The sequence below is a fragment of the Mustela lutreola genome, chromosome 6, assembly GCF_030435805.1.
Source record: "Mustela lutreola isolate mMusLut2 chromosome 6, mMusLut2.pri, whole genome shotgun sequence".
NCBI classification, from domain to species: domain Eukaryota; kingdom Metazoa; phylum Chordata; class Mammalia; order Carnivora; family Mustelidae; genus Mustela; species Mustela lutreola.
This window is the reverse complement of record NC_081295.1, coordinates 124,331,259-124,398,278: the sequence shown is the minus strand read 5'-3', so window position 1 is coordinate 124,398,278 and position 67,020 is coordinate 124,331,259. Positions and strand designations below refer to the sequence as shown.

Below are 67,020 nucleotides of genomic sequence, written 5' to 3'. Positions count from 1 at the left end.
TAAGTTCAATAACTTAAAATACCCATCCCATTATGGGGAAGATAGCGTTCTCCAGAGAAGTTTCCTTCTCCACTTCTCACTGCTCAGTGCAGGGTTTTCATGGAGCACATGGGCCATACCTCACTTAAGGTGGGCACTCTGTCGAGACTGGAGGACTCTCAAGCCTCACCTGATGGTCTGCCAGTAGTCTGACTATTTCCAGTGGTTTGATTACTTCCATGATTCATGGAGGGGCCCCAGCAGGACAGAGAAGGAGGTGCATCACTTTGTATGTGTCCCTGTTACCCTCAGATCAGGGGACAGGTCATTAAAAAGTTCTTGAGTGGGGACGCCTGGGTGGCTCAGTTGGTTGGACGACTGCCTTCGGCTCAGGTCATGATCCTGGAGTCCCGGAATCGAGTCCCGCATCGGGCTCCCAGGTCCATGGGGAGTCTGCTTCTCTCTCTGACCTTCTCCTCGTTCATGCTCTCTCTCACTGTCTCTCTCTCAAGTAAATAAATAAAATCTTTAAAAAAAAAAAGTTCTTGAGTGATGCAGGAGATGACACCTGGACACTCCCTTCAGGTGAACGTATCATAGATGGGAGTATAGTTTATGGCATGATGCCTAAAATTCAGCAACTAGAGGTCTCAGGTTGGCGCTTTTGGTGCCTTGAATGGGACATGGTGGTCTGTTCTGGGAGCAGAGCAGCAGAATCTAGCACTTACGTCCGTCTTTGATTCAAACTTTATTAGCCGCCTCCCACCCTGACCACTGGGCATTTAGGACCGCTAACGCCCTTCCCCCCAGCCCCCCCAGCAGTGGATCCTAGTCAGGCACGAAGTCTGCTGTTTGGATTTAAGTTAGCTCCACCCAAGGGTGAAGAGCAATGAAGTTCACGGGGAGGATCTCCAGGAAGGGCAGATTTGCTGCCGGCTATCCAGCAGGCATCATGGGTTATCTGTCCATCTGCCAGCTTTGCTTTCTGGATATGTAAATGATTTAGAATCAGAAGCAAATAAGAAACAGCTGTATTACCGGACACCCCTGCCTCTTTATCTCACTTCCGCTTCGTATCATTCTCTAGAACGTTATACAAATCTGTTCATGCCCAGGCTCCCTGTTTAAAAGGCTTTCCAGAACCTGTTGGATTAGAGCCAAACCCCTTGGCAAGGCAGGCAAAATCCCTTTAAGAAAGCCTGTCTAAAAAAAAAAAAAAAAAAAGAAAGAAAGCCTGTCTAATTTCATGAAAGCTTTTTGAGGAGGACGCTTCCAGCACTCACAAAACCATCATCCCTACCTCCTTGCTGCTTTTGCAAATTGTATTTATTGTTTAGGTGCCTCTCTCTCACAAATACAGGGAAGGGGTTCCTTTCATGGTCCAAAGAGATACACATGTATTACTGTGATCGGTCTAAGGCGTCTTCCCTTGCTCTTGTCATGACTGATTTGGTAGTGGGAGCTCGGATCCCTGTGAGCTCTGAGGGAAAGTTGGCTGGGGCACTTCTGGGAAAGCCTTTCTGCTTCTGAACATGGTTGTTGAAGATGTGGTATCTGGCACTTCAGCAGCTGACCACAGTCCACGAGAATGAATTCCAATACACTGACCATGGGGGAACAGAGGAATGGAAAGAACCTGGGTTCTTGATGATATCATCAAGCCACCAAATTAACCCAGAACTTTTTGTCTGGGAGCCTTTAATTAATTTATTTTTTAAAAATATTTTATTTATTTGACAGAAATCACAACTAGGCAGAGAGGCAGGAGGAAGCAGGCTCCCTGCGGAGCAGAGACCCCTGATGCGGGGCTTGACCCAAGGACCCCGAGATTATGACCTGAGCTGAAGGCAGAGGCTTTAACCCACTGAGCCACCCAGGCGCCCCTCTGGGAGCCTTTTAAACCCAAATACTTTTCACTTGCAGCCACCAGCATTCTCACGGATAAGCTTGCATAGTACAGTCTTTTACAGTTCACCTGTTCTTTCCTTCTACTTAATGCCTGCCATAGTCTCTCTCACACCTCTAATCTCTTGCATATAGTGGTGCCTGCTCCCTGGAGTGCTTCCTCCCTGCTTTTTGGCCTGTAAACTCCATTCATCCTTCCTGTCCAGCTTGGGTGCAACCTCCTCTGTGAGATCTTTGTAGCCTCCCTACACAGACTCAGGGGAAGTCATCCTGTGGCTCCACTGCTCCCCATTACTCCGTTCCCTACAAGAGCAATGCTTCCATTCGTGGAACAGATAAGAACTTTCCCGTCTGCTCTTACCAAAATCATTTTATGAAAGAAACAACTCCAAACCTTCCTTTACTAATCTATCTGATGGAAAAATTCAAGCATCCCATCAAAGCCATTTTTCTGAGGTGCAAATACAAGTTTGTAAAATGCTCAAAATTTTAAATTAAAATACTGTTTTGATTATGGAAAGTTTCAAACATATTTAAAAGGAGAGGTGATGTGGGGTGGTGCTTGGCTGGCGCAGTCTGTTAAGCATCTGACTCTTGGTTTCGGCTCAAGTTGTGATCTCAGGGTTCTGAGATGGAGCCCTGCATTGGGCTCCCTGCTCCACATGGAAACTGCTTGAGATTTTCTCTCCCCTTCTCTCTGCACCTCCTGCTCATGCTTTCTCTCTCTCTCTCAAATAAATAAATAAATCTTAAAAAAAAAAATAAGGAGAGGCAATGCTACACTAGACTCCACTGTATCCACAGCCTGCCTCTGGTGCATAAGCAAATGTCTTGATTCAGCCACTGCCAGCCCCATCTATCTGCCCCACTGTTTTGAGGCAGTCTCACATTATGTCATTTCCCTCATTAATATTTTACTCTGATCTCCAAGGGTAACAGCTCTCTTTTTAAAAAAATATAACCACGATATCATTATCACACTTCAAAATATCAACATTGATTTCTTCATGATACCAGTAAATAGCCAGTCAGAGTTAAAGATTGCTTTTCTTTGATTGTGCTGATTGTTTTATGCACACACATATACAGTTTCCTGGAAAATCAGGATCCAAATAAAATCTGTGTATTGTAATTGGATGATATGTCTTCAGTCCTTTAAAAGATCATTTAAATTTTATTTATGCCTGTATTTTACTTTACACTCTGCTTTGCTAACGTAGCCAGGATTTTTTTCTTTTCAGCGTTCCTAACAGAACTAGTGTTTGAATGGCAGGGACCACTTGCCCAAACAAGGGTACAGAGAGGAGACAGGCTTCAGTGGTCAGTAATCTGTAGTGGGCAGTAAGCAAAACCTCTCTTAAAGAGAAAGTGGTAAAGAGCTTCAAAAGCTCTTCTGAACACAAAAGAGAAGGTGGCTTCTTCTTTTCTTTTCTTCCTTCCTTCCTTCTTCCTTCCTTCTTTTCTTCCTTCCTCCCTTCCCTCCTTCTTTCTTTTTTCTTTCTTCCTTTCTTTCTCTCTCTTTTTAAAATAATTTTTAATTTTTTAAATAAACATATAATGTATTATTAGCTCCAGGGGTACAGGTCTGTGAATCGCCAGGTTAACACACTTCACAGCACTCACCATAGCACATACCCTCCCCAATGTCCATAAACCTACCACCCTCTTCCTACTTAACCCCCAGTAACCCTCAGTTTGTTTTGTGAGATTAAGAGTCTCTTATGGTTTGTCTCCCTCCCAATCCCATCTTGTTTCATTTATTCTTCTCCTACCCCCCAAACCGCCACGTTGCATCTCCACTTCCTCATACCAGGGAGATCATATGATAGTTGTCTTTCTCTGCTTGACTTATTTCGCTCAGCATAATACCCTCTAGTTCCATCCACATCATCGCAAATGGCAAGATTTCATTTCTTTTGATGACTGCATAGTATTCCATTGTATTCTCTTTTTGTTTTTAATTTCTCTGACTATATCTTGGTTTCCTCAACTTACCAATTCTGTCAGTTCATTTAGGGGAACAAATCTCTCTATCAAAATCTATACTAAGAAGATCCCCCCTACATTTGTGGTATGAGTATAAAGTGGTTCAATTTCTAATGGAAGCATTTGGCCAAGTCTACCAAAATCACAAATTTCCTTTTACTCAGCAAGGCCACTTCTATGAATCGAGTTTGGAAATAACAAATGGCCATGAATAGGGGTTCAGTTTTTTAAATTATGGTATTTCCATACCACAGAATGCTGTGCACCTGTAAAAACTGTATGCAAGCTCTTTTTTTTTTTTAAGATTTTATTTGTTTATTTGACAGACAGAGATTACAAGTAGACAGAGAGGCAGGCAGAGAGAGAGGGAAGCAGGCTCCCTGCTGAGCAGAGAGCCCAGGTCTCAATCCCAGGACCCTGAGATCATGACCTGAGCCGAAGGCAGCGGCTTAACCCACTGAGCCACCCAGGCGCCCTGTATGTAAGCTCTTAATGCACTGATATCAAACACCGATAAGTGAAAAAAGTGGGAAACTGAATAGTACACACACACTCACACACACAGCATGATTCTTTTTGTTTTTTAAACAAAAAGATAAAAACAAAAAACAAAAAACAAAAAGATGGGGGCTCCTGGGTGGCTCAGTTGGTGAAGCGTCTGCCTTCGGCTCAGGTCATGACCCCAGATTCTTGGAATAGGGCCTCATCTCCAGCTCTCCTCTCAGCAGCGAGTCTGCTTCTCCCTCTTTCCCCAGCTTGTGCTCTCTCTCTCTCTCTCTTGCTCACTTTGCCTCTCAAATAAATAAATAAAAATCTTAAAAAACAAAAAACCCCCAAACCAAACCAAAACAAACAAAAAAATGTGTGTGTGTGTGTGTATTATGATTTTACTCCCATATGTATAGAAGGATATAAAGAATATCAGGAAGAGGGGCACCCGGGTGGCTCAGTCAGTTAAGTGGCTGCCATCAGCTTAAGTCATGATCCCAGGGTCCTGGGATTGAGCCCCACATCGGGCTCCCTGATCATTGAAAAGCCTGCTTCTCTCCTGCCTGCCGTTCCCCCTGCTTGTGTTTGCTCTTTGTCTCTCTCACTCCCTCGCTCTGTATCAAATAAATAAATAAAATTTAAAAAAAGAATATGAGGAAAATATAATAACCCAGTGGCACCGTTGCTGGGGGAGGTAGCAGGATGACCTGGGAGTCTGGGGATAGGGAAGCTTCACCTGTAGGTACTTTCAGATCTTTTAAATTTTGAACTGTGGGAATGTATTAACTATTCAAAATAAATTAAGATGATCTAAATATAAAACAATTCTTTTTTTTTTTTTTTTTTTTTTTTTTTTTTTTTTTTTTTTAAAGATTTTATTTATTTATTTGACAGAGAGAAATCACAAGTAGACGGAGAGGCAGGCAGGCAGAGAGAGAGAGAGGGAAGCAGGCTCCCTGCTGAGCAGAGAGCCCGATGTGGGGCTCGATCCCAGGACCCTGAGATCACGACCCGAGCCGAAGGCAGCGGCTTAACCCACTGAGCCACCCAGGTGCCCCTAAATATAAAACAATTCTTAAGGTGTGCCTGGTTTGCTCAGTCAGTGAAGCATCTGACTCTTGATCTCAGCTTGGGTCTTGATTTTGGGGTGGTGATTTCAAGCCCTGCATTGGGCTCCAACATCCACCCCCTCCAAAACAACAACAACAACAAAAATAAACAAACAAACAAAAACCAACCTTACTGCTTAAAAGGCTCAGCATAGGGGGTTGGGAGTAATCTCTTTCAGGGCTCATATACGACTGTTGCTCATGACCTCCTTACACGCTCCTTCCACTACCCTCTAGGACACCTTGTTCCCTTGGCTCCTTTGTTAGCTCAGCTCCTCTGCTGGCAACTCTTGCCCTGCTCAGCTGGGGCGCCTTCTCTTAGTCACTCTGCACCAGTGGTTATCTCTCATTCCGCCCCATGGGACCTCAGGGCACATTGCGCTTATGTGCCTGTGCAAAGACACATGTTTTGTTTATTTATTTATTCCATTTTCTTTCACTCCTAAATATGTTTCTGTCTCCCTTGGGCAGTCATTCTAATGTGCTCTATATCTCTCCTCTTGCTTGAATGTGTTTTTGTGAACTGTACTGCTATTTTGTGCACATGTACTCTTAAATAAACAATATTAAAATGATATCATGTTATAAATTATTTTACTTCTTATTTTTTCATTCAATGTTATGTTTTTTTAAAATTTTTAAAAAAGATTTTATTTATTTATTTGTCAGGGATAGAGGGAGAGAGAGCGAGCGAGCATAGGCAACAGAGAGGCAGGCAGAGGCAGAGGCAGAGGGAGAAGCAGGCTCCCTGCCAAGCAAGGAGCCCGATGTGGGACTCGATCCCAGGACACTGGGATCATGACCTGAGCCAAAGGCAGCTGCTTAACCAACTGAGCCACCCAGGCGTCCCTCAATGTTATGTTTTTAAGATCCATCAGTATTGCTATCTTAGAGAACTGAACCCAGCCCTTGCATGATTTATAAGTCCATTCACTCATTTATTCAATCAATAAACATTTTTTACACACCTCCTATGTGCCAGGCCCTATACCAGGTGATGGGGATATAGTAGGTGACCAGGAGTGGTCAGAGTTGATGGGGCAGAGAGGAAAATAGTGGGAGGATCACAATAGCAGACTTGACTGCTGGGGCTGCCAGGGACTCTAGATCATGGTGGGGAATTTTAACTTTGGTTTAATAGAACAAAGGGAATCACTGAAGAGTTTTAGTCAGGAGATAACATGATCAGAGGTTCATTCTGAAACTCTTCCCTCTTTGGTGTGGAGGATTGACTGTATTGGCCCAGGGTGAAGGCCAGGAGGGCCTGGATCATTTCAGCAAGACATGTGAATCAAGAGGGTTGATAGAGGAGATGGGAAGATACTGTCAGATTTGAGAAACAGGAAGTAAAATCCATAGGACCTGGTGATGGGTTGAATATGAGTATAAAAGAGAGGAAGAGGCACGCAGGTGGATGCTAAGAAACTGGGCTTGTCTGGGTGGACAATGACAGGCAACTTTTGAGAGGAAGAACACCAGAAGAGGTCTAGTTTCGGTGGAAAGGCAAGAAGGAAGGTTTTTTTTTTTTTTTAATAAGTTTTATTTAAAATTTTTTTTTAAAGATTTATTTATTTATTTATTTATTTGACAGACAGAGACCACAAGTAGGCAGAGAAAGAGGGAGAAACAGGCTCCCCGCCAAGGAGAGAGCCCGGTGTGGGGCTCGATCCCAGGACCCTGGGATCATGACAGGAGCCGAAGGCAGAGGCTTTAACCCACTGAGCCACCCAGGTACCCCAAAAGGAAGGTTTTTGATGTTCAAATTATTTTTTAAAGTTTCAATAATAACAAATTATTACATGTGTATGTGTGTGTGTGAATTGTTTATTGTTGTTTGAAGCTATTAACTTTTGGGGTGGTTTGTTAGACAACAATAGAAGACAAACACAGTGGTTTTTCACCAAATTTGAAAGTTTCATTTGATAAAGTACAACTTAAAATATATGTTATGTGGCATACTCTGTATCTAATTTAGCAGACCTGTGGTGTCACCTCAAAGAAATTGGCAGTCATCCACCAGAGCAGATTAAGTTTATGTATAAAGAGAGGCCTGGAAAGACATTCCAAGCTTACTAAGATGCTGTGGATGAAGAAAACAAATGGTAATCACAGGTAAGAGCTTCATATAGGAAGCTAGAACTGTGAGCGTTCCAAATTGTGGAGACTAACTTGCTATCCAGCTGATTCTCACACAGGCATCTCCATGGATCCCTGCTTCAGGGGACATAGGAATTTATTTAATATCAATTGATAATGGGGACAACACGTGGGTCCAGCTAGTATCTGATAGAGAAATATCATCCACTGGCCGCCATAAATACGGGAATTTATGAAGCTCAAAGGAAATGATGTGGAAAAGTTTTGGGGAGCACAAAAGAACTATGCAAATGTATCAAGGATTAAATATCAGTCAGTTTTGTTATGGTGACAAAAACTTCACACTCTTAAGGGCCCCTAACATCCAAGGTTTACCCTTTGCTCATGCTGTATATTACAGGTTGGCTGTGGCTCTTCCCCTATCTCTCACATCAGGACCCAGAGGGAGTCATGGAGAGCCACACACTGGCTTTCAAAGGTACTTTCTGGAAGTAGCATATCACTTCTGCTCATATTTCATTGAGTAGAGCAGGTGATATGGCTAAATTTGGCATTAAGAGGTCAGAAAGTGTAATCCTCCCATATTTTTGCTTGTTCCATTGTCCTTCCTTGCTGATGTCCCAAGATTCCTTCTTTTTTAAAAAAATTTTAAAATAGATTTTATTTATTTATTTGACAGAGAGAGAGAGAGAGAGAGATCACAAGTAGGCAGAGAGGCAGGCAGAGAGAGGAGGAAGCAGGCTCCCCGCTGAGCAGAGAGCCAGATGGAGGGCTTGATTCCAGGACCCTGGGATCATGACCTGAGCCGAAGGCAGAGGCTTTAACCCACTGAGATTCCTTCTTTCGTTATCTCCTTTTATCATCTCCATCTAGTTTAGGGTCGGAATGATGATGACAAATTCTCTTAGTTCTTCCAAGAATGTCTTGATTTCCCCTTCATTTTTTAGGGTATTTTTTATGGATGTAGGATTCTGAGCTGACAGTTCTTTTCCTTCAGCACTCGAAAAACATTGTGCCACTTTCTTCTGGTATCCATGGTTTCTGTCATTTGAATTGTTTTTCCCTTATAGGGTATGTGTCATCCCTTGCAACTTTCAAAATTTTTTGTCTTTGTTTTTTAGGAGTTTTGTTATAATGTGTCTTGATGTAGATTTCTTTGCGTTTATTCTGTTCCTGGTTCACTCAGCTTTTTAAACCTGTAAGTTTTTGGCATGCCTGAGTGGCTCAGTTGTTGAGCTTTTGCCTTCAGCTCAGGTCATGGTCCCATTGTCGTGAGATCAAGCCCCACATTGGGCTCCCAGCTTAGCAGGGAGCCTGCTTCTCCCTCTCCCACTCTTCCTGCTTGTATTCCCTTTCTCGCTGTCTCTCTGTCAAGTAAATAAATACAATCTTAAAAAAAAAAAAGTTTCAAGAATTTCCTTGGGATATTAAATAAAAAAACCTGCAAGTTTATGTATTATACCCAATATGGGAAATTTTCAGCCATTGTATCTTCAAATTCATTTTTTAATTTAAAAAATTTATTTATTTGACAGAGAGAGAGAGCATGAGCATGGTGAACAGGAGGGAGAAGGAGGCTCCACAGCGAGCAGGGAGCCCAATGTAGGCCTTGATCCCAGGACCCTGGGATCATGACCTGAGTGGAATGCAGACATTTAACCAACTGAGCCACTCAGGCACCCATCAAATTCTTTTTTTAGTTCCACTCTGATTTTCCACTCCTGCTGAGATCCCAAAGACACAAAAGTTAGATCTTTTGTCATAATCGCAGAGGTTCTTTCTGTTCTGCTGTTGAGCCCATCCAATGACTTTTAATTTTGATTATGATATTTTCTGTTCTAAAAACAACAACAAAAACAACACCACCCTGTAGTGGGGTGCTCTTTGCTATTGGGCAGGGATGAAAGACTGGGATCCTCACTGATTCTTCTCTGATGTCACTCCAGAAAGGGAGAGGAGGCACTCAGGGTATCAGAGTGCCAGGTCTCAGAGGAAATCTAGGCTCCTCACTCAGCCTTTGCTGGTTAAGTGGAGATGGAGCTGCATTTTACTCCCTGGTGTTTTGCTGGGATAGGCCATTATTCTTTTATTTTTTATTTTTTAGTTTCAGAAGTAGAATTTAGTGATTCATCAGTTGTGTATAACACCTGCGCTCATTCCATCAAGTGCCCTCCTTAATGCCCATCCCCCAGTTACACCATCTCCCCCATCACCTCCCTCTAGCAAACCTCAGTTTGTTTCAAGTTAAGAGTCTCTTACGGTTTGTCTCCCTCTCTATTTTTATCTTGTTTTATTTTCCTTTCCCTTCCCCTATGTTCATATGTTTTGGTTCTTAAATTTTATATATGATTGAAATTATATGGTATTTGTCTTTTTCTGGATAACTTATTTCACTTAGCGTAATACCTCTGGTTCTATCCATGTCAGGGCAAATGGCAAGATTTCAATCTTTTTGATGTCTGCTTAATATTCCATTGTGTATATATACCACATCTTTATCCATTCATCTGTCAATGGACATCTGGGCTCTTTCCATAGTTTGGCTGTTGTGGGCATGGCTGCTATAAATATTGGGCTACAGGTGAACCTTCGAATGGGATAGGCCATTATTGTCTCAGTTTCCTGTCTTGCTAGGTTCAAGCTGTTACTTTTAAAAAGATAAAATTAGTTAAGTTCATTATAAAGTACTAAAAATACAAAGCAAAACTTTCTTTCCTCTAACTTCTGTAGTTCTCTTTGGCTCACTCCAGATATTGTTCTACAGCATTCACACAGGTCTGCCTGTGTATGCACAGTCACAAATATGTGTATTTATGGACATCTATGCTCAAGTGCCCATTCTTTACTTAGAGGCTTTCTCTAGTGCCATGAGAGCTCACTTAGCCTCTGAAGGCAGACTAGAAGTTCCAGGGAATTAACATCTCCAAGGGAAACCCCACCAATGAGGGATAGGAGTTGGAGGGTGCTATGGACCTGATGTTTGTGTCCCGCCACCAAAAAGCCATATGTAGCTGCCTTAATGGTATTTGGAGGTGAGGCTTTTGGGAGGTATTTAGGTTTAAATGAGATCATGAGGACAGAGCCCCCATGCTGGAATGAATGTCCTTATAAGAGGAAGAGACCAGAACTCACGGATCTCTCTCAACAATGAGAGGACACAGCAAGAAGGCAGCTATGCGCACACCAGAAAGAGGGCTATCACTAGACACCAAATATGCCAGGACCTTGATCTTGGACTTCCCAGTGTCCAGAACTGTGAGAAAGAAATGTTTTTTGTTTAAGTAATGCAGACTGTGGTATTTTATTATGGTGGTCCAAACTGACTAAGATGATGGGAGATAACTGCTTCATCCCTAATGGGAACAAATCTGAGGAGTATTCTATATAGTTCCTTAGAGGGCTCATAGTTTTAAGTCCCAAGGTCCACAAATTAACACACACATTATTGGCTCTTCTTCCCTGACTTTTACGCAAGTCATAAGTTCTTGTCTCAGGACATGCTATTGGGAAACCCCTGGCCAAAACCTCCATCATTTTCATGGCTCCTCATCACTGTTAATGAACACTTCACTGTCTTCTTTTTCTTTCTTTTGCTATTCTTAATTTCCTTCCTTTCTTTCATCTCAAACAAGGTAAAGGAAACCTTGTAGACATCTTTGCACACCTGTACAAACATATCCATCTAGTATAAATTCCTAGGGGTAGAATTGTTAGGAGAATTAATGCACACTTAACTTTTTCATAGACACTTTCCTTAAAAAAATCTGTGTACACATATTTGGGGAAAATTCTGCACAATCTTACCTCATTTCCTGATTCTGTCATACCAGTTCTGCTTGGAGCTTTCCCCCAGGTACCTGCTCTATGACTTCCTCACTCTGACTTGCACCTCCATCTCAGTAGCCCAGATACCCCCAGTTCCAACTTCCTTTCACTGGATCTTGAAGGTGAGAAGATTTCTGGTCCTTAACTGGAATTTGATCACTACAGGTTGGCTTTGGAGGCTCTGGAAGGCCCAGGTTTAGTTTAGCCCTGCTTTAAAACTTGAGTAATGTATGGACCATTTTGGAAGAACTACAATTCTCACAGACTTGATTTAAATTATTTTTACAATTTAAATGTGTGCAAGCCCAGCTAACCATGAATTTTTGTACTTCAATACTTGAGCAGTTATAAAGCTGAAGAAACAAAACAAAGTAGAAATAAAAACACATAAAAGTAAAAAGACAATTTAAACAAACTAATTTGATGCGACGAATAGCTGTTTCTCTGAAATGAAGTTGCTGCTGGCAGGATGAACACATACTGCTTAATACAGGTGCTCATGAAATTGACACAATAATGCACTGTGTGCTTGTTGATGACTCAATTCTCCCCACTCTTGTGTCTATTCAGATTGCTAAGAAATCTTTGTCAGTACATGTTCCCTGGACTTCACATGGTACAAATGCAATGCAAACAATTATAGAAGTGCTAACTTATCTGTGAGAAGGAAAATGTAAACATGAACAAACACAGGTACTCACATCCAGGGCTGTGATCAGTTATTTATGATCCATAAAGTGCTTAAATGCTTTTAAAAAATTACCAGAGAAACAAAAACATGGACTTTAATCATTCTCCTGGGGCATCACAGGTTCTCAGGAGTCCAGGGACCTCGGTTTGAGAAATGCTATCTTAGTACTGACCTTGACTTCTGTTGTGACCTTGAGCAAATCTTTGGCCATTGTTGGATCTCTGTACATTCTTCGTACACAAACAAGAATGATTGGAGCCACCAGTATTCTTGGGAGATGAAGAATGTTAAGAATATTTTCAAGGACTAAAAGGAAGGGATAGGCTTTTTACAGACTCTAGATTTGGGGAAATAATGATGGCTAGGACCCTCCAGTACAGCTCTGGCTTTGGAGTAAAAAAGACTCGGGTTTGAATTCCAGGTCTGCCAGTTGCATGGGCATTATTTGACTTCTCTTATAGTGTTTCTGTCCCGGTAACAGTGGGCATATATCAAAATGCCACATCACGGAGCTGTGGCGAGGGCCAAATGAGATGACTCAGGAAAGCGCTGAGGGCAGAGCCAGGCCCTAGCAAGGCTCAATAATCAGCAGTGTGATCAGAAGAGGCCAGGGGCTGTTGACAACAGAAAAGAGAAAGAGTCCGAGATTTTGTCTATAAATAACAATATTTCTGATACATGACTATCAGGATATTTCACCCCAATGAGACCTGCCCCGACCCTAAGCCTCCACTCAGCCTTTCTTTTACCTCCTTCCCTATCTGCCCTTCCAAGCCCCGGGCTGGAATCTCTTTCTCTCCAGGCTTTCAAATCTTAGTCCGGTCAGTAGTGTTGGCACCCGGGAAGCGAGCGCCCCCCTGTGGCCGTCCTCTTTTACAGGGACCACAGCCTCTCAAAAGAGTCTGACGAAAGGCGGAGTTTGTAGGACCAGCAGGATTTACGAGGCTCAGGTGTCTAGTCTAGTCACACAGAGGTTGTTAAGGATCCCCTCCTAGTTCCCTCCCCCTCTTTTGGGAGAGAGAGCCGGAGGAATTTAGGAGAGGAATGGGTGGGAAGCAGCAACTTGCCTCAGATGAGGCAAGTTACAACCTCTCCAGCTCTGTTCCCCTTTTATGAAGAGCCCTGTGCCACCCACTTCAAATGCTCCAGAGGAGACAACAAAATGATAGGAGAAAATTCCAGAAAAATATCTAGCATGTACACCGCTTTCCTGTAGAATCTCAGCATTTTCTCATGTATTCCTGGCTGAGGGTGGGAGGTGAAATACTGGCTAGATGTGGACGGGATACAGTTGGGATCCACTCCTCCCACCCCCTCAGCGGTTGCTCTGCCAGAGGCTGCCAACACTGCTGCCAGAAACCACCTTTAAAATCGACTCGTGCCATTTCCCAGCTCAGTATCCAGCTCAGTTCTTCCTCCTCACCTTCAGAATAAGCGAAACTACTAATGGGATTACCTCACCTCACTCTGCCTCTCTGGGTTTACTCACCTGAGCAGACCCTATCTTCCAGTCAAAGCTGCACTCTCACATACCCATGTTCATGCCCCCCTTCTTCAGCCCTGCCTCACTTCCGCAAATCTCTGTTTGATTTAAGGCCCAGTTAAAGCTCCAACTCCTTCCTCCATGAAGTCTTCTTGACCTTGACTCAGGAGGACCTAGGCTGCTCCTCCCCGGGGTTTCCGCAGCCCCTTCCAGCTCCAGTTAGAGCACAGGTGATGCTATCTTTTGTGATTATAGACACACACACTCACACACACACACACACAATCACACACATACATGTATGCGTATACATGTCTGGCTTCCCCTCTAGACTGTAAATGCCTGGAGGACATGGAGTGGGTGTTCCTCAATGTATGTCTCAGAGTGCTTGCTTTCAGAGGCCGGTCCTGCACAAACCCTTAGTAACTATGGAATCAACTGGGAGGTGGAACTCAAGAGATGCAGGGACACGGGAGGGAGCCCCAGAGGGAGGTCATGTTAGTGGACTTCCAGCTGGTTGCTTCCATGAAAAGCACCTGTGGTTTTCAGATGCCATCTCCTATTATCACAACAGACTCCAGGGGCAGGTATTATCCCATCTGTCTTACTGGTGAGGGAACTGGGATGTAGTAGGATGCAGCAGGAGAGGCTAGATGGTGAGTGGCAAGTTCAATCCTAGCGGCTGAGAGGCCAAGCCTAGCTTTCTCCCCTCCCCATTTGGTTCTCTGTTTCCTTCCAGCTCTGGGAGAGGGGCTGTGACTACCTCTGTCCCTGCCCCACCCCCTCCCAGCCTAATCAGTCACCTTTAGCTATGAGGATCATATTTTCCAAATTAAGAATTGGTACACTATCTGACAAGAACATCTGATTTCTGAGCTGACAGGTCAGCATATGTTTGAAATTGGCGCTGGTCTTGAAAACTGAAGGTGTCTTTTGCAAAATCCGGAGAGAAGCAAGTGGATTGTTAGGGACCCAGAAGGAGGCCTCAAAGGACTACAGACAGTCAATGTTAGTCTCTCTTCCCTTGCCTGGATTTTCCCCCTTTGGCAGGGTCAGACGCCCCCTGCCTAAGTAAGCCCTCAGTCACAACTAGCCAGTGCTGCTTTCCCCCTGTTGCCTCCCTCATCTCCCTTTGTCTGGGGTCTCGTTGTCTGGGGTCTCCCTTTGGTTCAGTTTTGAAGTCCTCTGCCCCCTCCCCTCCTTTCTTTTTGGCCCGGCTGCTCCCTCGCTCTCTGCGGGGCCAAGCGGGGGAGGGTAGCGGGTCTGGGTTGCCATGGTCACGTCGAAGCCGGCTGCAGCTGGCCCGGGCAGCTGCTCCCAGCCCCCGGATAGGCCGATAGGCGGACAAAGCCAGGCGTCTTGGCAGCCCCAGACCTGGAACCCCAAAGGCCTTATAGGGGGGGGGGGAGGGGGAGGGGACTGGGACCCAGGAGAACACTAAACTGGAGGTGAGAGGGCAGACTCCAGAGCTCAATTGGAGCTGGGCCCACATCTCACCAGGAGGGACCTGGCAGTCTGGACTGGTGGTGTGGGAGGAAGAAAGCCTGGCCACAGCAGGAGGAGGCCAAGGATGCAAGTGGAGTTGGAGGCCATGGTGTGGCAAATGGGCTGAGGGACTCCGATGGCCCCAAAGGGAGGTCTGGGGCCTCTGTGTCCTGTCACCCAGAAACAGGCTCCAGCTGGCCGTTAGGTCTGTGTCTCTTCTGGTCCGTTCCTCAGTTACCCCTTCCTTTCCTAGCCTCTTATATTTATCATCTCCCTCTGTCTCTTCATTTCAACCCCAGTGCCTCAGTCTACCTCCTCTTCCCCCATCTCTTGGTTTCACTCCAACCCCTTCTTTTCTCCTTTGCCCTTGTTTATTGTCCCCTTGGACTGTCTGTGTCTTTTAGGCCTCCTCACTTTTCTGCCCTACTTTCTGAGTGCCCCCCCCCCCTGCTCCAGTTAGCCGTTCTCTCTGACCAGCTCTCTTCGCCCCAAATCTCTATATCCCACCTTCTGCTGTGTGTGCCCTCATCCCCTTCCCCGCTTTCCTTCCTGTGACACCCCCCCCAACTCCTCCCTCATCCTCTGAGTTCCATCCATTCTGTGCCATCATTCCTTACCCCCAGGCTGCCCACTGCTGAGCTGCCTCATTTTCTCCCCATATTGTCATCTTTCATTCCTCCTTTCAACTTCTGAGCCTCAGTTTCCCATTTGTACTTGGTGGTCCCAAGGCCTGACTCATGGTCGTGGTCTTGCCACCACCCTCTCCTCCCTCCCCACCCCCTGCCCCCAAGTCAGTTCTCATTCTCCCCAGCTGCTGACCTGGCCTGCTTGCTCCAGAGGCAGCTGCATCTCTTGGGAAGGGGACTGCAGCGAGTGTGTGTGGGCCTTTCTGGTCCATCCTCCCTCTCACTGGTCCTGCTGGGCTTCCCTGCAGTGACTGGGTTTTTTGCAGGCCTGAAGCTGCAGCTCTCTCCTTCGTGCCTCTCCTCACTTTTTTTGAGCTCTTTCCCCTCCTCTCCTTCCTGGGCAGCAGGAGGCCATGGGCTTGAAGGGGAGTGGGGGAAGCTCAAAGGGAGGGCATGGATGTGGGAGGGCTTGGGCCATCCTTTGGGGGCTCAGGAAGACGCGGGGGTCTCTGGAGTTGGGAGTGATGCAGCAGATGTGGGATGGGCTCTAGGGCCATGAAAGGCTGTGTGGACTCTCAGTCTTTGGCACTGCTCTAGGGGCCCCTGGATAGCTGGGATTTCCCTCTCTGGCCCCTGGGAATCTCGGCTCAGAGCCCCGCATTCCAGCCCAGCCGGCTCCAGCCCCCTTTCCGCTGTCACTTGACTCCGCTGGGCCCCAGCCCTGCATCCCTCCCACTCCTCCAGCTTTGGGCTGGGGCGAGGTGGACATCACCGACTAGGAATTTCTCCTGGGGGAGAGACCAGGGGACAAGAGTTTCAGGATTCTATGGTTTCCTCTACGCTCCCCACTGGAACCCTCTGGCCGCGCCATGCCACCTGGCCCGGGAGCGTGGTCCTGGGGTGTGGAATGTCCCAGCGGGGTGTGAGGGGCTGCCGCTCCTTCCCTGAGGCGTCTGGAAACAGCCCAGCGGGGTCTGCCAGCCCAGGGTTCCTCGGAGCACAGTCCCTGGAAGGAGGGGTCGTGAGTCTGCCCAGGTGAGGTTACTGGGGAAACATGGGCTCCACCCCCAGCCTGGCTCCACCCCCGGCCCAGCCTCTCCAGGGCCCAGATTCCCCAGCGGCTGTCTCCAGCGGGGTACGTGCTCTCGGGAACCCCTGGGGGTTTGGTCGGAGGGGACGGTGGGAAGAGGCAATTCTCCGAGTGACCATGGGGCTGTTTATTAATGAGTCCCGTAGCAGCTGAGCGTGTTGGAATTGGTGTGTCCCTGGTGGTTTGGCGCTCCTGCCCATACCGAGGGCCAGCTTCTTCCTGGTACTACTTTTGTGTACTTGTCTGGTTGTAACTTAGTGTTTCTTTCTTGGGACTGTGGTAGGGCCTGCACGTAGCGAGTGAGCTGATGTCCGCTGTGAGGTGCATTGGGGCGGGGATCTGCAGTGGACTCAAATCTTTCTGAGCCGGTGACATTGATAGGGGGTTGACAGGTGTGGGTGTGGATAGATGGTGGCCTGAGGCAGTGCGGGGGGGGGGGGAGCACTTCTCACCACAGCTCTCTCTCCTGCCCCCCTCACCCAGCCTCCTTGCCCATCTTCTCTGGGACTCCTGTTCCTGGTTCTTTTGGGCTTTGTCCAGTTTTCTCTTTGTCTCCATCCCCCACAACTCCCTCACCTTGTTCAGGCCCATGCCTGCCAGTGGTCAGGGTCTCGACCTCACCTGGTCCCAAGGGAGGCTTGCCCTGAGGACTCCTGGGCCTTGAGCAGGGAGCCCAAGGGAACCAGGCCCTGGGAGTCTAGGCTGCAGGGTCCTAGAGAGGACTGGGGGATGGAAGGTGGAAGTAGAGAGAGAAGGGGCTAGGAGAGAGTTGGGGGGCGGCTACATCAGGCTCTGGGGCAATCTGAGTTGGGGTGTAGAGGACAGGAGGCCAGAGGATGCCAGAGAGAAGCAAAGGTTGGTGGTGTGGAAAGTGTGAGTCTAGGGCACTTGGTTGGGCAGGTGAGCCCTGCTCCCTTCCTCCATCCAAACTCCTGCTGCTGGGCACAGGGCCTGTGGGAACCTGCTCCTTCCCTGTGCCCTGGGGCTGCCCCCTTCACCTCCCTCTCCAGGAACTGAGCCCAGAAAGGGGGAATAGGGAGGGAGCCATCCCCTCACGGGGCCTGGATATGTGGGAGGCCCCAAGCGGGGCCTCAGCTTCGTCTGTTCCATTTAGTGGGGACCCTGGGGCCTGAGGGTTGGGCCGCGGGGAGGCGGAGGGGGCTGGGCGCGCAGCGTCAAGGGGACCGCGGCGTGGTTACCTGGGGGAGGCCCGGGTGCGCTGGGGAATGCGGGGTGGGCGTGGCAGGCAGAGGGGAGCGCTAGGCCGGGAGGGCGGCGCCGGGCGTGGGAGCGGCCGGGAAGACGCTGTCCGGGAGGGGGAAGGGCGGCTACCCCGGCTGGCGGGCGGAGGGCGGCGGGAGGGAGGGAAGGAGGGGGGAGTCGGGCTGTGGGGAGGCGGCGCCTGGGCCCGAGCCGCCCCAGCCCTGGCTCCTCTCCCCGGAACAGGCCCCCGACAGCTGCTCGCGGGAGCCGCCTCCCGACACCCGAGCCCCGCCGGCGCCTCCCGCTCCCTGCTCCTGGCTCCCTGCGCCTCCCCCGCCCCTCGCCCAGCCGCCGAGGAGGCCCCGCTCCGGGGTCGGACGCCTGGGTCTCCCAGGAAGAGCGATGAGAGGTAGGGGGTGCGGCCGGAGGACCCCTGCGGGGTGGAGGGACCGAGGCCGAGGCCGGGGGCTCCAGGGGAGGTGCGGCTGCCGGGTGAGGGCTTGGCGGCGGAGGCAGGATGCTCCCGGGCTGTTCTAGGTTGCCCAGCTCCGCCAACCGTGTCCCTGCCCGCCTCCCCAGTGCGCTGGCTTACTGTCTGAAAATGGGGGGGCACCTCCCTGACCTCGGAGAAAGTGTGTTTCAGCATTGAGGAAGGACCCTTTACTGAGTGTGAAGGAACTGACTCCCAGGAAGGCAGGTACTCTTGTGTGGCCCCATTGAATCATTCCCTCTGGCCCCTGGAGAAGCGGGTGTGCCCTCCTATCAGGCCAGTCCCTGCGGGCATCTACCTGCTAAGTGCTAAGTCTCTGCCCAGTCAGCTCCCAGTGGGGCAGCCTGCCCTCAGCCCAGCAGAGAGGCACTGATACCTAATCGGCCAGTGACAGCCTCCGGATGGTCAGTTGGTTCTATCCTGAGGCTGTGTCACTGCCTGGTGCGCCCCATCCTCAGTGTCCCATCCCCCCCTCCCTCCCACACCCCTTCGGTCCCCTGCTGGCTGGACTTTCCTTCCAGCACCTCTACCTGAAGTCAGTGCTCTAGGCACATGGGTGCCTCGGAAGTGAGTGCTACAGTGGAGACAGGTGAAAGCCAGAGTCTGGGAAAATGGAGCAGTGCCTCTTTTTCTCATGGCCCTTCCAGCCACCACCTTGACTTCTCTCTGGCTTGGTCTTGGTGTGTATTGGGAGGTGGGCCCCAGTTGTCTTGGGATCCTGTGTCAGAGAGCCTGAGTGTATGTGTCTCACGGTGTCCTCTAATGGTAGGAGCATGTGGTATCTGTCATTTCACGTTCACGGATGTCTAAAGATGGCTATTCACTAAGTGGGATGGAGTTGATGTGTGCATGAGCGTCTGTGATTGTCCCAGCTGGGGCAGATGTGTGTAACACATTTAAGTGTCTGTCTTTAAAAGTCTGTGAAGAGTTGTCTTTGACAGAGGGGTGTGTGTGTGTTACAATTAGCCCCAGGGTTTACAGTCAGCTTTGCAAGTTTGCATGGCTGATGAGTGGGGGTGGGGTGGGGTCATGGGGGGGTAAGGGGTGCACAGAGCTGTGTGGCTGGTGTTTGTGGTGGGGGGTGGGGATAGGAGAGGAAAAGGAAGGGCCTGCAGCAGTGACCCGGTCCCTGCTTTGTAATTGGGGTAGGGTAGGGTGGGGTGGGGTTGGGATAGGTCTTCTCAGCCTGTCCTCTGTGTGCCTGACCCAGTGGAGAGAAGTAGGGTGATTGGAGTGTTGGAGGGATTGCCCCAGACATCTGTGTGTTTCTCTGCTTGGCTCTGTGCCCTGTGCTTCTGAGCCTGCTCTATTTACCTCTTGCTTTGTGTTTCTAGCCCTGTCTCCCCCTGCCTCCTATCCTTTGCCTGTCTTTGTATCTTTGCCCGGGGCTCCTCTAGCTCCGTCTGGCTCCGATGACTCATCTGGGATAGGCATGAAGGTTACCCAGGGGAACAAGGGCCCCGCTGTTCCCGAGAGAGGTGGGGGTGGAGAGCGACACCCAGGAATTCCAGGCCAGCCGCCTGGGACCCTGCAGCCTGCTGCCCTGCACGTGGCTCCTGGACCTCCAAGGGACCAGGTGTGATGCCTCTGGTTCTAGCTCTTCTTTGATGCCTGGGTGCCCCCCGCAACTCAGTCAGCCCCCTCAGCTGCTGCTTCAGAGCTGTGGGGTCTCAGCTGCCTCTTACATTCCTGCCCTAGAGCATGATGGGAGCAGCTGGAAGAGGACAAAGGGATGGGGGAGTATCCCCCCACTCTTCCTACCTCCTGGGGTGACCTGGCCTCCCTGCCTGTAGACCCGCCCTCGTCTCCAAGGCAACTCAGGCCTTTCCTCAGCACTGGGCTTCTCCTTCAGAGGCAGCCACCTTCAGAAAATGGGAACTGGGGGGACAGGATGTCTGGGTCTTAAGAAGGGAAGCAGAATGAGGAGAGCTGGGATAGCAGGCTTTGGATCTGATGGCAGAGGTGGGGGACGGCATTAGGGGTGGCCCTAGGGGTCCCTCGGGATTCCAGGGCCTGGGGAGCTCAGTGCAGACCTCCAGGAAGAGGAGAGGTCAGAGCATCTTCTGCTGTTCTGCAGAGGGTAGATAACTTGGATTCACAAGGAGATACCAGTTGAAATTGTTTTAGGTAGTGTGTGCCATCCAGGCCCTAGTGAAGAGCAGGGATTCTCCAACTTTCATGGGCACGGATCCTGGGGGTTGTGTTAAAATGCAGATTCTGATTCAGCATATCTTGGGGAGGGATGAAGTTCTGCCTGTCTCCCAAGTGCCTGTGTGCTGTGGGGCTGCCAGTCTTGGGGTGACACTGGGCTTAGTGGGGCTACAGAGGACAGTGAGATTGGAAAACCCTGGGGTCCCCCACTTTTCTTAGAATTCTGGGATCATAGGTGGGGAGTGGACCAGAGTTTAGCCTGGCGTCTGGCACATGGGGAGCATTCTAAGAACACAGCTGATGCTGTTAAGCAGCTTTTGCTGTTGTCACTTTACTCCTGTTATTCCCAGAGCAATCCATTCTGCCTGTCTGTCTTTGGCTGTGACTCCGGCTCCTTGACTTTCACTCACCCTACCCCTTGTTTGCTCCCCTGCAGAGATGCTACCCCCACCCCCTTAGGCCTGAGGAATCAGGAGCTATGGGGCCAGGGGCCCTCACATCTCTGCCACTGCTGCTGCTGCTGCTCTTGGTGGCAACTGGAGATGCTGATATGAAGGGACATTTTGACCCTGGTGAGGAACCTGGCTCCTGGGTCTCTGAGGATGGGGCTTGGGAGACAGAGCCAGGGGCCTTGACCCTCTGTATGCCTGTGTTCACCCAGCCAAGTGCCGCTATGCCCTGGGCATGCAGGACAGGACCATTCCAGATGGAGACATCTCTGCCTCCAGCTCTTGGTCAGATTCCACTGCTGCTCGCCACAGCAGGTAACTGGCACACATGGGGCACTGCTCTGGAGGGAGCTCCTGGGGCCTCTACTTGCCCTTCCGAGTCCTCTGCCCAAGCCCAGAGGCTGCTCGGAGGGCCAGTGCCAATGAAACCCCACCCTGCATCCTGAGGGGCTTGAAATACTAGAGACAGAGGCAGACCAGATGTTCCTTGTGACCTCTTGCTCCCTCCCAGGCTGGAGAGCAGCGACGGGGATGGGGCCTGGTGCCCTGCGGGGCCGGTCTTTCCGAAGGAGGAGGAGTACCTGCAGGTGGATCTGCGGCGGCTGCACCTGGTGGCTTTGGTGGGCACCCAAGGGAGGCATGCGGGAGGCCTGGGCAAGGAGTTCTCCCCCAGCTACCGGTTGCGTTACTCCCGGGACGGCCACCGCTGGATGGACTGGAGGGACCGCTGGGGTCAGGAGGTGAGGACGGTGGGGGCAGCCTTGAGGGAAGGTTGGCTCTCCTCTTGTCCCCCAGCTATACTATAAATGCCACCTGTCCACTCATGACTGCCGATTTCTCCCTTCTCTAGCCCAAGCCTCTCTCTTGAGCTCCATCTAGCACTGCAAACATGACCACCTTCTGGGCCTTTCCACCTGAATGTCTAATGGGCATCTCAAACCTACCGTAAACCTCCCAAGCTGACTTTGAATCCCGTTCCCACCCCAAACCTGCTCCTCCCCCACCTCAGGCCAGTTGCTCAGGCCCCAAGCTAAGATGATATCTCGGATTCCTCCGGTCTCTCACCCTCCTGCTTCCAAAGCACCAGCAAGGCCCATCTGTTCTACTTCCGCATTTCCTGAATCCAACCATTTCTCACCACTGTCGCCTCTACCACCCCAGGCCACACACCACACCATCCTAGGCTTAGATGAATCTGCTGGCCTCCAGAGTGCTCTTCCTGCTCCTGTCTGTTCCCACCTGAACTGTCTCCACCTAGAGGCTTCGTCCACTGTACCTGAGAAAATGCAGATCAGATGAGGCGCGCCTGGTCCATGACCCTCCACTGGCTTTCCACTGTGGAACCAAAGCTAAGCTCCTTCCTGGGTGCAGAAGCTTAGCCTGGCCTGGCTCTTGCCCGCTTCCTTTACTCCTCCCTCCTGTATTCTCACTCCACTTGGGCCCACTGGCTTTCTTGCTGTCCCTGGAACGAGCACAGATACATCCCACAGCTTTAGGACATTTTTGCTTGTCAGTCTCTGTGCCTGGAGAGCCTCTCCCCCAGATGTTCCTGGCTTCTCCTTCCACTCAGTTCTCCTCTAGATATCACCTCCTTAGAGAGCCTACCTCCCACTGCTTTAGCCCCACACCCTGCCGCTTGTACTGCACAGCTGTTTTTCCTACTGGAATCTCAGTGTGGCATGGGGAGAGAGGAGGGACAGATGTTTACCACTGAGAACGTGCATGGCTGGCACAGCCAATGCCTGCTGAGTGGACAGAGAGGATGGGGTGAAGGAAGAGAGGGAAGGTGGAAGCAGAGGTGCCGAGCTCTGAGAAATGGGTAGAATCTGTGCACAGTGGGATGGATGTCTTAGATACAAATGGAGACAGGTAGGGTTCGGGGCTGACACTGAAGGTTGAGGACAAAGCACCAGGCTGAGAGATGTGTCAGAGGTCCTTTTTAAAAGATTTTATTTATTTATTTGACAGAGAGACACACACACAGAGAGAGGGAACACAAGCAGGGGGAGCGGGAGAGGGAGAAGCAGGCTTCCCACCGAGCAGGGAACCCGATGTGGGCCTCGATCCTAGGACCCTGGGATCATGACCTGAGCCTAAGGCAGCCAACTGAGCCACCCAGGTGCCCGTGTCAGGTCTTTGCTATAGCCCCTCATTTTAGAAATGCCTGGCTGTACCCCAGAGCCCTGGGTGCTCAACACCAGTCTTCATGAGTCTCCTTGTGGCTACTGTGTGCTGGGCCAGGGGACCGCGGCTGACTGGGAAGTGAGATCCAACCCAGAGCCTTTTCCACTCATCCACCCTAATTCTTGGGCCACAGGTGATTTTAGGTAATGAGGACCCTGGGGGCGTGGTGCTGAAGGACCTGGGACCCCCCATGGTGGCCCGGCTGGTTCGCTTTTACCCCCGGGCTGACCGGGTCATGAGTGTCTGTCTGCGGGTGGAGCTCTATGGCTGCCTCTGGAAGGGTAAGTCATTCAGACCCCCGAGAATTTGTTTCCTGGGCTGGGGCCTGGGGAGAAGGGCCTCCAGAATCCTCTTTCTCTTGTTGGGAAGCTGTCACTCTGAGTGGGGGGCAGTGCTGGCCAACTTTGTCCCCTCCATGCCCGGGGGCCTGTGGAGGGACACAGGAAGGGACTGATGCAAGGGAGCGGGAGAGAGGCTGCCTGCCTCTAACATCACCTCTGCAACCCTGCCCCAGACGGACTGCTGTCTTACACAGCCCCTGTGGGGCAGACGATGTACTTATCTGAGGCAGTGCACCTGAACGACTCCACCTACGATGGACACACCACACACGCTGTTGGCGGGTAAGAGAGGCAGGCTGTGCAGCGGGGGAGCCTGGGGTGGGAGGAAGGATGTGGTGGGTGGGGTCAAGAGTCTTGGCAGTGAGATGGAAGAACTGGGGAGAGGGACAGGTTAGGTGGGGCCTTGGGGACACAAGATCAGGATTGGAGGGTAGCAAGGCAACTACTAGCTCATGTGACACTTTGTGTGAGTTAGTAAAAGGCACTGCTTTGCTAAGAAATATCTGTTGGAAACTGTCTCCATAAATACACACACCTTAGGCTGCATGGTGCCCCCTAGAGGTGGTGTCTCCGTGCAACCACTGCAATTCTGGGAGTGAGAGAGAGCCACAGCGGGGAGGTCGAGGCCTGGGATGGCAGAGCAAATGGATGGGTGCCACTCTCTTCTCTGCCACCCTCTGGTTCCTCTGCTGTCCTGCTCTCCAGGCTGCTGTATGGAGGTCTGGGTCAGCTGGCGGATGGTGTGGTGGGGCTGGATGACTTTAGGAAGAGCCAGGAGCTGCGGGTCTGGCCAGGCTATGACTATGTGGGGTGGAGCAACCACAGCTTCCCAGCTGGCTATGTGGAGATGGAGTTTGAGTTTGACCGGCTGAGGGTTTTCCAGGCCATGCAGGTAAGCGTGTCCGGCTCTTCGGAGACCAGGGTGATTGCTCCTGGGGTGCTCACCTGGGCTCTCCTGGCCTTGACCCTGTGTTCCTCCTCCCTTCCCCCCCAGGTCCACTGTAACAACATGCACACCCTGGGAGCCCGCCTGCCTGGTGGGGTGGAATGTCGCTTCAAGCGGGGCCCTGCCATGGCCTGGGAGGGGGAGCCTGTACGCCACGCCCTGGGTGGCAGCCTGGGGGACCCCAGAGCCCGGGCTGTGTCTGTGCCCCTGGGCGGCCGCGTGGGCCGCTTTCTGCAGTGCCGCTTCCTCTTTGCTGGGCCTTGGTTACTCTTCAGCGAAATCTCCTTCATCTCTGGTAAGCCACTGGTCTCTGCCCAGTCCTCATCCTCTAGGATTGCCAACCTGCAGGATGCCAAAATATCCACTCCCAGCACCAGATCCATCTACCACTCGTGAGACTTCCCAAGAAGAGATGCCCAGAATAATTGGAACGTCTCCCTACTCCTTCCCCCCAGCCCTATCTTGGCTTTATCAGCCCTTCCCTCATGACTGATACTGAGCTGGTAGGACAGTGTTGGCTATAAAAACACAAAGTACTCTGTACTGGTTGAGAAATAGCCTCTTCTCCAGGCCGCCTGGTACCCAAGATCCCCACCTGGGGCTCTCTCTCTCTGGGAGTCCTGTATCTCCTCACAACCCAGCAGTTAAACACTTGACATCCGCAATAGCCAGTCCCCCTCCTTTGGATGGGTGGGTACATATACTGAGTATCGCCCCTGCTGCTAGTGGTAGAATCCACAGGTCTCATGCCAGCAGCTTCCCTTTGGGTCCTCTTCCCTCTCTGACTCCATCCTTTCTTCTCGTCCTTCTCTATAGATGTTATGAATGACTCCTCTCCAGCTCTGGGGGGCACCTTCCCACCGGCTCCATGGTGGCCACCTGGCCCACCTCCCACCAACTTCAGTAGCCTGGGTGAGCAGCCTGGGGCCTCCTCCCAAACCAGTGGGTCCTGTGCTGCCATTGCTACTGGGGCCACCCCCACTCGGGTGGGAAGCCTCCTGTGGTTCTGACTCTCTTGTCTCTGACAGAGCTAGAGCCCCGAGGCCAGCAGCCTGTGGCCAAGGCGGAGGGGAGCCCAACTGCCATTCTCATCGGCTGCCTGGTGGCCATCATCTTGCTGCTGCTGCTCATCATTGCCCTCATGCTCTGGCGGCTGCACTGGCGCAGGCTCCTCAGCAAGGTGAACGGTGTGGGGGTGGGGACCTGGGGGTGTAGGCTGTGGGGGAGGGGTGAGGGGATTAAGGGGAGCAGGGGGTTACAATGTGAAGAGCACAGACAGGGTGTGGGGGTGGAGACTGAGGCCAATGTGTATGGGGATGCCTGCGTTAGTTTGGGTCCTGTGGGGACCACAGAACACAGTCTAATTAAGATAACCAGAGGTGGGCTCAGTAAAGTGCCAGGTTGCAAAGGAGTGGGCGGCCTTATGGAAATCGCAAAGAGTAGTGAAATTCCCACAGAACTGTCACCACTCATGGGCTGTGGCCATGCAAGATGAGAGGAGGGAATTTACCAGAACCTGGAGGAGTGAGTCTGGGGAAAGGCTCCTTGAGACGGGTGGTGGACTTTGCTTCAAGGATACAGCTAGCCTGAGTCCACTTCTCAGGGAGGGGCTGGGAGACTAATCACCCTGACCTTACTTCCCACCTGCCCAACAAACTCCTCTCCAGCCAACCCAAACTGAGCCAGTTGATAAAGTCCACACTAGTCAACCTCTTGGGGTAGGAGCCAGATGGGAAAGGGGGAGAGTGGAGCTAGAAAGGCAGAGAGGAGTGAGGAAGAAACCAGGCATACTCCAAGCCCCTGGCTTCCTGGTGAGAGTTTGCTGGGGGTGATATGCATGAAGGTTGATGGTTCTATAATTATCTGGTCAGATTTGGGTTAGAATCCTATTATGGGACATCAGGGGACTGACCTACATGCTCTTGAACCTTTGTTTCTTTAGAAAGAGAGTTAATAGTGATACCACTATGTGAAATAGAACTAATAGTAGATACCACTATGCGACTGTTGTGAGGACTGAAGGGGAGAAGGGGAGCTTGTCATTAAATGAGCTGGAATCATGTGCAGTTAACATTCCCATTCCCGCAACAAGGCCGAGCGCCGGGTTTTAGAAGAAGAGCTGACAGTTCATCTGTCTGTCCCTGGGGACACCATCCTCATCAACAACCGCCCAGGCCCTCTTGAGCCACCCCCTTACCAGGAACCCCGCCCTCGTGGGAATCCACCCCATTCTGCTCCCAGTGTCCCCAACAGCTCTGGTAAGACCTGCCTTGTTCTAGTCCTACCTCCGTCCTCTGCTTATTTTCTTATTGTATCCCTTTTCCTCTCTGTTTCCATTCCCTTCTTTTTCTGTCTTTCCAATTTCAACTCATTTTCTTTATTTCTGTGCCCTGGTCACCACACTGTATCACTCCCATGTCCTTACCTTATAATTTTTCTCAAGAATTTCCCATGTATTACCCCTAATCCCTAGTGGTCTCGTTTTGTTTGTGTCCCATACACATTTCTCTCTTCTTTGTTGTGCCCTCTCATTGTATCTTCTAGCCCCTCTCCTTTCTCCTAGACTTGCCATGTTCATTCCATCCGTCCATCCATCCATTATCCATCCTTCTATCTGTATTTATGTGTATGTTCATCCTTCTGTCCATTCATTCCTCTATCCACCATCTGACCATTTATCCATTATGCATCCATCCATAAATATTCATACATCTATTAACCCATCTGTCATCCATCCATCCAGCCACCCATCCAATCTTCCATCTCTCTGTCCATCCATTTTACCACCCATCTGTCCTCTGTCTGTCTGTCTACCAATCCGCTATTCATCCATGTTCATACATCTGTTCACCCATTCATCCATCTGTACATCCAATTGCTGGATGCATCATCCATCCATCCATCATCCATCCAAGTATATTCAAACATCCATTTGTTCATCTCCCCATTCATCCATCCACCATCCAACCATTCACCTGCCATTCATCCAGCCATCCATATATATTTATCTATTTATTTCTCTATCTATCCATTCATCCATTCAACCATTCATTTATCATCCATCCATCTACCCATCCGTCTGTCCGTCTGTTCACTCGTTATTCATCCAGCAATCCAGCACTCTCCAGATCCTTGTTTTATCCTGTCCCTGTCTCTCAGTACATTCATTCCCATCAGCCCTGGTCTTGCCCTATTCCAGGTCTCCTTGTCTGTCTAGCCTTGAGTCTCATCCCTTCCACGTGTCTCCCCCCCTCCTTCTCCCGACAGCGTTGCTGCTCTCCAATCCAGCCTACCGCCTCCTTCTGGCCACTTACGCCCGTCCCCCTGGGGGCCCTGGCCCCCCCACACCCGCCTGGGCCAAACCCACCAACACCCAGGGTAAGCCCCTCTGCCTCTGGGCTCCTCCAGGCTCCCCATACCTTTACAGGGGCAGGGAAAAGTCCTCACACCTTGCATTCCCTCCTCTCCCTGCTGTGGCCTCTTTTGCTCTCCTGAGCTCCCAAGGAGGAAGCTCTAATGCCCTTAGCTCTCCTCTGCTCTGCTTGTTCCTTCTTAAAGCCTTTCCCTTGAGCACAGGAGCAGAAAGCTCACTGGTTCTCAGCTCTGTCTTCTTCCTCCTCTTCTACCCCATCTATTCTGCTCTCCAGAGCCAGAGAGGAGGTTGCTATACTGACCCCAGGTTCTCTTATAACTCCTCCTTTGTTTCCTCTCTCTCTAGAGCTGCAAGGAGGAGGGCCTCTCACCCTGGGTGCTTGCCCTCTCCCCCCATGTGTACTCTCTCTGCAGTCCCAGAGGTGAAGGCTCATACCCTGCCCTTACTGTCTGCTCTTCCTCTCCTTGGTGTTGCCTTCTCTTATTGTTGCTCCTTCCCCAGGGCTAAGAGGGGACAGCTCTGCTTCCTCTCCTCTGTCTGTAGATTCCTTGTTGTCCTGCCCGTGAGGAACTGTTCCCCTCTCCCCCTTTCTGTGTGCCCCTGTCTCTGCTTGTCTTTGAGCTTGGAGTATTGGGTCAGGGAGGGTTTGGGTAACCATGGCAGGGAGGAGCCAAGGCTGAAAGTTGTGTGGGGAGGTGCAGGTAGGTAGAACAGCTAAGTGAACAGGAGGGGCTGGCGGTGAGTGGGACAAGGACTTAGAAGGTGGGAGGTAACCAGATGACTGGCACCATCCTTCTTCTGATGGTGGGTAGAGGAATTCCTCTTTTAGTCAAGACTTCTGTCATGGTCTCTTGGGCTGTGCTGGGATCCCTAGAGAATAGACGATGTCATTCTTTGTTCAACTGTTTCCATTGCCTTAAACTCTGAAACAGTTCACTCTCATCTCATGCCAGCATCTTCTCTGGTTTGAGGTTGGTGGGTAGAATACCAAGAAGATGGATCATAGACCCAGTCTCTCACCCAGCTGGGAGACAAGGGAGGCTGGGGTGTGGAGAACCATGGCTCTCAAGGGCTGCTCTTGATGCTTTGTCTTGTCTTCTTTCCCCTCACCCCTCCAGCCTGCAGTGGGGACTATATGGAGCCTGAGAAGCCGGGTGCCCCGCTTCTGCCCCCACCTCCCCAGAACAGCGTCCCCCATTATGCCGAGGCTGACATTGTCACCCTGCAGGGCGTCACCGGGGGCAACACCTATGCTGTGCCCGCTCTGCCCCCAGGGGCTGCCGGGGATGGGCCTCCCAGAGTGGATTTTCCTCGGTCTCAGCTCCGCTTCAAGGAGAAGCTTGGCGAGGGCCAATTTGGGGAGGTAAGGAGGATCCCTGCCCAGCTATCAGCGGTGTCTTGACTGTCTGGAGCTCTGATGTCATGCCCATATACCCCCATTGGTCAGAACCTGTCATCTGTGACTGTGTTATCCCAGTTGACCCTGTGACTTCAGTGAATCATGTGACTTTCTAACAAATGAGCTGCTTTCCCCAGGTGCACCTGTGTGAGGTAGAAAACCCTCAAGATCTGGTCAGTCTTGATTTCCCCCTTAATGTGTGCAAGGGACACCCTTTGCTGGTAGCTGTCAAGATCCTACGGCCAGATGCCACCAAGAATGCCAGGTGAGGACCAGGGATGGTGTCTGGTGATAGGGAAAGGAGGCCATGAAGAATGGGGAATATGGTAGAGACCAACAGGAGGAGTGGCTGGAGAAGGAAGTTTGCATCTCAGGCTGATGTCAGTCCAGGTCTCAGTGTCACTAGTGAGTCAGCTTGTCTCCTGGGGTTAGGGTGCTGGTCTGCATGAGCAGGAGAGAAAGGACAGATCAGCCCCTCAGTGTCCCTGCCACCTCCCCGCTTTTCTAGGAATGATTTCCTGAAGGAAGTGAAGATCATGTCGAGGCTAAAGGACCCAAACATCATCCGGCTCCTGGGCGTGTGTGTGCAGGATGACCCCCTCTGCATGATTACCGATTACATGGAGAATGGTGACCTTAACCAGTTCCTCAGTGCCCACCAGCTAGAGGACAAGGTGGCCGAGGGGGCCCCCAGAGATGGGGAGGCTGCCCCAGGGCCCACCATCAGGTACCCACTTACCCAGGCTGGCCCTTTTCTGAGAGCTCCCCGGGGAGGGCTCTCCTCTCCCCTTGCACCAACCTGGATCCAGCATGGGATGTGGGGACAGGTAGTCAGGTTCAGGGGGGTGGGGACTGGGGTGAGGAATACATGGCCTTGTTCATCTGGGGACTGAGAAGCAAGAAGTTACTACAGGGGGTTGCTGAAGGGACTTGGACTCTGTCAGGAATCTCCCTCTGCTCTTGCTCACCCTCAATGCCTGAGTCCAGACAACAGAGCAGCAGCTCCCTGGGTCAGATGAGCCAAACAAGCATTGTGTGGGCACCTACCCCTGGCCTCTGTGTGGGCATTCCATCTCTGCACCAGCAGTAGACACAACCCAGTCCCAGGGAGTGGCCCCCCCCCTTCCTCTCCCAGGAATCTGTGAGGTGGGTATGAGTCTGGGACTGCCTCTAGGGACCCTCTCTTATTGGCTCTGTCCTCAGCTACCCCATGCTGCTACACGTGGTGGCTCAGATTGCCTCGGGCATGCGCTATCTGGCCACACTCAACTTTGTGCATCGGGACCTGGCCACAAGGAACTGCCTGGTTGGGGAAAATTTCACTATCAAAATTGCTGACTTCGGCATGAGCCGGAACCTCTATGCTGGGGACTATTATCGCGTGCAGGGCCGGGCAGTGCTGCCCATCCGGTGGATGGCCTGGGAGTGCATCCTCATGGTGAGAGGCCCTGAGAGAGGCGGGCAGGGCACGGTTGGGCAGGGGTTGGCAGGGAAGGGTGGTAGGGGGAAGCACTGACTGCTCTGTGGTCTCTGACAAGTCACTTGCCTTCCCCACACTGCAGTTCCCTCATCTCTGAAGTGAGGGTTTGGGCCAGTGCTCTGTAAGTTTCCTCTGGCTCTAGGGACCAGAGAAAGTAGGGAGGAGTGGTATGATGGGAAAGGGTTCAGGAGCCAAGAGTGGGTACAAGAGCAGGAGTCAGGGAGCAAGAGAGGTAAGGGGAGACAGGAGGCTAGAGCTAAAAAGGTAGGAGTTGGGAGAGAATCAGGACCAGAAAATGAGGGTCATGGTGTAAAGGAAGGGTGTCTAGAAGAAGGAAGAGTTCAGGGAGAGGACTAGAGCCTGAGAAAGAAGGCAGAGCCTGAAGGAGGGAGGAACAGGCTTGTTGGGAGGGACCAGCCAGGAGGAGTCAGCCTGGGGAAGTGCTGAGTGGACGGGGCCTGTGGGGAGATGAGGAGGGTCTCTGTTACCTGATGTCTTTCTCTGCCTTTGTTGCTTTATCCACACGCCAGGGGAAGTTCACGACGGCAAGTGACGTGTGGGCCTTTGGGGTGACCCTGTGGGAGGTGCTGATGCTCTGCCGGGCCCAGCCGTTTGGGCAGCTCACTGATGAGCAAGTCATTGAGAACGCAGGGGAGTTCTTCCGGGACCAGGGCCGCCAGGTCAGAGCAGAAGGGAGGGAAGATAAGGTTGTGGGTCTGGGAGGGCCAGAGCCTGTCATCTTGGGAACTAAAGACCATTTGTTCCCTGCCTTTGGTCCACCCTGTCATAATGCAGGTGTACCTTTCTCGGCCCCCTGCCTGCCCTCTGGGCCTGTACGAGCTGATGCTTCGGTGCTGGAGCCGGGAGCCTGAGCAGCGACCACCCTTTTCCCAGCTACATCGGTTCCTGGCCGAAGATGCGCTCAACACGGTGTGAATCACACCCAGCTGCCCCTTTCTCAGGGAGGATTCAGGCAAAGCCAGAGGCAATAAACAAGAGGATTTTCATGGCACCCCCACTCCATTCCCTGTCCCAACCACCTTTCACCTCTGAAAGAGAGGCAATGTGACCACAGGTAGGCTGGGCCTGCCAGGGAGCTGACGCCTCCCTTCCAGGGACATACTCTCATGCCCTCTTTCTGCTCCTCTCTTAGAAGCCTCCGCCACCCACCCAGCTGGCCCTGTGGATGGGATCCTCTCTGACCTCTTCTAGCCATCCCTGGGGGGGGGGGGGGAGATAGGGGCACATATAGGACAGACACTGGATAAGGCCTATTGGAGCACCTGGGCCCCACTGGACAACACTGGTTCCAAGAGAGAAGGCTGTGCCCCCCCCCCCCCCCCCGCCAGCCTCTCTCTCCTTCCGTCACACACTGGATCCCATTGGCTGAGAATCTGGGGATTGAGGAGGACAAAAAGGGGAGAAAGATGTTCCCTTGTGCGAACTCCTGGAATTGTCCTTGACTTTGGCTTCTCCCTCCTCCATCCTCTGACACACTGGACCTGGGGGTGATCCCTGTCCCCAACCCCCAGCCATCCCCACTTCCCACCTAGCTAGAACTTCTCTAAGCCTGTATGTTTCTATGGATTAAATACTGGGATTAGGGGGAAAGAGGGAGCAATGGCCTGTGGCCTTCGGGTTGGACACCTCTGTTGTAGCTGCCATATTGGTTTTTCTATAATCACTTGGGGTTTGTACATTTTGGGGGGGGAGAGACACAGATTTTTACACTAATATATGGATCTAGCTCAATGCAATTTTAATATCCTGCACTAGGCAGGTAATAATAAAGGTTGAGTTTTCCACAGGTGTGAGTGGATTTCTTGCAGTTTTGGTAAAATCTGCTTCCTGTGTCTGTTCCCAACTCATTTCCATTTCCTTCCTTCTCCTTTCTTCTCCCCACTCCATTTCCTACTGTATCTTGCCCAGCACAGTGTTCTGTCTATAAGCCAGGCTCTTGCCTGTGGGGACCTCAGGTCCTATATGAATGTATGAACTTTGTAAACTCCAGTGGGAGCTCTGCAGGAGGCTTAGAGGGGGCTGAATTAGGCCTGATGGCTTACCCTTGTTTGATCCATGGGTCCCTTTGGCAGACTAGAGCGGTCTACTGATTCCTCCTCAGATTTGTTTTAAAATGTGTTACACGTACACACACACACACACACGTGTGCACACACAAATGTGTATATCTCATATATGATCATAGAAGAAATCGAGTTTCCTAAAATGTTAAAAAAAAACCTATCACATGGTAACCTATGTGTTTTTAAAATATATTTAATAACAATATCTAGCAGGAGATGTGGTAACTACTAACATTCTCCAAATAATAATAAGCATAAAAGGTACTCAATACTCCGAGATTTCTACAAAAGTAGTGGGATACAAAAAGAGCTGAGGTGTCTCGGTGACAAGTCCCGGTCCTGCTAATACTACCGGGGGTTTTGCTTATATTCATACTTGCAGGAAATGCTATATTTCTGTTAGAGGTTAATAAAAACAGAGGTGTACATTTTGGGGCCCTAATTCTAGGACCCCCCTTCAAGGGTCTGGAAGTCTCAGGCAGAGAATCTTTGGATTTGGCTGATGAGATGTATAGATGAGCCAATAGGTGTGAGCTATTTGTGTGGGAACCAGAAGCAAGAGCTTAAATTATTTCAGAGGTCTGGAAGGATGAGCCACAACCACCAACAGAGCATTAACAGAGTTTTAAATGGGTTAGGAAAAAAAAAATCACTTGCAAGTAGTGGAAAAGGCAAACTTATCTTTTTTTTTTAAAAGATTTTATTTATTTACTTGACAGACAGAGATCACAAGTAGGCAGAGAGGCAGGCAGAGAGGAGGAAGCAGGCTCCCCGCTGAGCAGAGAGCCCGATGTGGGGCTCGATCCCAGGACCCTGAGATCAAGACCTGAGCCGAAAGCAGAGGCTCAACCCACTGAGCCACCCAGGCGCCCCAAAGGCAAACTTATCTTGATGGAAGTTCGTGTGAAATAAAGACCCTGGGGTCTTGGTTGATGATATTCACCAAATGAGCCAACTGGATAAGGGGAAAAGCAGACTCTTCTGCTGAGCAGGGAACCTGATGTGGGGCTCCATCCCAGGACCTTGGGATCGTGACCTGAGCCAAAGGCAGAGGCTTAACCGACTGAGCCACCCAGGTGTTCCGTGATCTATGTTTTAAGACACGTTGATGGGTCAGGAGTTTAGAGGCCAGGACACAGAATGGTGAACAACAGATCCCATGGCTGTGAGCTGAGAACTCCCAAAGCTCCAGACATATGCAATCACCTGGAATTCATTTGAACTTGTCTCAGAATATTCAAATCTGCTCCTCCATGGGGTCCGAAAGTCAGTGAATGGCAGCATCATCCATTCAGCTTCACATGCCAAAACCTTGGGGATCATCCCTGACGCCTCTTCTCCCCTCTTCCCACCTTCCAAGGCCAGCCTATCATGAAGCTCTGTTGATCTTGCTTCCCAGATTTCCCTTAAATTTGTCATTTCTCTTCATCTCCATCACCATCCTGGCACATGCTACCTCCATCTTGCCCAGACTACTGCAGTAGTTTCCCAGGGTCTATTCCTGCTCTTTGATTTGTTTTCTGTTGCCACCAAACATAAATCTGACCCTGCTACTTTATTTCAAATCCTTTAATGGCTTCCTGTTGATCTTAGAATAAAGAACAAAATCTTCCTGACCAAGTTTGCCCACCTCATTCTTCAGCATCCTCCCCCACTCTGTCCTTCATACACCACTGGCCTAGTTCCAGTTCCCGCAACCGCCCACAGTCCCTCCTGCCATGGCCTTTGCAGAATCTTGTTCCCCTCCCTGCTGTCTTTGCCTTGTTAAGTCCTGCTTGTCCTTCAGCAATCTTCCCCCACTTGGCAACCAAATCAAATCCCCTCTTGCTGCTTTCAGGCACAGGACTTTCTTCTTTGTAGTACTTACTCTAGGTGTGATTTTACTTTTTAAAGAAAATAATGAATAACAATATTATTTACTGAGCACCTATTACATGCCAGGACAATACTTATTACATATTTTATCTTATTTAATATAACATATGAAATAGCTAATGTTATTGCCATTTCACAGAAAAGAAAACTTAATTGTTTTTTTGGAAAGGATTTTATTTTTATTTTTCTGAGAGCGAGTGCAAGCACCAGTGTGCACGTGCACAACTAGTTGAGAGGGAGGGGCAGAGGGAGAGGCAGACTCCCCACTGAGCAGAGAGCCCATGCAGGACTCAATCCCAGCACCCTGAGATCATGACCTGAGCTGAAGGTGCCAACTGAACCACCCAGGTGCCTAAAAACTTGTTTTAAGCAACTTGCTCAAGGCCACACAGCCAGGAAACTGCAAAGCTGGTCAGAAGCAGCCAGTAGGCTCTGGGCTCTCTGTTCTTTCTCTCCAGGATGCTGCCTGAGGGGACGAGGTTATGAACTCTCCATCACAGGTTGGATAATCCTGTTTTGGGAAGCTCCCAGGATCCCAGGCTGATTATCCAGCTCTAGAAACAGCCTGTTCTCGGTTCCTGACATCAGACAAATTGCCCCCATTCATTGCATCCCTTCAGGCAGGACTCTCCAAGAGAATCTGTGATCACAAAAACGGTCTGTAGCTGCACCACAGAATAGGTAGCCACTAGTCACATGTGACTATCGACTACTTGAAATGGGGCTAATATGGCTGAGGAACTGAAGTTAAAATTTTAGTTAATTTAAATTTAAATAGCCACAGGTGGCTATAGTGGCTCCTATTCTGGGCAGGGTAGCCTTAGAGAGTTTTCTCTACACTATAGGGAACTGTCACCTTGTCCGCCCAGCTTCTGCTGGTTTGCACCTGTCAAAAGGAAGCACGTGACTTATTTCAGTTTTAAACACCCATAAAAAGCTTCTTACAAAGATGGCACTGAACTAGGCAAGCCATTTTGTAATCTGCTTTTCTCCCCCTCATGATAGGTAGTACATAGTTCGGCCACTATGCATACGGTGTCCTTTCTAAGTGTTGCTGGTATTCTACATTGTTGTGATGACCCACATTTTGGGACATTCAGGCAGTTTTCACAATACAATAACAGACACACTTCTTCTTCTGGACATTCAGGCAGTTTTCACAATACAATAACAGACACACTTCATCTTCTTCTTCTTCTGGACATTCGGGCAGTTTTCACAATACAATAATACAATAACAGACACAGTTCTTTTTTTTTTTTTTTAAGATTTTACTTATTTATTTGACACAGAGAGATCACAAATAGGCAGAGAAGCAGGCAGAGAGAGAGCATGGGAAGCAGACTCCCTGCAGAGCAGAGAGGCCGACATAGGGCTTGATCCCAGGACCCTGGGATCATGACCTGAGCCAAAGGCAGAGGCTTAACCCACTGAGCCACCCAGGCGCCCCTAACAGACACACTTCAATAAATATCTTTGATGTCTATCTCTGTATCCATGCGGGAGAACTTCAGTATGATACATTTCTAAAGGTGGAGTTGGTAGGTCAAATGACAGTCACATTCAAATAACTGGAGATACAGCCAAACCCCCCTTTAAAAGGTGTGACTGAAGTCGACTTTCAACAGAAGTATTATAAGTACTGTATGCTCCTGTGCGGTGACAACGAGGTTGCCAATCCCTAATATTTTTTTTCTAATCAGATGTTATATTTTTTCTTTAATTCGCTTTTCCTTAATTACTGGTAAAGATGAGAGCTTTTTCATTTGGTTATAAACAATTCATATTTTTTCTGTTTATTGTCTGTTACATATTTCTACAGTCTTTTTTAAAAAAAGATTTTATTTATTTATTTGTCAGAGAGAGAGCACAAGCAGAGGGAACAGCAGGCAGAGGGAGAAGCAGGCTCCTTGCTCAGCGGGGACTCAACAGCAGGACCCTGCCATCATGATCTGAGCCAAAGGCAGAGGCTTAACCTACTGAGCTATCCAGGAGTCCCTCTTCCTACTGTCTTTCTACTCTGTTCTTCTTCTTACTGCTTTGTAAAAGCTCTCTGTATTGTCTATTTTGTTAAATATTTCTTCCAGACTAATTTGTCTCTTATTTTACTTAAGGTTAACCGTAAAAACGCTTTGTTAGTTTTGTGTCATTCTTGAGGATTTTATGCAGGACTGTTAAAAGAAACGGAAAAACAAAACAAGCACGAGTGAACCTAACAGGGTCTTACACAGTTCTCACGGACATTTTGGTCCGTGTTCCCTCACACGTACTTCAAATCCCAGCCTCAGGTTTTTCTAGATGAACGACTGTGGGCAAATTTCCTAATCTCACTGGGCTTCAGTCTTCTAGTCTGTAAAGTGGGAATAATAAACCTTGCTTTATGGGAACTTGGGGATACTTGTAGTTCTGGCTTTGGCTTAAGACGTTCCCTTCCCTTTCCCTGCAGTAGCCTCGTGAATCAAATCAGACCCAACAACTGGTTTCTTTGAAAATCGTATTAAAGACACGGGGTGGTGGGAGCATGGCGGACGTGGTAAAATTCACACTGAGTACATACGCGCCGAGTAAGGAGTAGCGCTCTTACCTCGCAAGAACGCTCTATAAAGTGCTGTACTCCATGAGGACCAGAGCTCAAGGAGCTCAGTATCGTGTGACTCTAGGAGCGTCTCACCTAGGGGCCATATCCCCGCCTCTGTCAGGAAGCCCTCGGGGTCCCGCCTCCCGCCCAGTTCGGTCGGACTCGCAGTTAAACGCGTGAGCGGAAAGCGACGCGGAACCAAGTGGTAAGGGGCTCGGATGTCTCCGACTCTCTCAATTAAAGGCCGGCCTCCTTCCAGTCCGGCTTCCTCGCGGTGCCTTTTGGGAGTTGTAGTCAGACGCGTTTCAACCCACTCCCGGGCGAGCCGAGACAAGACTCTAATTCCCAGAATGCCCCGCGGTGGGCGAATGGGTGCAGCGCCTATTCTTAGCTTCCCTACTTTTTCACTCCTTCGCCTCCTTTCCTTCTCTTCTGAATCCTCCACTCTGGACTCCTGTCTAGTTGTTTATCCTTCTCCCCATCTTTTTCTCTCATTTTCCATCGTCCATTCTCCTATTCCCGGGAGCCAAGGCGAGACTTTAGCTCTGATTAAGCGACGACTTGAAACTCCGGGTGCACGAGCGGGGAGCGACACGGAGTGGTGGTGGGGGGCCGAGAGAGAGAGGGGATGGGGGAGGCACGAGAGTTGGGTGAGAGGCGAGGAGTAGGAGGGACGTAGGAGAAAAGTTAGGAGACGCGACATGTCGATCAGGGTGAATGGGGTGAAGTCTTGCGGTGCAAAGAGGAGAGGTGGACTTAGATTTGGGAGACAAGGACGAGAAAGGTAGTTCATTGTTGTGCCCGGTAGGACCTGTGGGTCCAAGAAACAGATGGGAAGGACTGACAGATTTGGAGCTCAAGGGCTGATCTGACCAGGAGAGGGCAACAGAGAGGGGATTGGGCTTAAACAAGTTTCTAATATGGGACAATTAACAATTCTCCAGTTTGGAAATTGAGAGAAGACTGGAGTTGAGGCCAGAAGTGGGGCGAGGAGGCAAGAGAGAAGTGGAGGTTGGTCAGGTCTGGTAGAAAGGAAAGGAGATGAGTGACACAGAAGAGGATATCTTAGAAAGGATGGGTTACTATGGGGGCCAGCGGATCTGGAATAGGAATGAGGTGAGGGATGATACTGGCATGGATTGTGGGGGTGCATTTCTAACTTTGCATCTCTCAGGTGATGGAGAGCACCCCCTCAAGGGGTGGACTGAACCGAGTACACCTACAATGCAGGAATCTGCAGGAATTCCTAGGGGGCCTGAGCCCTGGCGTATTAGATCGATTGTATGGGCATCCTGCCACCTGTTTGGCTGTCTTCAGGTAAGGACCCCCTTCATTGCAGGGACCATGTTGAGGAAGTGTAATGGGGCCTTCAGACTGGAATAAGTTATCATGATTTGAACCTTAGCCCTGGGGGGCTGGAAGGCTGAAATGTGTCAGGCGAAAACAGATGGAACTGGTGGGAGCAGCAAGACTGGTAAAGGTGTGGGGGGTGGATGAGATGTTTGAGAGGTTGTTGAGGGCAGAGATGTAGATGAGGCAGTTTCTGATATTAACATTTTACCTGTACCCCCTTCCAGGGAGCTCCCCTCTTTGGCTAAGAACTGGGTGATGCGGATGCTCTTTCTGGAGCAGCCTTTGCCACAAGCTGCTGTAGCCCTGTGGGTGAAGAAGGAATTCAGCAAGTGAGTCTCTGTTGCATGCTCAGCAAGATATGGATTTCTCAACAGCTAGCTATTCCAAGTGTTCCTTGGAACACTTCCAGGAAATGTTAATGGATACACCACAAAACCTGTATTTAAATAAGTTTGAGAAATTCTGTGTACTGTATTTTTCCTCTTGGAAAGTTGTGATGTCTGCAACATGGTTCTGGTAAGGCATTGCCATAAAGAAATTTGCCTTAAGAAGGCATTGTTTTTGCTGTGTGAAATGGTGTTTCAAGGGAAAACCAGTTCAGAAAAGGCAGACATGGAGGCCTTTATGGGCCTCCTCCTTTTTGTTCTCCACACACTCCTGCTTCTGTTTCAGAGCTCAAGAGGAAAGCACAGGGCTGCTGAGTGGCCTCCGGATCTGGCACACCCAGCTGCTCCCTGGTGGTCTCCAGGGCCTGATCCTCAACCCCATCTTCCGCCAAAACCTCCGCATTGCCCTTCTGGGTGGGTATGTCACTTCCATCTTCCTAAGCTAGGCCAGCGGAACTAGTATTTAAACTGCTGGTTGGGGGGGAGCACCTAAGGGCCTCTCTGGAACCTTGTGGGCTTTACCTTTGGGAGCTCCTTTAGGAATAATTTGGATGAGATGTAGCTGCATGATGTAGGAAAGGAATGTCTCCCACTCATAGCCCATAGAGATGAAGGGGGAAAGAGGGCAGGGGATCAGGCAGGGAACACAGGCAGGGTTCCTTACTCTTGGTCCATTCTGGCATAGGGGCAAAGCCTGGTCTGACGACACAAGTCAGCTGGGTCCTGACAAGCACGCCCGGGATGTTCCCTCACTTGACAAGTATGCTGAGGAGCGATGGGAGGTGAGGACTTGGGACTCTGTGTCTCTGCTTGTGCTCCTATGTCTCGTGGCCCTTAGAGGCATTGTTCTCTCTATCCACTTCTGTTCCACAGGTGGTCCTGCACTTCATGGTGGGCTCCCCCAGTGCAGCTGTCAGCCAGGACTTGGCTCAGCTCCTCAGCCAGGCTGGGCTCATGAAGAGGTGAGGAAACCAGAGGTACATCAGATCCCTGCTAAACTGAGTATCTGGGGTGGGCTAGGCGTGCAGACAGTTATCAGAAAGGATTGCTGAGTGGAGTATGGCCAGAGAGAAACCAAAAAAAAAAAAAAAATGTGAGAGGACAAGTGGGGATGGTGGCCTCTCGCTGCGTATCTCTGCCATTGTCCCTGTCTGTGTCTCCTGTGTCTCTAGCACTGAACCTGGAGAGCCGCCCTGCATTACCTCAGCTGGCTTCCAGTTCTTGTTGCTGGACACCCCTGCCCAGCTGTGGTACTTTATGTTGCAGTATCTGCAGACAGCCCAGGTGAGGAGGCTGTTTGCTGACATGCTCTGATCTTCTCAGGACCCACTGAGAGACTACCTTGCAGACTGTTCCCTGATCCCTCATTTTCTCCCTTCCATCCCTGCCCCTTTGTCTCTGCGCATTCCTCCCTAGAGTCGGGGCATGGACCTAGTGGAGATTCTCTCCTTCCTCTTCCAGCTCAGTTTCTCTACTCTGGGCAAGGTAAGCAGGGGGATGGAGCTGAGGACTTAAGTGGGCAAGTTGGTGGGTAGAGAGATGAGAAGGGGAAATCAGGTTATGGGCAAAAGCGTGAAAGATAAGAATGAATAAAGCATTGACGGGAAAAGAGGGAATGAGTGTATGAGTTTGGGAAGGGGGAGAACGGGATGTTTTGATTCCAATCAACCACTTCTCTTCCCCAGGATTATTCTGTGGAAGGGATGAGTGATTCTTTGTTGAATTTCCTACAACATCTACGTGAGTTTGGGCTTGTTTTCCAGAGGAAGGTATGCATACCCAGATACGTAGCTTCTAGGAAAGAGACAGGGTGGTCTGTTGCCTTGGCCTTTAAAAAGGAGTGGGGTCTCAGATGGTAGTTAAATTTATAATGAGTATGGCCTAAGTGTAGAGTTACTGAATCACTATATCATGCACCTGAAACTAATGTTACATTACGTATCAACTATACTAAAAAAAGAGGGGTCTCAGCTGGCAGTAGCTAGAAGGGAGTTGCCAGGACTGAGTACTTAGGTCCCTTGGGGTTGTTAAATTGGGAGTTGAGCCTCTTGCCATCAGAAGGGTCTGGTGTCTCAGGCAGAAAGATGGTTAGTGACACTTGAGAGTGAGCTGGCCCTCTGTCTTTCCCTTCTGTCTTTTCCAGAGGAAATCTCGGCGTTACTACCCCACACGGCTGGCCATTAATCTCTCATCAGGTGTTTCTGGAGCTGGGGGTACTGCCCATCAGCCAGGCTTCATTGTCGTGGAGACTAATTACCGACTGTATGCCTACACTGGTGAGGCCAGAGGGCCCCAAGCAGCAGATAGAGGATGGAAGTGGGGAGAGGGAAGGGAGCAGGAGGGAGTGCCAGTTTGTGTTCATGTTTACCTGGCAGTTTACAGAGTTCTCTGACATTCCTCATCATACTTGAAGGTCTTGAGGGAATCGGGGTGTGGGAATAGCCTTCTCATCTTATCTTCCTATCCCTGGGCCAGAGTCGGAGCTGCAGATCGCCCTCATTGCCCTCTTCTCAGAGATGCTCTATCGATTCCCCAACATGGTGGTGGCACAGGTGACCCGGGAGAGTGTTCAGCAGGCCATCGCCAGTGGCATCACAGCCCAGCAGGTATTTCCACTTGGGGAAGGCGGGGCAGGAAGATAGGCTGCACTTGAGCTATGGGGTACAGGGTGCTCATCTTATAGAAGGCTAATATCGACTCTGTTGGAGTAGATAGTGGTGAGTTGTCTCTGAGCATAGACCATGCACTTGAAGAGAAGTCAAGGTTTTAAGCGTCAGGAAAAAACACGGGAGTGGGGGAGGTATAGATTTGTGTCTCTACCACCAACCCCTTCCTAGCTGCATAAATGTCCTGGCTGCTTCACTTCTCTGAGCCTCACTTTCCTCATCTGAAAAATGGAAATAATAACAGTTCTCCCCTCACAGGGTTTGGGGAGGATTCAGTGAGAGAATAGCAGCAAAGCCTTCGGCTCAGAGCCTGTCATGCAGTAAGTGCTAAAAAAATATAAAGTTGCTGCTATTTTAAAAAAGAAAAAAACGGGACTATCGAAAGGGCAAATGTGCTAGAGAAGAAATAGCAGATGTGACCAGTGGGAACAGCAACTTGGGATGACAGCTGGACAGGGATGGCTTTATGATAGGCATATGGCTATGGATTTTTAAATAGCTGATATTCCAGTGACATTAGGTGACAGTTTAGGTACCTTTCCTGCCCTCTTACTTGAGCCTCTGATTCCATTCTTGTCTGTTTTCCTAGATCATCCATTTCCTAAGGACAAGGGCGCACCCAGTGATGCTCAAACAGGTACCAAGCTACTGGAGGCTGACAGTTCCTGGCACCTGGCGATGAAGTGATGGAAAGAGAAAGGGATAGCCAAATCTGGGGAATGAATAGAGGGGTGGGGTTGTCTGGGGCAGTATTCCTGAATCTTTACAGCCATTGCTTGCCCCTACAGACACCAGTGCTGCCACCCACCATCACAGACCAGATTCGGCTGTGGGAGTTGGAAAGGGACAGGCTCCGGTTCACTGAGGGTGAGTGGCTTCTGGTGGTTGATTCTTGGTCACTGGCCAGGGGAAGGACAGTTTAGTCTTGATGAACTGAAAAAGCTATTCATGTATTTTATATTTTTATTGCATGAAATGGGAGAGAAAAGCTGGCAAGACACTTTATTTTGGGGGTGAGTGTGCAGTGGTAAATGAATTGTCTCAACTCTGCAATGTGGACTTAGCTAGAAGAGGGAAATTGGGAGCAATAATTACAGTAATTTCTCTGTGGTGAGCATTAGTTGGTTTTTCTTATTGTGTTATATTGCCTTACTGAACATGGCTGGCTCACACTACTGTTAGGATGAGCTCTAGGACAGACAAGCATAGAGAATTTGGTTTTTAAATAGTGGCTGGCAAGCCCAGACCACTGCCCTGAAGCTGCTCCGCAGGGGCCTCACGTTTTTTGCCCTTTCTGCCTCCCGGCTGCCCCTGCCCCGCGGACTCCAGGTGTCCTGTATAACCAATTCCTGTCGCAAGTGGACTTTGAACTGCTGCTGGCCCACGCTCGCGAGTTGGGCGTGCTGGTGTTCGAGAACTCTGCCAAGCGGCTGATGGTGGTGACCCCAGCGGGGCACAGCGACGTCAAGCGCTTCTGGAAGCGGCAGAAGCACAGTTCCTGAGAGCGCGGGCTCCGGGCGGGGCGGGGCGGGGCGGGGCGTGGCGGCCGCGTGGAGACGGGCGCGGCCTTAGAACTCAGGTGTTTTTATTTACACGTCGGACTATTAATTGTTTAATAAAGTTGTGGAAATGAGCCACGCGGCCGCGGGCCACTCCTCGCGAGACTTCCTCTCTCCTTGGAGGGCCCGCTTCTTGCGATGCCGGCAGCCATTGGACCGGAGGGCAGCGAATAGGGTCGAGCCGGCTACCGCGCATGCCCGGAGTAGGGCCCCGCCTCCCTGCGCCGTGCGGCTTGCGGGTCACTTTCTGGGGTCGAAGTGGCTGCTTCCCTTGGCGCCTGGGGCCGCGGGGCGCCCTGGGATAGCGGCGGGCTAGCCCGGTGAGCGCGCGCCGGAGCTGCCTCCGGAGGGGTGGGAGGCGCCGCCTCCGGGATCCACGGGGTGCGACGGGCTGGGAGGGCCGGGCGGAGTGGGCCCAGAGGTAGCGCGAGACTCCTTACGGGTTTCGCTCGCGGGCGCCCTGAAGTCCTGCCTCCCAGAATGCCTGAGTCCTTTCCCCGCCTGTGTGTCGGCGGTCAGCCACAGTCGCCGATGCAGAGGTTGAGGGCGGCAGACTCCCGACACCATGGCCTCTGGCCCTCACTAGAAAGCGTCGTGTGGGAGGGGGTAGACAGAAAAAAGACCAGTGCTAGTAGAAGGCAGGCAGGGAATAAGGAAGAGGGTGTGACCTACGCAGCCACATCTCTTAATGTGCTCTATTTGGAACAGATCTTGGCCCCTTTCAAGCACTCCTGATGCCTCATTTGCCTTTGGGCTATTTTCGATCACCAGTCTGGGGGCTGAGGCCCTTAGAGGGCCTCCCCAGGTTCCGTGCCCTCTCTACCCACTCAAAGCCCCATGGATCCTCCATCTCCCGAAGGAACCATGAAGCCAAACAGAAGCGCCAGCGAGAGAAGCAGGCGGCGCTGGAGGCTGGGATAGCCCGAAAGAACAAGGTTAGGGGTCAGCTTGTCCTTGGTTCTTTGAGAAAACTTTGGAGGGGGCTGGAAGAGACTGGTTGGATTCAGATGCCTGGCATATGCTAGAAATTGTATTTCCCCACCCCCGCTTTTTGGTCATTCTTTCCAGTCACCTGCAGAATCCAGTAAGGCCTGGACTCCTAAGGAGGTAGTGCTGTATGAAATCCCCACGGAACCGGGTGAAAAGAAAGGTAATTAGGGAACTTGAAGGCCTATTCACTCATATGTTTGTTGCCCACTTGGTCTGCTGAAATGCAGAACTTTGGTTCAGGACTTAGTGGAGCTCTCCTCTGCTGCTGCAGATGTCTCCAGGCTTCTGCCTCCTGCATACAGCCCTCAATATGTTGAGGCTGCCTGGTACTCTTGGTGGGTGCGAGAGGGCTTCTTCAAACCAGAGTATCAGGTTAGTACCTGGAAGGGAGGGATACTAAATGGTCCCCAGGACAGTATGGCCATTGAGCTTGGGTGGGCACAACTGAGCCTCAGAGTCTAGAGCTTACAGCCAGCCTGCCCAATAAAATGGGAGAGCTTGTCTTTACCCTTGGTGTCCAAAGGGTTTTCTTGGCAGGTTTTTCCCTTTCCTGTTACTTGCTGGCTTATCTTTACTGCAGTTCTTTCCACCTTGTGGACACCAGAGGGTGCTATTTCCCCAGGTAATACTCAGTCCTCTCTTGCTCTTTGACTTTTCCACTTTACAGACCAAGCTGCCTCAGGCTACAGGGGAGACCTTCTCCATGTGTATCCCACCTCCCAATGTCACCGGCTCCCTACATATTGGGCATGCACTGACGGTGGCCATACAGGATGCCCTGGTGCGCTGGTGAGAGGGGTTGGGGATGCTTGCTTTCCTGAAGGGGAAGGAGGAAGTGAGGTAGTGTGGAAGCATCGAGAGTAAACATGCAAGCTCAGGGGTTCATGTGAGGGTGTTTGTTTTGCAGGCACCGGATGTGTGGGGATCAGGTGCTGTGGGTTCCTGGCTCAGATCATGCAGGAATTGCTACACAAGTATGCATTTTGCCACTTTGCCCTTTTGTTGGATGGAGGAGAGTTTTCCCAAAGTGATCCGATTCTCTGTTCACTTGCCTCCTGATCTTACTGTAGGCTGTGGTGGAGAAGCAGCTGTGGAAGGAGAGAGGAGTAAGGAGACACGAGCTGAGCCGGGAAGAATTCCTTAGGGAGGTGTGGAAGTGGAAGGAGGAGTGAGTACGATGGGTGGAGGTGGAGGGGCTGAGGTGGCTGCTTGGGCCCTGCTTCCCAGCGGTTCTCCCTGACTCGATGGGCTCTTCCCATCCAGCCCTAATCTCCCTCAGAGAGGGGGAACTCTGGGTTCCTTTAGCTTTCAGCAGGGTTTCCAAGCTGTCTCTGTGTGTATTATATGTATATATATATATATATTTTAAATGCACATATTTCTGGACATGTATGTATAATTTTTGTCTACTTATCCCATGTTTCCTTACCTTTCACCATCCCATCTATTTACCTATTTCTCCTCTCCATTTGCTTGAAATTACCCTCATTCTTACAGGCCTGTTACCACGTACCACTTTCTCTGTAAAGCTTCTTTTGGTTTTTCCCAAATTAGCTGCCCCCTCCTCTGTTACCATAGAGCTTTATGTTGTGTTTTGTTTTACGTATACTCTACACCCAGTGTGGGGCTTGAACTCATTGCCTCAAGATCCAGAATCACACGCTCCACCAACTGAGCCAACCAGGTGCCCCAGAACTTTACACTTATTTTAATGCCACAGAAGTTCCCTGCTGAGTTTGTGTGTCTGTCTCCATTGGCTTCTAGAGGCTAGATTAATGTTATACTCCAATACTTGGCATTGCCGGTAGTATCACTGGGCCTGGTACATAGTTGGTGCTCAGGACAAGTTTGCTGACCAAAATCTGTCTGGGCACAGGAAAGGTGGAGAGATCAGTGAGCAGCTCCAAGCTCTGGGGGCCTCCCTGGACTGGGACCGAGAGTGCTTCACTATGGATACTGTGAGTGCTCCATGCCTTGCTCTCTGTGGGTATTGAGGCAGTGTCTAGAGACAGGTGTGGGCAGGCAGGATGCTGTGTGTGTTGGGGGTGGAAGTAGGGAGGGAATGCCTGGGTCCCTGGGTGGGGTGATGGGCTAAGAAGGGGCTGTTGGATAGAGACGCTGAGGTCATTTCTTAGGGCTCCTCGGTGGCCGTGACTGAAGCTTTTGTGCGACTCTACGAGGCAGGCTTGTTGTACCGGGGCCAGCAGCTTGTCAACTGGTCCTGCGCTTTAAGATCAGCCATCTCGGATATTGAGGTGAGGCAGAGGAGGAGGGCAGGTTGGGAGAGCTCCTAGGTGGGCAAAAAAAACTCAGACTCTGCAGCCTGATGGCTAGGATTCACTGAGTCCTGCCACCTACCCGCCATGGGAACTCCGGCAGGGCCTTAGCCTCTGTCACCCTCAGTTTCCCCAGTCAGTTAGGGCTGATTGAAATGCCTGTGTCAGAAGGGCGTCGTGAGAATTAAATAAGAATTCATGAAAGGTGTTCAGCATGATACTGGCGCACAGTGTAAGTGCTCGGTGAATGTTTCTGTAACTGTGACTGAATTGAGGGGGAGGTGGCTCCTGAATCCTTGGAATGTCTAGATGGGCTGCAGGGAGCCCAGGGCAGGTGGGGGAGTGAAGATGGGAAGCCTGCAGAAAGGCTGCTCTCCAGCCCTGCTGCTTGGATTCCTCTAGGTGGAGAGCCGGCCACTTCCTGGCCGCACGGAGCTTCGACTGCCTGGCTGCTCCAGCCCTGTGTCTTTTGGCCTTCTCGTTTCTGTGGCCTTCCCTGTGGATGGAGAGCCTGGTGAGGGTAATCCTCAGAAAGGTTGCCTGCTTATCTCTGCTTTCTTGCGCATGTGTTGGGTTGATGGGAAGGAACCCACAAACCCATTTCCCACATGGCCTGGTGGGAGGCACATAAGGAGCCTTGGGTAGTATTTGCATTCTCGTGGGCATTTATTCTGGATATTCTGTGTCACGTGTGAAAAGTGCATGTGGTATTTGCCTGTCGGAAGCTTAGCATCATTCTACAGGAGGCTGCTACCCTGAAAGAGACAAAAAGTCAATTCTGAAGTGTGATTTGAAAACAGTAAGTGCTTGGAAGAATTCAGAGAAAGCAAAGGATTAGCTGGCATAGACGGAGGATGTTTCCCAAGGAAGGGCTGGTGCTTGCCCCAGAGAAAGCACAGCATTTGTGATTAGAGTCTCGAGAACTCTCAGTGTTTTCTGGGCACCATGTAAGGATTCTGGTTGCTTTTATTCATGATCTACCTGTTTCTCCCATGCACATTTTTGAGAAATTCCTTAGCACCAGACAGCCTCCCAGGCTTCTGGTCATCAGCTTACATGGGAACCCCCGGCTCCTAATTTTCTCTAGTTGCTCTGGGGGCCTGCTCAACCTTGACATGTTCTCGCCTACTCCCTTTTCTGGTTCTTCTGGCTCCAGTTATGGGAGTGAGGGGCCATGGCAATGACCAGTGTTGAGTGCTTGACTTTTGTCTTTAGATGCAGAGGTTGTAGTGGGAACCACAAGGCCAGAGACATTGCCTGGAGATGTGGCTGTGGCTGTTCATCCTGACGACTCCCGATACACGGTAACACACAGTGTACTCTCTGCCACTCGCTTGCTTGTTTTTCCTGTCCTTTTTTGATGGTAGCTCCTTCTTTTCTTCAGTTTCATCTTCCTAAGACTTTTCTCGTGTCAGTTCTCTAGTGTCTCTGACTATATGCCTTTCTTTTCTTGATGTTCTATTTTTTCTCTCGCTCAGTGGTTGACAAATTATGGCCCATGGGCCAAATCCATCCCATTGCCTATTTTTGTATGATACGCACTTGCTTGTTTACACATTATCTGCAACTGGGTATCATGACCTCACTGCTGCAGTGGCAGAGCAGAGTAATTGTGCAGAGACTGAATTTGCCTCTTGGCCTGCAAAGGCTAAAATACACCCTGGCCCCATAAGAAAAAGTTTACTGACCACTGCTCTAGCTCTTTACCTTCTGGTTTTCACTCTATTATTCCCAGGGTTCTCACGCTCAGCCCAGACCTTTGCACTCCACATGTGTGCCTGTCCTTGATCTCACTCCCTTCCTTTCAGCATTTGCATGGGCGACAGCTTCGTCACCCCTTGACTGGGCAGCTTCTCCCCCTCATCACAGACTCTGCTGTTCAGCCACATGTGGGCACAGGTAGGTAGAGGTCACAGAAAGGCAAGTAGGCTGGGGATTCTGGAGGAGTGGGGAGCACCAGGAAGAGGAAAGGAGGGGAGGGTAGTCTCAGTGGATAGTGAGACGAGAAGGAGGCATAGACCGAGAAGAGAAGGGAGGGATGGGGGCATGGGCAGTAACAGGTGAGGGGTCAGTGCTCACGGCGGTTCTCCTCTCCCAGGGGCAGTGAAGGTGACTCCGGCACATAGCCCTGCTGATGCTGAGCTGGCGGCCCGGCACAGCTTGAGCCCCCTGAGTGTCATTGCAGAGGATGGGACCATGACCTCCCTCTGCGGGGACTGGCTGCAGGTGGTACTGGCCTCCGTGTGACCCCATTCTTTGGGGGCACTCTCTGCCTTTTTTCACCTCCTCCCCTCTCTCACTTTCTTGTGTTTTTTTTAGCAACCTTTACCCTTTATTGTTGCCATCATCTCCCCAGGGTTTTCACCGATTTGTGGCCCGAGAGAAGATTATGTCTGCGTTGAGGGAGCGGGGCCTGTTCCGAGGCATCCAGAACCACCCCATGGTGCTTCCTATTTGCAGGTAACCCCATTTTAACTCTTTTGACGTAGGACATCCTCCAGGAAGGGAGTGAATAAAGCTGAAGAGGGCAAAAGGGTGGGCTCTGTACGTACCCCTTTGCGAGGGAACAGAAGCTCTGTGTCAGTTTTATTTGCTGTTCTGTTCTCGGTTCTGAGGGCCTGGCGTGTAGTAGGGTCCCATGTCCCTTGGGGAAAAAACACAGAACCCAAAGAGCAGTACACTTAGCCCGTCTCTCTCTCAGCCGTTCTGGGGATGTGGTTGAATACCTACTGAAGAGCCAGTGGTTTGTCCGCTGCCAGGAGATGGGGGACCGAGCTGCGCAGGTGAGGCTGCAGTGTGCGGAAGGGGCCAGCACCTTGGGTGGCGGGAACTCCCTGCAAACTGGAATGAAGAAACAGGGCTTTGAGGCCTCTTGATCCACAGACCTCTGGCCCTAGCATTTGAGAGGACAGCTGTGGGATGGAGGCAGGGTGGCCTAGATGGGGCTGGCTCATCTCCCACTCAAACCCAGAAGCTTCTTGGGAGCCTTGAAGTCCTTTCTGAGTAACAGCACCATCTGAGAGGCCACTTGTCCCATCCGGGAGGGTACAGGTGCAGGAAGCGAAGCACTGTCTAAGGGCCTTTTTCTCCAGGCTGTGGAGTCAGGGGCTCTGGAGCTCAGTCCATCCTTCCACCAGAAGAACTGGCAGCACTGGTTTTCCCACATCGGGTAAGGGTGAGGGGAGCTCTGTGGAGGTGGGGTGGGGTGATGCCCTGCTTATGCCAAGGAGTTACTGACATCCTTCCTGCAGGGACTGGTGTGTCTCCCGGCAGCTGTGGTGGGGCCATCAGATTCCTGCCTACCTGGTGATGGAGGGGCACACAAAGGTTGGTAGGTGGAAGAGGATGGGAGGGCTGGGCATGGTGGAGGGAGAAGTAGCCATAGCACAGGAGTCAGAGGACTTCCAGGGCCAGTCCTGGCTCCCAGCTTTTCCTGGGCTTCATGCCCCTTAGTCATGTCATCCACCCTGTGGTCAGAGCTCCTGAGCTGGACCTTCTTCTTCCCACTGCCAGAGGGAGCCAGCCGTTCCTAGATCACATGGGAGAATGTGAAACTCAGTGATGTTTCTTTCACACCTGGTGAGTGTTACTCTTCCTCACTCTTTCCACCCCTTACTTTTTCTGTAGGGTGATAAGGGAGACTGTTGGGTGGTTGGGCGGACAGAGGCCGAGGCCAGAAAAATAGCTGCAGAACTGACAGGGAAACCAGGGGCAGAGCTGACCCTGCAGAGGGGTAAGTGTCTGAGTTGTGGAGGGCAGGGGTGGGAGGCTGGGCTGTTGGGGAGCAGATCCTGAGGTGGAGGAGGTCGTGTTGGGAAAGTTGAGAATGGGGCAGAGGGTCTGATAATGGTGTCTGCTGGGGGGGACGGGTACAGGGATGGGGGGATTGGGCTGGAAAGATGCACAGCAGTGCGCTTGAGGTTCCATCTGCCCCCATTCCCTGTTCTGTTTCCCAGATCCTGATGTCCTGGACACATGGTTCTCTTCAGCTCTTTTCCCCTTTGCTGCCCTGGGTTGGCCCCAAGAGGTGAGGCGGGTTGTGAGGAAGAGAGTGAAGGTGGGGATGATGAAGTAAAGATCTTGCTCCCCCAAGAACCTTGAGGAGAGCTATAGGCACAGAGCTTGGCTTCTCATTACTTCTCTTTTTCTCTAGACCCCAGACCTCGCTCGTTTCTACCCCCTGTCACTTTTGGAAACGGGCAGTGACCTTCTGTTGTTCTGGGTGGGCCGCATGGTCATGTTGGGGACCCAGCTCACAGGGCAGCTCCCCTTCAGCAAGGTAATGGCCCTTCAGTGCCCAGCCCCTCTCTTTGACCCCCCAGTTTTCTTTAAATCTTGTTCTCTCTTCTAACCCCTATTGTGCTGTTGTCTGTGGTCCCAATTCCTGATTTACTAACTCCTCTAACCCCTGATGCATAGAGGCATCTTCCAGGGAAATCACCTCCAGGGAAGGGCTCCCGCAGCTCCTCTGCTGACTCCCTCCATGCCCCCAGGTGCTCCTTCATTCCATGGTTCGGGACAGGCAGGGCCGGAAGATGAGCAAGTCCCTGGGGAATGTGTTGGACCCACGAGACATCATCCATGGGGTGGACCTGCAGGTCAGGATGAAGAGTTTTGTGAAGGATGGCATTTGTGGGGGAGATGGGAGCTTGAGGAGAGAGGGGCCAGCTGGAAGGGATAGTGACTGGGAGCCTTGTAGGGGCAGCGTCCCTGACCAAGGCCACTGAAGTCCTTACATATCCCAGGTGCTGCAGGCAAAGCTGAGGGATGGGAACTTGGACTCCACAGAGCTGGCGATCGCGACTGCAGCACAAGTGAGTCATCAGCGTCTGCCTCTCTCAGCCTCAAGCTCATGGCTGCCGGTCTCCTGCGTAGCCCAGGCTTCTGACCTTGCAGCTGCCTAGACATTGGCCACACCTCCTCTCCCTCTGATTGCAGAGAAAGGACTTCCCTCATGGGATCCCTGAGTGTGGGACAGATGCCCTGCGATTTGCCCTGTGCTCCCATGGGGCCTTAGGTAAGCCTGGGCGAGGGAGGGGCTAGGGCTGTAGGCCTCATGATAGAGGGGTGGGCCAGAACTCCCTGTGCCACTGCCACCCACATGCACGCTCCCCCCTCCCTCTCCCTCTCAGGGGGCGACTTGAACCTGTCTGTCTCTGAGGTCCTGAGTTCCCGGCATTTCTGCAACAAAATCTGGAATGCCCTGCGCTTTATCCTCAATGCCTTAGGGGAGAAATTCGTACCCCAGCCTGCAGAGGAGGTAAGAGAGTAAGAGAGGCTTGAAGGGCAGAATCATCAGGTGTCTGAGGGTTGAAGATGAGATTTGGAGGGAAAGGAGATGAGAGTCGGTCATCCCGTCCTGAAGCCCCCTTCTGCCCGCAGGTGTCCCCCTTGTCCCCCATGGATGCCTGGATCCTGAGCCGTCTTGCTCATACTGCCCAGGAGTGTGAGCGAGGCTTCCTTGCTCGAGAGCTCTCACTTATCACCCATGCCCTACACCACTTCTGGCTCCACAACCTCTGTGATGTCTACTTGGTAAGTCAGACTGGGGTCACGGAGTTTCATTCCACCCTGCATACCTGCTTCCTGTTCCCCTTGAGATCGGGTTCCCTGGCAGAGAACTCTTTTTTTTTATTATTATTATTTTTTTAATGTTAAATATTTACAGAATCATTTTTTAAAAAAGATTATTTATTTATTTATTTATTTGAGGGAGAGAGTGAAGGAGAGAGCATGAGCAAAGGGAGTGTCAGAGAGGGAGGGAGAAGCAGACTTCCCACCGAGCAAGGGGCCTGATGCAGGCCTCTATGAAGGACTCCACGCTGTTGCACTCCAGGATAATGACCTGAGCTGAAGGCAGATGAGACACTGAGACACCCAGGCGCCCCTCTGTCTTTCTGATAGGCAAAAAACCTTAGTGCTTTGCTTTCAAACCACGCTGACAATTTTAACCCCCTTCCCACCCCTGAGAATCCTGGCCATAGATTTCCACTTTTCATTTGCTCCAAAATGTGTTCTGGGACAACCAATGGTGTCCAAGATGCTGTGTGCTACTACCTGTGTTTACCCACAGCATTTTCCACGGGCAGGGCAGCAGATGTGTGGGAAAAGGATGTGGTTGTGGCTTTGGCTTGCCCCTGACTCTATGGCTTCTTCCCTAGGAGGCTGTAAAGCCAGTGCTGTTGCACTCGCCCCATCTCCCAGACCCCCTTCAGGTCCTGTTCTCCTGTGCTGATGTCGGTCTCCGCCTCCTCGCCCCACTCATGCCCTTTCTGGCTGAAGAGCTCTGGCAGAGGCTGCCCCCCAGGCCTAGCGGCAGTTCTGCCCCTAGCATCTGTGTTGCTCCTTACCCCACTGCCCACAGCCTGGTGAGTCCCATGGCAACGGGACCATGGGTGAAGGGGTGGGGAGCAGTCTTCTTGAAGGGTGTGGTGCTGTGGGGTCTCGGGTCTACTTTAGAGTCTTTAGGAGGATGAGTTGTTCCTGCAGGGCTGTGGCGGGGGCAGTCTTAGCCCAGTGGGCAAGAGCAGGACCACACTGCTGTGTGATCGTGCCTCAGTTCCCCATCTTTAGCCACGGTTATGATGAGGATTAGATGTTAGTCCTAGGATGGCCCCCAAATATCTGTGGTTTTAAGCTTGAATAATGTCAGAAGGGTAAATGCCATAAACTCACCCCCAAGTGATTTAAAGTTTAACTATGTAAATTTTCTTATGCTTATTTGGTTGTGTGAGTTTTGAGTAATAGAGTTTAAGTTCTAACTTACGTCTGGTCGTTCGCCTTTGATGAGAACAGTTAACAGACATCAGCCACAGCTGCCAGCTGAGACCTGCAAAGGCAGTGCCCCAGGTTTTGCTTGAGGTGGTGAATTCTTTGTGTGGTGGGGAGGACAGATTCTGTTGCCTGAAGCAGACTGGGTTGTGCAGGTGTGGGACAGAGCCAGGAGAGTTGCTGCTTTGTCCCAGGAGCCTGCTTGTCAGCTCTGGGTCTTAATCTGCAGGAGCACTGGCGCCAGCCGGAGCTGGAGCAGCACTTCTCCCGGGTCCAGGAGGCTGTGCAGGCACTGAGGGCTCTCCGAGCCACATACCAGCTCACCAAGGCCCGGCCCCGAGGTGAGCTGGGTTCTGGGTCCCTAAGTCCTGCAGAAAGAGGGGGCTGGCAGAGGAGCCTGGGGGAGCCTGGAGGGCAGAGTCCAGAGTTAGGGGGTGCAGGATGGGCAGGAAAGCAGGGTCTTGTGGTTTGACCGTGACAGTTTCCCTTTCTTCCTCAGTGCTGCTGCAGAGCTCAGAGCCTGGAGAGCAGGGCCTCTTTGAGGCTTTCCTGGAGCCCCTGGGCACCCTGGGCCGCTGTGGAGTCATGGGCCTCTTACCCCCAGGTGTTGCGGCGCCTTCTGGCTGGGCCCAGGCCCCACTCAGTGACACCACTCAGGTGTACATGGAGCTGCAGGTGCCCAGAGGAGATTGGAGGAGGAAGGGAGGGATCAAAAGGATGTTGGGAGGAGGGCAAGGGGCAGGCTCTGTAAAAGTGAGGAGGGCTTCTGAGAATGGGGTGGACAGAGATATTGGACAGGCTGCAGGTGAAGCAGAGCTGCGGGTAGTGCAGAGAGAAATCTGAACCCTCACTGTTCTCCTGCAGGGCCTGGTGGACCCCCAGACCCATCTGTCTCTGCTAGCTGCCCGAAGACAGAAGTTGCAAAAGCAGCTTGATGGCCTCATGGCCTGGACCCCATCAGAGGGAGAGGCGGAGACTAAGAGGCAGCAGAGGGTGAGGCTGGAGGCCTGACTCCCTGTAGGCATATGGGCTGGAGGGTGTGGTCCCTAATATCTGGATCCTCACCTGCTGCTCTTCTCGTCTAGCTTTCTTCCCTCCAGCTGGACTTGTCAAAGCTGGACAAGGCAGTCTCTCACCTCCGGCAGCTGATGGATGCATGTCCTGGCCCTGGGGAGCTCTGAGCCCCAGCTCACTCTTGGGGAGAACAAAAACCCTGCCTTTGGGGACAAACATCTGGCAGCTGTCGGCATTGATGGCGCCTCTGAGACCATGTGGCTCACCTCTCTCATTTCATAAATGGGGAAACAGATTGGCTTGGTCGGTGTCACTGGGTGTCCTTGAGATGCTGACATTCCTGCCCAGCCTTCCTCCTATGCAGTCCCACTTGCAAGTTTAGGAATGAGATAAACTTTTAAAATCCCAAACATTACTGTCTGTGATCCTTTTATCCCTCTTCCCCTAGTGGTGACTTTCTTGCGTCTCAGTTGTTCGCTGAGACTTTGGTCTAGGAAATGAGGGGATCTACTTCTTAGCCCTGGGCTGCAGTGGAAGTGGGTATGCTGGTGGTGCCTGCCTCACTGGAAGAGAGAGGCACTTCCTAGGAGCATCTGGGTACAGTGACTCAGGTTCCACCTACTTTGAATTATTGCCAATGCCTTGGCTTCCGCAGGCCCTTCCTCCTCACCAGATGGAAGCTCCCCTGTTTCCTTGGCCTTATCTTGGGGGCTGCTGGAGAGGAGTAGATACTTCCTGTAGGCCTGAGGGGCTGCAGGGTGCATTGGGGCCGGAGTGCTGCTTCCATTCTGTGTCCGTGACACCAGGGTGTCCACATGTACATCCCCACAGATAAAGACACCCACCCACCCACCCACGGTGAACATCTTATGTCCTCCCCATGGGATTCGGGGGCCTGTTTCTTACACGTCCAAGTTATATTCTATCCAGCAACTCTGAGTAGCTACTATTTATGGTGGGCCTATCAGGGTCTGGGTCTTCAGTGATGCTATTGAGAACATCATGGTAGATGTTTGCTCCATTTTGGAAATGAAGAAATGTCCTCCGAGAATAAAAGCAACTTGTCCCAAATATCAACTGGGATTCAACCCAGTAAACAGGTGCAGTTCTTTTTGGCCACTATAAGCAAGCTTCATATAGAATGGTGGCTTAGGCAAACTGGATGTTTCTTCTGGGCAGAGGTAGGGCAGGGCTCTGCAGGAATGGAGGCCCACATCTCACTGAATCTGATTTTGTGCCATTGTGCTGCACTCCTTCCAACTTGGTGTCTAAGATCTGTTCCAGCTCCCATCCTCCCTCCCCCCTCCCCTGGCCCCATCCCACCTAGAAGGAAGAGGGAGAGGAGAGGAGGGCAGCAGCTTTCTGTCTTCCCCCTTTGAACAAGTACTCCTTGAGTACTTAATACTGTGTGCTAGGCCCTATCCTGGACCCTTGGATTCATCAATGAGTGAAACAGATCTTTGCCCTTATACTTTCATTCTAGTAAAGAGAACATATGTAAGTAAGTTCACTGCAGCGTGTCTGAGTCATAAATGCTATTGGGGAAAAAGTAGACCACGATAACGGGTAGGGAGCAGGTTGTAGTATTAAGTAGGGGGTCAAGTAGAATTCATTGTGAAAGTGAGATTAAGCAAGGACTTGCCGGAGCTGTAGGAATTAGCCAAATAGGATGTGTGGGAGGGAAGGGCCAGAGCAAAACTAAGACGCAAGCATTCCTTGAGTACTCAAAAGTGTAACAAGGAGACCAGTGTTGGGGGCAAGAGCAGGGGTAAATTCCATTGTGGGGTAGGGGGTTGGGAAGGCTTGAGGCAGACCATCCAGGGCTATGCTATCCAAAATGGTTGCCACTTAACTAATTAAAAGTAAACACAACTAAACCTTCAGCTCCTTGGTCATACTAGCCACATTTCAAGTGTTTGATAGCCACATGTAGCTAGTGTCTACCATATTGGTCAGTGCAGGTCAGTCTTGGAAGAGAGATTTTTGAGAAAAGAATCAGGAAATCACAGCCTGGTGATCCTGGGCCCTGAGATCTAGGAATCAGTTTAAGGAGCAGTTAGCTGTTTGCTTCTCCAGTCTTTTGGATATCCAGACATCGAGTCTCCCAGCTTGGTTAGGGCCTTATACCGAACCCACTGGGGCTCACCTGCCCACTAGTGCAGGCTAGGAGCAAGTCATGAAACACTGGGGACCTTTGCGGCTCCCAGTTGCTTCTCTTCTAGGCTGCTGGTCCCAGGACAAATGTATAGGAAACTAGAGGAATTTTGTTGCACAGTTTTTTGTGTTTTTTTTTAAACTCCCCCATTTATACAGAGTCAGGCCTTCACCTCCCTCCAAAGGAGTCAGCATCTAATTTCACATGGTGATGGTGTGTAGGTGGGAACTATGATAGGCAGGAGTGAGGACTGGAGAACAGGAAACGATTACATTAATACTCCCAAATGGTCAGGTTTGGGCTGCATGCTTGCATTTTGAGAGAGGTAGTAAGAAGTCAAGATAATCTTGGGTGAGGACTCCGATGAGTGCCTGTGTCAAGACTATCAGGTGAAGGAGGACCCTGGATCCCTGAGGGGACAAGGATTTATATGTTGGGACGAGGGTTCTTAACCACCCTTATTGCTGATTCCTACTGATCTGACATGTGTCCTAAATGGCTGATGCATGTAATCCTCCCAGGAGTGCAAGCAGCAGGTACCATCAGTTATCCCATGTTGCCCATGAAGAAATGGAGGCACCAAGACGGTAAGAAATTCACCTAGGACTCAAGTGTGGGCCTCTGGGACTGAATGTCCTCAGAGTCAGCCAGTAGGAGCTCTGCTCCCCTACTCACCCCATCCACCCCCACCCACCCTCTTCCCCACCACTTACACCAGGCTGGCCATCTCCTCACAGGTGGAACCTCTCATCTCCCACTGGGGCTGCCTCCGACCCCTGCCTCCTACCCTAACTGACCTGTGCCGAGTCACACAGGTTCTGTTCACATTGCTCTCTGGGCTCCTGAGCTCCCAGCCCCAAAGCTGAAGCAAAGAGAGATGAAATGAAAATCTGCTTAAGCCAAGACATTTGTCTGGTGTTGTACTTGTCTGCTGCTGCTGGCCCTCAAGTGACTTACCCTTGGTAAGCCTCAGTCCTCATCTGTAAATTTCAAGACTACTGCGAGCATCGAAATGGGAAAGCATTGAGCCTGGAACAAAGTAAGAATTCCATGCAGGCGGAGAGCCTGAGTGGCTCAGTGGGTTAAAGCCTCTGCCTTCAGCTCAGGTCATGATCCTAGGGTCCTGGGATCGAGACTCACATTGGACACTCTGCTCAGCAGGGAGCCTGCTTCCTCCTCTCTCCTCTCTCTCTGCCTGCCTCTCTGCCTACTTGTTATTTCTGTCTGTCAAATAAATAAATAAATAAAATCTTAAACAAAAAAGAACTCCATACAGGCTTCTTTGCTTTATTTCTAGGTGTTATGAGGATCTCAGCTTAAAGTGTTAGTTCACACACATGGGTATATGAGTGTGGTGTGTGTGTCTCCAAACAGTTAATTCCCCAGATTCTTTCTAGGCCTTTCAAACTGGTGTTGAGGGACAGGATATCAGTCCTGGAACGTCTCTGCTTAATAAGGGGGAGAATCAGAGACTTTGGTGTCCCAATTCCATTTCCTTCCTTCCTTCCTTTCTCTCTTTCTCTCTTTCTTCTTTCTTTTTTTCCTTCCTTTCTTCCTTTTTTTAGATTTTATTTATTTGACAGCATGCACACAAGCAGGGAGAGTGGTGAACAGAGGGAGAGAGAGAAGCAGACTCCCTGCTGAGCAGGAAGCCGCATGTGGGACTCAATCCCAGGACCCCAGGATCATGACCTGAGCTGAAGGCAATCAATCAACTGAGCCATCCAGGTGCTCCCAATTCCGTTTTCCTGCTGGATCTCTGCTCATGAACACACAAAGGCAGGTCATTGAATTTACATTTACTGCTCCTCAGCAGGGTTAGGGCATCCCTTTTGTACCTTGGTGGCCAAATGCCTGGGCCAAGGGAGGTACACAGGTTTTGACTATTCTCAGACTTTGCAGATGACGTGAAGTGGGGATCCTGCATGACGGAGGGTGACATTGGTCCCCGATGGGAGATGGAGGAGGAAGCAGAGCTGGGGGAGAGAAAAGGTTAGAGGGAAAGGTGTAAGATGGCTCCCATTCATCCCTTGGTGGTGGCCAAACATCAGCAGAGAGGCCCACAATGAATCAGAAATACACTTTGAGGTCATGCAGCCCTCTCTCCCCTCCCAAAGATCTACCTTTTCGAGCAATTCCAGAAAGTTGGAGTCATAGGAGAAATTTGCTAGAAAGGAGTCCTTCAGCTTCAGCTGCAAAATCATTCCTGGCCCTAGGGATCCAAAAACAGAGTTTAGGGCCCAGTAATTAGGGCCATATTCCCTCAGAGACACACGTACCTTCCCCTACACCCCCTACCCCCAGTTCCTCTTCCCCGACAATGGCCTTTCAGAACCTATCGATGCAGGTGTTCAGCCCCAGACTGAGAGCTCAGAACTGGGTGCCCTGTCCCTCTCACCCTCCTCTTTGGCCTCTTCCTGCCATGAGCACCCAGGCCTCAAGCCATCCCGCCCTCACCTGTTCCCTGTGAGCTGCCCAGGAGAGTCAAGAAGAGAAAGAAGGGCATCCTGGCCCCCATTATGGCCACCTTGCTTCTTGCTTCCCTGATAGAAGAGTTGTCTGAAGCTCTGACTGGTCTCTCCTTACCAGGCCTGCCTTTCTACACTCCACTCAATCCTTAAGCCCAGGTGTTTGGGGGAAAATGGGAGAGGCAAGCTGGGTAACAGGATTTTCCAGTTTCCCCAGTAAGGCTTGAGGACCCAGGAGAGGGCCATTCAGTGGGCTGTTGAGGAAAATAGAAAGTGGTTCCCTTTCCTCAATCCTGTATCCCCCCTTTCCCTGTATCTGGAGACTTGGGGAGGGTGCCCAGTCCTACAGAAAGGGAAGTTAAGGAGGTGTCCCTCTGTAAGTGTCTGGGCCCCACCCAAGCCTGGGCCTCTCCTTGATCTTTAGAGATTAATGATTAACTGCAATTAATTTCCATCATTCATGCCACGAAAGGGCTCAGGAATGTGGGCCCAAAAGGGAGGGGTAGATTACACCCAAGTTTCTTTCCCAACCCAGGTATCCTGCTCCCCCAGGCACAGCGGCTTTCTAGATGAGAAATCTGGGTAAGGGGTAACCTTCACCTTTGAATGTTTTGTTTTGATTGTTCTAAAACATCTACTCAGGTGGAAACACAAGTTTCATCAAATATCCTCCCACTCCCTGCCTTATGAACACTCACCCTCCCAATCCACAGCTATGTACACAGGCATTCTCAATGATGAAAACAAGGACAGATATGGAGGGAGAGTTTGAAGCCCATCTAGTTTACCATTTTTCATTACAAATTAGGAAACCAAGGTCCAGAGAGGGCATATGACTGACTAAGGTCACATCACAGGTTTGCAGCAGAGAGATTAGAACCCACCCCTCCATATGCCAGACATAGGGACAAACTCAACAGATTGACACGCTGGTCACATAAGCCCTCAAAACACACAAAAGCACAAGCCCTTTGTCTTCCTACTTGCATGCCTGTGTATTATCTCCCTCCTCCCTGGAAGACCAGTGGGACCAAGCACAGAGGGATGGAAGAAGTGAGACCACTGGGCAGACTCAAGGAGAGAAGCTAAAAGCAAAAGCAAGGAAATGGAGAGATGAAGGGAGACACTGTCTACACCATAAAGATAAGTAAAGTGAGACATCCAAGGACCCCCAGACTTGCACAAGAGAGCAGGCAGAGAAGAATGGAAAGAATAAATGGACAGAAAGATCAGTGGGCACCAGAGGTACGAGTGGGGGTAGGAGGCAGGAGCACAGGCAGATGCACTGGGGCATCTGAGTCTTCTTAAGAGGAGAGTGAGGGCACCCTATGTCTTTCCCAGCTGGAGATCTCTTCCAGGCTCCCCACTGTCTCTGGGGAGATCTCTGACAGTCTGACAGTCTCTGTACCATCTTTGTGAGTTTCTCAACAGGTTCTTCAACTTCTGGGGTTTTCCCAGTAGTGCTCAGACTTCCACTATGACCATTTCTGGGAGCACAGCAGTAACAGTCTTAGTGTCTCAGTGATATTTCTGTTTCTCACTCCATCTCTGAAGGCTCTTTTGCTTGGCCTGGGGCTTGGGGCAGGGAGTAAGTCGACAGTTCCCCAGAACCTCAACTGAAGCAGTGCCCTGGCCTTGGTGACTCTACAAAGGCCCCCCCTTCCGCTTTTTTAATTTACAAAGTTCTTTTCTTGTGGTTAGTGTTTTTTGTATCCTGCCTAGGACTTTTTTTTTTCTCCCAGCGTCAAAGTAAAAAAAGTATTCTCTTATATGTCCTGCTGGAAGCTTTATTATTTAGGCTCTGAAATTTAAGCTTATGATCTGTCTTTGATTAACTTCTGTTTATGGAGTGAGGTAGAGGTTGGTTCATTTTTTCTCCTTGTGAATAACCAGTTGTCCCAGACCATTTATTTCAAAGACCCTCCCTCTCTGCTCGCCATTGAATTGTGTGAGTACCTTTACTGAAAGTCAAGCAAGCATATATGTGGAAATCTATTTCTGGACTCTATTCTGTTATTCTGTGTATATTTTTATGTCAGTGCCACAGCATTTAATGACCAGTTTTGTACCAAGCTTCAAGATCTGGTAGGATAAGTCTTCTACCCTTGTTTTGCTTTAAGATTTCTTGGCTATGCTCAGTCTTCATTATCATAGAGTCAGTTCATTAACTTATACCAACAACTTGCTAGGATTTTGACTGAGGGTACACTGGGCGTAATATCTTCTGCTCTCACTCTGATCTCTTCTGGCCATGTTCTCCCTCTGCCTTTCTAGGATCTGTCTATCTCCCTCACAGTAGCCCCTGGAACTGCTTCCACTCTGCCTGGCCTTCCATGCCCAGCATTGCTGTTTCAGGAGTGTCCACTCCCATAGTGGCTAAAGCGGCCACCACATACCCTGAATTCAGCCTCCAGACCAGTAAGGTGCTCTTATTTGCACTGGGCCACTTACTAGTAAAGATGGTGGTTGGGCCCATTCTTTTATAGCCAGCCCTGGCTCTTGGAGAAGAGTGTAGGAACAGGCATTAGTGCCTGCTTTCAACTGTGTTTTGAATATGTCTAAGGATGTCTACAACTCTTAAAGGGGTTTTGGTCCTGCTTGAGCTTCTGGCCATACCAACAGCTGGATGTCCGTTACCTGACTGCTTCCTTAAAAAGTTTCCAACTTCCTTCCTCATGGCCTGATCTGTCTTTCTGGTGCAAGAAGCATTCCCTCCAAGGATCCTGTTCCCCCTCCTCCCTCTGTCTCCTCTTCTTCTCCCCTCCATTCCCAGCAGGGGAGGCATGAGCAGCCTCTCCCCAGGTAGCTGAGGGCAGGAAATGAGGGGAGGGAAGACAGGAAAACAGGCTCTAGCTCCCCTTGATCAGGTGGTGGAAAGGACTGGGTTTCAGAAGAAGGAGAGAGGCCTGTCTGGGCATCCTCATAGCAGACATGTTGCAGATGAGAGAGAGACATAGACAATAGAGCCGGAGATACTAGAGGAAGGTTCAGAAAGACAGAGATATGTGGATGTCAGTGAGGAGTTTAGAGACCAACAGACACACAATCCACAGGTGTCAGGGAAGAGGTGGCTGTGGCTTAGATGGAAGCCCTTAAAACCCCTTCCACTGAGATTCTGCTCTCAAGATGATAGGAAAGAACTCCACAGAGAGCTGTGGTCTTTGGGCTGCATAGACATAGGAGTCACAGAAGGAAAGATGGAAAATCATGGAGGGCAGTGGAGAGCTGAGGGTTGCGGTCCCACCTGCCTTGATCACTGTTCCTCTCTGTTCCTCAGGCCTCAGGCCTCAGGAGAAGAGCTCTGTCTGGGACTGGGCCATTGTGCTGATCACCCTCACTGTGGTGGCAACAATGGTCAGCCTACTGAATGGTACCAAGAAGGTGAGTGAAACTGTGGCCCAAACGTGGGGGTCCCAAGGCCAGTGGGGCTGGGACCTGACATTCTAGGACTCTGAGAAGAACAGGGGCTTCAGGCAGGAGGATGACAGCCTGCCACACTTAAAGGTCAGGGGGAAAAGGAAACCTTGTCTGGGTAGCTGAAACATTGACCAGGCAGGGATAGGGATTTGGGGCCACTAGAAGAGAGGCTGGGGAGGGCTAGAGGCTGGGGGGAAAGCCCAGGAAGACACTAAATTTAGCTCCAAGCAGTGACGAGCTGTCTGCTCTGTGAATCATATCAACCTGGGTGTTGCATTCTAGCTCTACCCTTATAGCTGTGTGATCTTGTGCAAGATACTTAACCCTTCTGTGCTCCAGATTTCTCATTAATAATAATAACTAATACTCAAATAGCATTTACTATATGCCAGGAACTATATACATACCCATGTACCTGTTGATATAGGTGCTATTATGACCCCTCATTTTATAGATGAGGTGTAGCCCTCATTTGATAGATGAATGCTGGGTGAAAGGAAAATGATAGCATCCATTTCAAAGGACTGTTGGAGAATGAACTATATATGTAAAGCACTTAAGTGCTTGGGATTGGTAAGTGCTTACTAAATTAGCCTTATTGATCACTATTTTTGTTTTGCTTGAAAAGGAATGCTGAGAACCTGAGCCGTCAAAAAGAGACAGCAGTCTTTGGGGAGAGCTGAGGACTGGACAGCAGGTTCCGGGGGCCCTCAGTTAACCCAAACTATTCATCCCTCATCTCACAGGTCTGTTAGTTCCAGAAAAAAATTAGTGTGGAGTGTGGTTATGGTCCTGGGAGTTCTTACAACTGCCACCATGAGGACAGCAGCCAGTGCTACCCTGTCAAATGAAGGGATGGGGCCAGGATAGCTGAGTATTCCTCCCCCTTGGGCCTTCCTTCTTCTTCTCCAAAAGAGACTCATTCCCAGACTCAGTTTCCCATTCAGCTAGCTGGGACCATTTCCTACAGTGGATTCCTCAGGCTACTGACCCATCCAGGTCTCTTCCACCAACATTGTAAGGGGAAGTCCATGGTCAGTCACCAAGTGGGAGGCCGAGATTCCAGTCCTGGTCCTGCCACCAGCCTGCCATCTGTCACTTAAGTTCTCTGATGCCGTTTTCTCATCTGCAGAAGGAAGAACCAGAGCTCCATGGTCTCCAGGGGTCTTTCAGACTTCATGGAATCTAGGCCTGGATAGTTGGAACTTTTGCCCCTCACCCTTTCTTCCTATTCTACCCTCTTCCACAGAGCTCATTAGCTAAGGACACTTTGGGCCTCCCTGGCTTACGATGGGGGATTCTCCCTTCACAGCTCCTTTCATATGGAGCCCCTTTGGGCTGGCTCCTTCCCTCCCAAGACCCCAATTCTCTCACTGTCTCACCAGTTTCTCCTCACAGGTGAGGAACCCTGCTCTGTAATGCCCCCTTAGACCACTCTGAGTGGATGAAGGACACAATTCTTGCTAAATAAAACACTGCCCCTTCACTTGTCTCCTAGCCACTGTGTATTTATCGAAGCACATGGGTTTTACCATAGGGCAGGCACTGCCTGATTCTGGTCTCCTATTTACCAGGTGTGTGACCTTGGGCAAGTCACTTCCCTGATCTGAGGTTGTTTATTCTCATTAGTAAAAGTGAGGCTGACATTGTTAACCTCATAGGTTATAACAAGGTAAGGTGCTTAGCACAGTCTTTGGTACATAATAAATGCTCAAACATTAGAAGCTAGTAGGGTTGTTTTGTGACTGGCCCCTCAGCCTCTACTCACACTAAGAAATCAAGTTGAGCCTCTAATCCCCCCAATTCCTCTAACCCAGATCTATGGATCCTCTGGGGTAAGTTGTGGCTAAAAGAGCAGGGAGGATTTTTATTTACCCAACCAAAACAATCTCAGCACTGACATACTGACATACTGGTCTGGAGAGTTCTTTGTTCTAGGATCTCCTGGAGTCTCCATCTTTCCTTTCTCTTGATTCCTTGTTGCGGGGACTTTCCTATGCAGTAACATTATGTTGAGCAGCCTCTCTGGCCTCTATCCCCTAGATGTTAGTAGTATCCTTCCAAGTTGTGACAAGAATATCTCCGCGTTTTGCCAGACGTTTGTTGGGGGAGTAAAACTGTCCCTCTCTGTGGAGAACCACTTTTGTAGAGGTCTGGGTCCCTGGGGGAAAGGGTGAGGTTGGAGACTAGTGGACAAGGGGGTTGTCAGTCACTCTGAGTCCAGATGGAGTTGCAGTGGACGATCTGCTGCTGACTTTGTTCCCCCATCTTCTAGGGTGCATTGCCTGGGAACCAGGCCACTTAGTTCTGACGAGTCAGTCTTTAGCCTGACTCCATGGAGCCTCATCTAACTCCCATTAATTTCATAAATGAGCAGTTGGCCTGTTCTCCTCTTCTCAATCACTCCAGCCCTGCCTAGGGCTTAGGGACAAGTCATATCAAGTGATGAGATGAGAGAAAACCACATGTCCAAGTCTACTGGTCCTCCCATGATTCCCACTGCCCTGAGGCCCTGGCCCTTTGGATCTTGACCTTCTCCACTCTCTCTGCCATCTCTACTTCCTGCAGAAACTCGTTAGGTGGCCCAGGTACCCACTCCATACGGCCCAGTAGTATGTGCTTAACTGATTGTCTACTGTGTTCCAGGTGCTGTCTCAGGTGATGGGGAAGCAGCAGAGGTCAAGGCAAAGACCTCGCCTACAAGGTGCCTACCTTCCATGAGAGGAGGCCCACTGGGAGCAGATCAAGTGAGTCATAGTGGGGTGGTGACTTGGATACCTGGACTCATGGTTTTCTCTCTCATTGGCCTTGGTAGTTTGTTCCCCACTGCAACTCCAGCTGCAGACACAGTCATTTGGGAGTCCAGTGAATGAATTTTGACAATCTTCTGAACTAATGCTTGTTCTAGGCAAGAAATCAAGAGAAAGGAAAGTTGGACACTCTAGGAGATCCTAGAAATGAGAAGTCTGCATCTCTATGAGGGGGGGCTCAGAGGCAAAGAGATGGTTGCTGGGCTGATATGGGAGAGGAGGGGAGGTATGGGCTGAAGGCAGAGCCCCTGTATACCAAGTATCCCCACCAAAGATAAATCTCAGCCTCTGTATTCTGCATCCCTGGTGAGGTGTGTGAGGTCAGGTTCTGGGCTTCTGTATCTATCTTGTCACTTGCCCCTATCACTGCCCCCATTGTCTCTGCATCTTGTTGTGTCATCTCTGGACATCTGGAAGCACCTGTCTCTGCCATGGTGGGCCATGTGAGGGTTTTCCTCTTTGCTCTTTCACCTGATATGCATGGACGCTCCACCCAGGGCAAAAAGAGTGACCATGTGTGAGTAAGGGGTGTGGAAAGCAGGGCTGACGCGAGAGAGGCAGGAAGGCAAATGTGAAGCTGGAGAAGAACCAGAATTTAGATCTCTTCCCATACCTGACGACCCAATCATCTCCCTCTCCACTCCACCCATCAGAGTTCAGTCCTTCCAGAGTCTGGTCATTTGCTCCCTACCTCCCCAGAGTCCTGGAAGCCACCCCACCCAGTCCCCACTCCCTCTGCTGGGGCTGGGTCAGGAGTCTGCCCCCTCTGTGTTCCTTTTCTCAGATCCCACCCATTCGGCAGATACCCAGGGCCTGGTTCCATGACGCGGCAGCTGCGGTCTCCCGTTATCAGGGCACCCCTGTGGGGTGGGGTGGTTCCATTTGTTTAAGGTTTAGGCCTGAGGGGCCCCAGCCCCCATGACGTCAATTATGGACCCATATAAGCTGAGGAGACCCCAGTGCATGGCTCCAAGCAGCTGTCCAACTCCGACATGGCCCAGCCAGTCCACTGCATCCGCTCCACCTTTGGCCTCCAGTGCTGCCTCCTCATCCTTCTAGCTTCTTGGGAGGCAGGTAAGATGCCCTCACAGGCACAGGGGTCACCATAACACAGGGAGACAAAAGGCAGAGAGGGATTGTTTCTTAACACTTTCAGGGTTGAATGACAAATCAAAGAAATGGATAGCAGCAGGTGGATGTGTGTGGAAGGGGAAAGGGTGTGGGTACAGGTTTGTTGCAAAAGTTGCCTAGAATGTTCACTGCTCAAGTTTGTTGGCTAATGGGCAGGTAGGAGATGAAATCCATCCTGTGCTTTACTTCTCAAGACACAGCCTGCAAGGCTGCATCAACCAGAGGGGGGCTTCTTCCAGCTTATATAAAGACACCGTACAGGCTGGGACAGCAGATGGGACCTGACATTTGCTGAGCATCTGCTCTGTGCAAGGAACTTACAGGTGATCACAGTACTTCATCTCATTTTATCTCCTCACATCCCCTAAGGTGGTTAATAATATCCTACTTTATAGTGAGAAGAGTGTGACCCAGAGAGGTAAAGGGACTTGTCCAAAGTCATGCAGCTAGAGGGTAGCAAACAGGGATTCTGACACTCCACATTGCCTGCTTCCCTATGGAGACATGGGGTGCATTTCTCTTCCAAAATCCCTGTTTTATGCTGACCTCAGTTCTACTCTGGAGTGTGGCCCATTTAACTAGTCTAGACTTCCCCACATCTGGCTGATACCAATAGAGGATGCTTACTGAGCACTTACTATGTGCTAGGTACTGGTGTACACACTTCACACTTTACTTGTTTAATCCTTATAACAACTTGATAAGG

The 67,020-nt window shown here is 50.6% G+C and overlaps 5 protein-coding genes and 1 long non-coding RNA gene across 15 annotated transcripts in view; 4 read left to right on the top strand and 2 right to left on the bottom strand.

Annotated features, from left to right (window-relative positions):
* The first annotated feature begins 16,790 nt into the window (after positions 1-16,790).
* Positions 16,791-32,588, top strand: DDR1 (discoidin domain receptor tyrosine kinase 1). Of its 6 annotated transcripts, none has more exons than XM_059179019.1 (19): positions 18,139-18,377; positions 18,548-18,665; positions 21,046-21,181; positions 21,271-21,373; positions 21,570-21,798; positions 23,376-23,523; positions 23,757-23,865; positions 24,289-24,475; positions 24,578-24,824; positions 25,346-25,441; positions 25,558-25,709; positions 26,622-26,787; positions 27,797-27,907; positions 29,021-29,265; positions 29,439-29,566; positions 29,810-30,028; positions 30,505-30,739; positions 31,312-31,461; positions 31,577-32,588. In XM_059179019.1, exons 3-19 carry the CDS (start codon positions 21,088-21,090, stop codon positions 31,715-31,717), a joined length of 2,760 nt encoding a protein of 919 aa, XP_059035002.1. In that variant the 5' UTR covers positions 18,139-18,377; positions 18,548-18,665; positions 21,046-21,087; the 3' UTR covers positions 31,718-32,588. The 6 variants fall into 6 exon arrangements, with proteins under 6 accessions (XP_059034998.1, XP_059035002.1, XP_059035001.1 ...); XM_059179018.1 differs by having other exon boundaries at positions 18,506-18,665; XM_059179015.1 differs by lacking the exons at positions 18,139-18,377; positions 18,548-18,665 and adding an exon at positions 16,791-16,810.
* A 5,071-nt stretch (positions 32,589-37,659) lies between these two features.
* Positions 37,660-43,356, top strand: GTF2H4 (general transcription factor IIH subunit 4). Of its 3 annotated transcripts, none has more exons than XM_059179012.1 (14): positions 37,660-37,849; positions 38,493-38,635; positions 38,896-39,000; positions 39,344-39,475; positions 39,743-39,839; positions 39,931-40,019; positions 40,230-40,341; positions 40,474-40,542; positions 40,743-40,826; positions 41,201-41,333; positions 41,533-41,663; positions 42,313-42,360; positions 42,512-42,590; positions 43,053-43,356. In XM_059179012.1, exons 2-14 carry the CDS (start codon positions 38,496-38,498, stop codon positions 43,223-43,225), a joined length of 1,392 nt encoding a protein of 463 aa, XP_059034995.1. In that variant the 5' UTR covers positions 37,660-37,849; positions 38,493-38,495; the 3' UTR covers positions 43,226-43,356. The 3 variants fall into 3 exon arrangements, with proteins under 3 accessions (XP_059034995.1, XP_059034994.1, XP_059034996.1); XM_059179011.1 differs by having other exon boundaries at positions 37,660-37,891; XM_059179013.1 differs by having other exon boundaries at positions 37,660-37,922.
* Positions 43,357-43,455: 99 nt separating this feature from the next.
* VARS2 (valyl-tRNA synthetase 2, mitochondrial) lies at positions 43,456-54,743 on the top strand. Of its 3 annotated transcripts, none has more exons than XM_059179009.1 (30): positions 43,456-43,602; positions 43,991-44,217; positions 44,351-44,432; positions 44,544-44,644; positions 44,940-45,061; positions 45,180-45,246; positions 45,343-45,440; positions 46,149-46,230; positions 46,408-46,527; positions 46,951-47,062; positions 47,764-47,852; positions 48,357-48,447; positions 48,647-48,774; positions 48,905-49,008; positions 49,250-49,331; positions 49,641-49,717; positions 49,800-49,875; positions 50,176-50,281; positions 50,505-50,575; positions 50,702-50,827; positions 51,042-51,146; positions 51,294-51,362; positions 51,487-51,565; positions 51,681-51,808; positions 51,931-52,083; positions 52,710-52,916; positions 53,549-53,660; positions 53,819-53,994; positions 54,184-54,312; positions 54,405-54,743. In XM_059179009.1, exons 2-30 carry the CDS (start codon positions 44,017-44,019, stop codon positions 54,498-54,500), a joined length of 3,189 nt encoding a protein of 1,062 aa, XP_059034992.1. In that variant the 5' UTR covers positions 43,456-43,602; positions 43,991-44,016; the 3' UTR covers positions 54,501-54,743. The 3 variants fall into 3 exon arrangements, with proteins under 3 accessions (XP_059034992.1, XP_059034991.1, XP_059034993.1); XM_059179008.1 differs by having other exon boundaries at positions 46,951-47,068; XM_059179010.1 differs by lacking the exons at positions 43,456-43,602; positions 43,991-44,217; positions 44,351-44,432; positions 44,544-44,644 and having other exon boundaries at positions 44,940-45,053; positions 46,951-47,068.
* Positions 49,085-50,182, bottom strand: LOC131834406 (uncharacterized). Its single transcript, XR_009354855.1, has 2 exons — positions 49,852-50,182; positions 49,085-49,389 (listed from the first exon to the last, which is right to left on the bottom strand). It is a non-coding gene; the product is annotated as an uncharacterized LOC131834406 (long non-coding RNA).
* Positions 54,744-58,272: 3,529 nt separating the features above from the next.
* On the bottom strand, positions 58,273-59,117 carry SFTA2 (surfactant associated 2). The gene is made up of 3 exons (XM_059179014.1): positions 58,946-59,117; positions 58,612-58,700; positions 58,273-58,464 (listed from the first exon to the last, which is right to left on the bottom strand). The coding sequence occupies exons 1-3, from the start codon at positions 59,004-59,006 to the stop codon at positions 58,378-58,380; spliced, it is 237 nt and encodes a 78-aa protein (XP_059034997.1). The 5' UTR covers positions 59,007-59,117; the 3' UTR covers positions 58,273-58,377.
* A 7,052-nt stretch (positions 59,118-66,169) lies between these two features.
* MUCL3 (mucin like 3) overlaps positions 66,170-67,020 on the top strand; it is a 14,520-nt gene continuing 13,669 nt past the window's right edge. Inside the window, exon 1 of the mRNA XM_059179007.1 lies at positions 66,170-66,257. Coding sequence (XP_059034990.1) covers positions 66,176-66,257 — 82 coding nt within the window. The 5' untranslated portion in view covers positions 66,170-66,175. The remainder of the gene's footprint in view (positions 66,258-67,020) is intronic.

Excerpts from the sequence above, each read along its gene's own strand:
- SFTA2 (XM_059179014.1), bottom strand. The coding sequence starts at position 59,006 with ATGGGGGCCAGGATGCCCTTCTTTCTCTTCTTGACTCTCCTGGGCAGC. Across the intron at positions 58,701-58,945 it reads GGGCAGCTCACAGGGAACAG|GGCCAGGAATGATTTTGCAG; the intron begins GTGAGGGCGGGA and ends TTGGATCCCTAG. Across the intron at positions 58,465-58,611 it reads TTCTGGAATTGCTCGAAAAG|CTCTGCTTCCTCCTCCATCT; the intron begins GTAGATCTTTGG and ends TCTCTCCCCCAG.
- VARS2 (XM_059179008.1), top strand. The coding sequence starts at position 44,017 with ATGCCTCATTTGCCTTTGGGCTATTTTCGATCACCAGTCTGGGGGCTG. Across the intron at positions 49,332-49,640 it reads TGGGGGACCGAGCTGCGCAG|GCTGTGGAGTCAGGGGCTCT; the intron begins GTGAGGCTGCAG and ends CTTTTTCTCCAG. Across the intron at positions 53,995-54,183 it reads AGGTGTACATGGAGCTGCAG|GGCCTGGTGGACCCCCAGAC; the intron begins GTGCCCAGAGGA and ends GTTCTCCTGCAG.
- GTF2H4 (XM_059179012.1), top strand. The coding sequence starts at position 38,496 with ATGGAGAGCACCCCCTCAAGGGGTGGACTGAACCGAGTACACCTACAA. Across the intron at positions 40,342-40,473 it reads AGTATCTGCAGACAGCCCAG|AGTCGGGGCATGGACCTAGT; the intron begins GTGAGGAGGCTG and ends ATTCCTCCCTAG. Across the intron at positions 41,334-41,532 it reads CCGACTGTATGCCTACACTG|AGTCGGAGCTGCAGATCGCC; the intron begins GTGAGGCCAGAG and ends TCCCTGGGCCAG.
- DDR1 (XM_059179015.1), top strand. The coding sequence starts at position 21,088 with ATGGGGCCAGGGGCCCTCACATCTCTGCCACTGCTGCTGCTGCTGCTC. Across the intron at positions 23,524-23,756 it reads CTATGGCTGCCTCTGGAAGG|ACGGACTGCTGTCTTACACA; the intron begins GTAAGTCATTCA and ends ACCCTGCCCCAG. Across the intron at positions 29,266-29,438 it reads GCGAGGGCCAATTTGGGGAG|GTGCACCTGTGTGAGGTAGA; the intron begins GTAAGGAGGATC and ends TGCTTTCCCCAG.